The sequence below is a fragment of the Manacus candei genome, unplaced genomic scaffold, assembly GCF_025592945.1.
Source record: "Manacus candei isolate 608988 ecotype Guabito, Panama unplaced genomic scaffold, ASM2559294v1 h1tg000002l, whole genome shotgun sequence".
Taxonomy (NCBI): Eukaryota; Metazoa; Chordata; class Aves; order Passeriformes; family Pipridae; genus Manacus; species Manacus candei.
Genome location: NW_026138050.1, coordinates 6,193,248 through 6,265,336, shown reverse-complemented (window position 1 = coordinate 6,265,336; position 72,089 = coordinate 6,193,248). Strand labels below are relative to the sequence as shown.

The 72,089-nt window shown below is 42.0% G+C and overlaps 1 long non-coding RNA gene across 1 annotated transcript; it reads left to right on the top strand.

The window, feature by feature from the left end:
* The first annotated feature begins 41,498 nt into the window (after window positions 1-41,498).
* On the top strand, window positions 41,499-54,661 carry LOC127469727 (uncharacterized). The gene is made up of 2 exons (XR_007904049.1): window positions 41,499-41,724; window positions 52,071-54,661. It is a non-coding gene; the product is annotated as an uncharacterized LOC127469727 (long non-coding RNA).
* Window positions 54,662-72,089: the final 17,428 nt, after the last annotated feature.

Genomic DNA, 72,089 nt, shown 5'->3' with positions numbered 1-72,089 from the left:
CTGCAGAGCACTACATTGGCATCCCTGAGCTTTTGGAATTTTTCAAATGCTGCAGAAAGAACTCAGGACAAATTAAAAAAAAAAAAAAACAAAACAAAAAACCCAACCACAAACAAAAAAGAAGAGGGAGAGAGAGGAAGAAAGCAAAAGGATGCCAAACAAACTTCAGGGCCATCTGGGTGAATCCTTCTGAGTAGGGTAGGTAGTGAGGTGTTGGCGCACTCTCACCCATGTGCCTTTCCTGAGGAAGAACCCAGGGACTTGGCCCTGTTAGATTATATTTCCAAGAAAGATTTTAAAGCAAGAATTAAAGTAGAAACGTCTGGAAATGTAACATCCGGTACAGAACTAGGGAGTATTTTAAAGAAATGGGATGTCAAAATGCATGGCTTTGTATCTCTATCTTCCTTAAGCACAAACTACTGAAAAGCTCTGTCCTTCTAGCTCACACAGCACAAGTTCCAGCTTGGTAAATTTACAGATCTGCTGCCTTTGCTGTCTTTATACACTATCAGTCCAACTCCAGCTGATTCTGGACTGAGATTAGATACAGCCCTGCTTTCCATCTGTGCTGATAAAATGAGAGAAACTGAAATGATTTCTGCAGTCTTGTAAATCCATTTCACTTGCTGTTTATCAAGAGGTGGCAAGAGCAAGGAGAGAAGCAAAATCCCCAAGGTCACTCCAGCACACACCATGCCTCCTTCTCTTGCTCTCTCCTGAATTGGTTCATGTGGAAAGAGAGTGGAAAAAAAAATGAAAAGAGCACAGACATATCCAAAAGAAAAATAACAAGACCATGTCAGATTGCTTTATGTTCCCTTCTGTAAGAACATGCATGTTCAAACAAGCTCTGCAAAAGTATTTGCCTTGCTTGTTCTGAACAATGGGGAAGAAGCTCCTGTGTGTGAGGGGAAACTTCACTCAGATTTGGATCACAGACTTTTCTTTTAAACCAGGAGGAATTCTGGGGGGGTTAGGAGTTACAGGATTTGCAGGGGTTCATACCTAATGCTTACATCAAATTATATCTCCTAAGGAGAACTACTATGTGAGACCTGGATCCACTAGAGTATGTGCCCTGTTATACACCTATATGGAAGTTATTATAACCTTTCTGAAAAAACAGATTGCTTTCCAGGTATCCTAACCTTCATGGAAATTGGATAATCCAGGATACTGAAATGCAATTACCCAAACCTCTACTGATACAGGCTGCCATCTATTTAAAAGTCTGTTTCATATTCCATGAGATTTGTTTTCAGTTCCTGGTGACAACAAACTTTCTTGTGAAGTCTATCTGGGTCAGGCTTTCAATCTGTTTTTATGAAAAAAATTTACTTGGGAACATTGCAATGTGATGAATGTGAGCTTAAGTATCTGTCAGTAAAAGCCAATTCATTCTTCAGTATCAATATGGATTCAGTTTTGCTTGCAAGTTGTACTAAAAAGCTGAAACATACTGATTCTCCAAGTTATACACACAGAAAAAAAAAGGCAAACAAAAAAAAAAAGGCAAGTTTGCAGAAACTTGGCACTAAAGTACTTAAATCTTCAGAGTTTGTGGAGTCAGAGGTGCAAAGCCACAGCTGGAGTTCTGTAATCTCCGAAGCAAATCAATACAAAAGATAAGCACAGAAGACATGTACAGATAAATGAGAAAGTGAAATGGAGGTACCCAGGACATCCACTTTGAAAACCAAACCGTATAATACGATGGATTTTGATCACCTCCTTGGTCACATGTCTCTGCTAAGGCAGATGCCTGCAGGGCCAGGAATGGAGTCAATAAATAGGTCAGAAAGCCTGAATTTCTACTGTAACGGCCTGCAGGCTTTGCTGGTCAGCCACACCAGTGCTGAGTAAGCAAAATGCTGCAGACAACCTGCTCTGCTGTCTTGCTCCTCAGAACGGCTGTGGCAGCTCTGTGGTGTTTGCTTTCTCCCAGCCCCGGCAGGAAGAACATGCACTTCCTAACCTGGCCCTGCAGCAAACTCATCGCTGTGCCTTGGCCAGCAGATGAGGGAGATAGGCAGTATCTGGAGAAATCATCTCTGTTTTGTGTTCTCTGCGTGTTGACATCAAAGGTTTTAATAGGATGAGGACAATAATAAGGATAACAGGGCAGCTCCCTCTGCGTGTGGTTGAAGGCTATCCCGGAGAAACGCGAGGTGATCCGTGTGCAGGCAGATAAACAGCAGCTGCAAACTCTGCAGACACCACACAGATGGAGGTTAGCAACCTACGGGTGTCTCTTTCAGTTCTGCAAGAGGAGAAGAAGAAGGGAAAAAACCTATAAATTGGAGGAAAAAAGGAAAAATAAACACCGAGGATGGAAAGTTAATTATAAAAGTATGTTGCAGACATTCACAACAGTGAAGCTTTCTCATCTGTTAAAGAACACAAAGTAAATGTTCACTTCAGAAAACCACCTGGGAAATGCCAACAAAGGCTGGAAAACACCATGTCCTGCCTTTATTTGCAGGAATATAAAGACCTTTTTATCAGACATTCTAATCTTGCTTAACATTTAATAGGACAGTGTGCTGGGATATCCACTCTGCTATTTACTATTTAATTAATTTGACAGAGGTCCAAAAATACTGAAGGCAAAACAGTGTATCAATATTTACTGTACTGATTCACTGGAATTAAAATACTGTAAAAACATAACTGTGCACAGACACCGTTTGTCTTGGCCAATAAAACATTTTGAAGGTTCATGTTCAAAACACAGGTTTGGAGTAAAACTATCACTAAAAGATATTGATCAGGCTGTTACGTTCCTAGCTTTGTCCGATACCACAAAATATTTTGAACTTCATTAGCTATGGGATCTTAATGATCCATCCAGGGTTAGAAAAACAAAGAGTTACATTGATAGCTAAATAAATATTGCCATTAACACACTGGCATCTGGAGTCTCTGTTGGCCAAATCTGGACATTTCACTAGAAATATGAAGTGAAAAGTGGAAATACAACACTGATTTTAATATAGCAGAATCTTACCAAATTGTTTCTCTGCTGTCCCTTCTTTTCTCTAAACGAGAAGAAAATACTAGAACTGGTGAGTTCTGCAAAACCAAAGTGATGCATCAAAAGCCAAGTGATGCATCAAATGGTAGGGGATTTGATCTGCATTATGCACAGAATGAATAGGAGGAGAGTCACTGATGAGAGCTAGAAGAAAATTCCACAAGCTTGAGAAGTAAATGTGCAAAGAAAGGAGTTGACCAGAGCAGTATATAAATACTAATCCACCTTTCTCAGGAAGGCAGGTATCAAGAGTACATCTCAGACCTGTGTTATCTTTAAAAAAAAAAAAAAAAAAAAAAAAAGATAAGAAAGAGATATGGTATCTTTAAAAAAAGAGATACAAACGTTTCTGGTTTCTGATTGCCCACAGCAGGGGTGAGCCATTAGGCATCAGTCCACACCTCTGCGATGGCCTGGTTGGGACCGTCAGTCCCTGCCTTTGTGGTGAGCACACATCAGTGTTTTTCTTGGTTCACGTCTGTAAATTTGGGCAGTTAGGCAGGATCTAAATCAGGTCAAGGGAACTACAGTTCCCCACTGCCCTGGCTGGAAACCAGGATCTCCAGACAGGCAGCTGCAGAGCGCAGGGGAGTGCGCTTGTTTAGCACATTCCTGAACGGCACTGACTATCTATAGCCATTTTCAAGTGGTTCTCCTCAAGTCAACCCAGGAATGTGCTGATGGGTTGTACAGGTAGGGCCAACCTGGCTGAGAGGATGCAGGACCTTCAGGGCACTGCCAGGAACAGAACGTGACCCTACAGCCCTCGGAGAGCTGGAGGGAGGAACGTCTGCAATGGGAAGCGTTGCAGGCCAGTGCTGCCCTGCAAATAATTTGCTGTTACTCCTAAATTAAACACACTTAATTCCTTAGCCCTCTGTACTCTGTGTCAGGAGCGAACCTTGTGCAATCATATGAACTAAAAGGAGGTGACAGAGGAAGAGAGGGATGCTGGAGTGCCATAGAGAAGCCAGAATTCACAGCAGCTGGGGAGGTTGTGCTCTGCCTTCCGGAGCCTCTGGCCTGAGCTACAGCAAGCAGTGCTTCTCTCTTGTGCCAGATCACTGAGCCTGAAGGAGGAAATAGGTTGGTTGAGAAACTGCTTTTCAGAGAAGAGCCAACATCCTCCAGTATGGAGCACTTAGAAAAACTTTGCATGAATTAGCAAGTAAATGTGAGGCTGGAACAAGTAAAGAGGGACAAAACTTGTCAGTTTGTCATTCATGCAATAATCCTGTCAAACGTGAAAGTTACTGAATTGGTGAATTTTGGCTTTGTTTTTCAAAGGGAGGAAGGAAGAGGGATGTTTTACTTTGTTTGTGCTGCATTTGTGTTTCTTCCAAACTGGAGAATCAACCCTGTTATTTATGATTATTTTTCATCTTTAGAATGTCACATGCAAATTTAGGATCCTCTGTGAGTACCACACTAATGTGCAGCATCTGAACATCCCTATTTAGTTCACTAACAGGGACAACAGATAAATTCAATTCTTCTTACATATTGAGAACAACCACTATTGCCAGTTTCAATTCTTCATGAATTTAAAACCTGGCTGGAATACAAATCAAATCATAATCCTATCTTTTGTGAAAAAGTCCACATTTTTTGCCATCAATCTTCAACCTGGGTCTTGTACAAAAAACTTCATTCCAAAAAGTCCATTAGAGTGTCAAGATCTACTGTTATGGAAAGATAAAGAACTGCTCAAATTACCAAAAGTGCTCTAAAAAGAATTATCCATCTTCTGATTCTTTGAGATGGGAAAACTAAATTCACCCCTATTACATATACATATGTTGCTACAAGAAACACTGGAAAACTCACACCAGATTGGTCTAGGTGCCAGTCATCTTAGACCCCTATGAGAAAAATGCAAACAGTTAGAAGCATAAGTTATTGCCTTTATGGTGACATAAGAGAGACCCAAACCAAGAACTGGAGCTCTACAGAGCAGAAGAAATGACACCTTGATTGTCACCCAACAAAGCATCTTTGTCTGAGGGTTAGTGATCTCACTGGCAGGGCTCAGAAATGAGTCCAAGTTTTCAGGTTTAAAACTGACACAGAAAAGCACATAGTTTCTGATCTGTGAAGCCAGACAGAGGAGCTGTTATCTGAAATAGTGCACAGCGTCTGAATAATCTGCCAGACTTAACACATCCTGCCTCAGGAGTCCAGGTGGGAAACTTTAAGAATCAAAATGAAATGCAAAAATACCTACTAATAGTTCAAGTAGTGCGTCATCAACACCCTGCAAATAAAGATGTTAAACTACATATATCCAGTGTAATCACTATGCCAACTGGAAAAAGTCTGTAAGGATAGGTTTAGGGAAATTGGACTTCCATTACCTGTCCTAATTAGGGCTAGATCAAAAGATGGGATTAGTTTTCTTCATTAAATAAAACAAAGAGATAGAGTGGGTTGTTGGTTGTAGAGTTATGGAAGAAATCCTGGGTGTAATACATGAAGACCATCTTGTGCAGGAGGAGTAACCTGCATCCAGGCACTGATCCGGATAGATAAGCAAGCAATTCATGGAGAAAAACACATCCCATCTCCCTGGGAGGACGTCATTCCAAGATCAGAAGGATCCAAGTTCTCTCCTCTTTAGACACTCTAAAGCTTTTCTGGCAGATATTCCCTCCTGTCAGCTGTGCCAGGTTCAACCACTTATCACAGGCTGGAGGGGGATGTTTCCCCACATTTATATTTGGCACGAGAATTTTCAGCTCAAAATGATGGAGCTGTTACAGAGGTAGTGCTTAGGAGAGCAGCATCCTCCCAGATGGCCTCATAAAAGAGGGAGAGGATGAACTTGTCTCACTGGCTTGGAATTGCCAAGTCGGCAGAGCTAAAGATCAAGTTTTAAAAAGAAAAGGTCACGTTGCATCATAGAAGTGCCTCCCTCCCCAGTACAATAGACAACCTTAATCCAGTACCACTCAAATCAACAAGAGTTTTTCCAATGACCTGAACAGCAGTGAGATCAAACTTTGACAACACTATATAAAGTCAGGGAAGACAATAGGAAACTTTCTAATCACTGGGATGGGCTTTATAACAGTCCCTAAATGACTAAGACATGAATCCATGACTGAAGAGAATAAATCATAAGAGGGATAAGAGCACAGTGTTGCCAGTAGATGATTTTACATTAGTTTAATATTCAGATTTCCTAGGTGTGCAAGCAGTGATGTCTTCTGTAAAAATTTTGAAAGCAACCAGCAGTCAGGTGAGGTTTTGCCTTGTACACTCTTCTTTGCAAAGGTTTATAGATACCAAAGCCAGCTCAAAACTGCCAACAGCCAACAGCAGAACCTGATCCTGAACCACACAGGGTTTCCTGGTGGGACAAGTGTTAATGGCCTGTCATGCACCAGTCAGACAGAAACTGAGCTCCCATCAGAGTGCTGGTCATGAGAAGCTGGCACATAACCTCTTTTGAGGGCAGTTAAAAAGGATGGATAACGCATAGTGTGAGTGCTGCTTTCCAGCCAGATGCCATTCAGGCAAACCAGGTACCTCTTGCAAGAGGCTGGTGCTGAACAAGCCTTTGTGCTACACAGTTGCATAAATCTTCGCTGTTTAACAACAAAGCTGTGGGAGTTTTTACCAAAATAAAGGGAAAACCAAACATCCAAACAATCCTCCTCCCTTTCTCCTTGCTTCCCTTGCCTGCAGTAAAGCATGATCCACTAGTGTGTGATAAGACTTGAGCTTCTAGTTAGCTGAAAATTGCCAGTTGGAAATCAAATCCAGACAAATCCAATGGGAAAATAAGAATCTTCTTTTAACCAATGCTGGTTAACCATTGGAACATCTTAGTTTGGGCTCAGTATGTATCAGTAGACTTGTAATACACATTCCTCTGGCAACCTGCTAATATCCAAGTTGGGAAGGGTCTAGGGTAAAGTTTGGGAAAAAAAAATTAATTGATGGTGGACCCAGATTCACAGAAATGTGTTCTCAGAAATGAAGCCAGTTTTCCAGCCAGAGCTGGATTTTTCCTTCAGCTGTTTCCCATAGTCTTTGTGGCAAAATGCTTAATCCATTGAATTCAGCCTAATTTTCTTTTGGGCAAAGTTACCCTGAAATCACAGCCCATACTCTCGTGGCTGACATTTCGTCTTCTAGCAGGGGGTTTCAAACCACAAGGATGACAAGGTCACATGTTACTAGATTCATATATATTTCCTACTAACAGTCTCTGATGAAAGATTTGTAGTTTTTTATTTTGAGGTTTTTATTCTGTGAGTTTATTTGGAACACTTTAATAGATAGGGCATTCATTGAAATATTCTATATCAGCCACAAGCTAATTCAAAACTGATGATGCCTGTTGCACAGGAAGGGTTATCTCAGCTGTACTTTATACACAGAAGTTACTTCTTGTACTCACACAGGAACCTCCCTACTCTGAGGCAGATGCAACATGACTAATAGGCTCATCATGACTAATAAGTTAACCCCAGTTACAGCACATCAGTCAAATCAAGTATTGCTTTTCACCAGACATGACACACCATGATGTGTAAGGCTGGGAATTTTGAAAGATAATGTTAGTGATAGACGACACCCTGATGCAACATCTGAAAATGCAATTTTAACTATCTCCTGGGTAACCAGGTGGAATTTCTGCTGGGAAGCCTTGGGCCAGGATCTCTGCTGAGTCGCCTGCATCAGGTGTTCATAAGGATATTGATCTGCAGTGTCCATCTCATCTTGTTACACAGGGGATGTTTTCAGAAGGTCAGTCAGACAGGTTGGTTTTCAAGATGATTGGGATTAAGGTTTGGGATGGAATCACGCCTTAGGTAAAATGCTTGCAAAGATCAAACCTTTGAATAGCTTTTAACTAGGATTAAGAGATGAATAAAACAGGAAAGAGCAAACGTAAGCACTGAGTAAGAGGGTAGGTTAATGTGGCTCTGGAACAGGGAGTTCCTCGGTGGCTGTCCCAGTAAGACAGACCAGTGAGGACTGAGAATGGAGGGAACCCTCTGATGTCATGAGAAATGGGTGCACCTAGCTGAAGTTAGTGGCAATAGTTAATTACTGCCATAAAAAGGGGCTTTGGAAGCAATGGGGTATTTTAAAAGCAAGAATCAGATGTCTGGTATTTTTCTGCCATAGCCATGACCCCATTCTACCAGTTCTTTCACATTCCACCCCAAAAATCTCTCACTCCAGGTAAAGAAATACCAGCTTTCCTTTAACCCTCACAGCCCAAGCAGTGGGAGTTATGGTCTTACCCTTGAGTTTCAACACACAGAAGCCTTCAAATGAGCTGCAGATAAAGCTGAAGCTTTGTCAGAAGATCATCAATGTCTCTTAGACAGCTTCAGTTCCCAAGTTTTATGTGGAAACCTCAACTTTTTGGCATTTCCAGATACTAAATCCCAAAGTGTAGCGTTCGGACTGGCACTGGTAGGCAGTCACTGGTTTGCTGCTAATTACAACCTCCAGGTGTCTGTGAAGATCACTCCAGCTTGTGGTATTCATGAAATGTGCAGAGTGAGAAATATGCAGGCTGAAGGGAACATTTTCTTGTGACCTTTACAAATTTAAATGGTGATGTGGTGGTCACAGGAATGGTCAATTTATTTTGGGGATCTTTTCTTCATTTTCACTGCTGCTCGATGCTGTAAGGCTAACTGGGATAGAAGTTAATGGCAAAAAACTCTCCTAAGCTGCAGTTAAGTATGACATAATGAGGACATCAATTAACTTAGGGCAAGCATTTATGATTAACTATAAAAATCACTAGCATTCAGTGGTGCATAACAGCAGAAGGAAGACAGTCTTCCAGACCATTATTTCACTACAAGGTCATAATGTCAGAGCAATTTTATAAGTGTCCTGACAGAGAAAATATAAATTTCCAGTAGAGCTTTTATTTTGGGTGTTACTACACTCATAATATCAGAACAGGCAATTAACTTCTCATGTAAGGCTCTATAGATGTGATTCTACCTTCTCACCCTTTACTGAAGCAGCAGAGGAGACATTACACACTAAGGACCATGACTGCCAGTCAATATTACTGCGTAGTCTGGAGATAAATATGCCTTCCATTCTGATATTTACCAAGAGGAGTAGAAGAGTTATCTACAGATTCATGTATCTACAAACCATCTCACAATCTTAGAAAGGGGGTCAGGGAGAAATCTTGATAGGAAGAAGAGATTTATGGATGTTTCACCCTGGATAAGAATTTGCAAGATGATGAGGTAGCAGGAAAGGCAATTCTGTTTAAAGCTGTTTTGCTTCAGAGAGACCTTGCAGACACAAAGCAGAGGAAAACCAAGCTGTTTGTGTGATCTGACTTCACCTGGCCAAGAGGCCAACCCACAACTGATAGAGGCTGGCAGACCTTCAGTATCCAGCCCAGTCTGTGTTCTGGGTAACTAATGATGAGAAAGATAGGGACAAGCTGGAGGGTGTTCAAGAGTTTTGCAAGGTGAGAGGAATTGAATTATAGGAAGAGATTATAACAAAAATGAAATATTGCTCCATACCAGGTCTGTGCCTAGAGCAAAGTTTTGCATATATAGAGTTGCACTGATTTATATTAGCAAAAATTTAACTTCTAATGTCCTTATTCACTTTGCACAGAACATTTTGGTCCTTGGATGATTATAAGGAAATCAAAGTGAAAGTTGACTCTTATCAGAACAGGATCTTCACAGATAATCAACAGGAGGAAGTCAGTTTGGTTCTCAAAGTGCAAAAAGCTGTATCCAGTAGCAGAGATTTCTGCAGAAATTAAGAGGGAGGAAAATCATGCAAACTGTCAGTTAAAGTCTCAAACATTAGGATTTAATTAAGACCTAAAATCAAGAAATGTTGTTTGTCTACCAAAAGGTTCATTGGCCTGAGTGAGAGCTGGTCATGCTAAAGGCTGAGCAAGGTATCCTTAATCTGGGATTAAGTGTCAACTCAGCAGCAGAAACACAGCTAAACACCTTGATGATGTAAAAAGTAAGAAAAACCACAACAGAATTGAAGAATATACCAAGGAGAGAGGGAAAATTATGTCTGCAGCACTCATAGGTACAGATATTGACAGTTGTCCCCTCCAACCCTTAGCAGACTATGTGTTGTGAGCTAACAGGCCACTAGACTGTGTAGAACAATAGCTCATCCCTGTAACCCACTGCTGAGCTTCTGATCAAATACTGCTCACACAGTATTTAATAACCATTTCTAGAACTGCACAGAACATTTTGTAAATGGAAGTGTACCGTAACGTGCCATTGCAGGTGTCTCGGTTGCTCTGAATAAAACATCCGCCACAAAGGAAACAAGTGTAGCTCAACATCTAAATAGCCCAGACAAGCAGTAACAGCCAGAAAAATGCATAAAATTCCACTTGCAGCCGCTGCCAAAAAAATAAAATAAATAAAAGCAGACTTACTTCACCCATTAAATCCATCAGCCCCTAGGAGATCCATTAGAGAAACCTACTCTCCATGCCCCAAGGGTCCCACTCCCCAGGATGCTCTGTGCTGTGGCCAGAACTGCCCTACCCAGAGAACAGTAACATGCAGAGCTGTCTCCTTTTCCTCATTCTGTGGGAACCAAGTCTCTTCACAATGAGTTTTTCTTTCTTTCCTCCCTGTACTCTGGCCAAATGTCCTGCATGCTGCATCTTCTCTGCACACTTCATCAGAGGGGGAGGTGGTCATGGCTGTGCCACCCCTCCCTCTGCGCTCACATCCAGACCCTGCAAGCTGGGAGCTGGAGCTGGAGGTGTCAGACCTGGCTGGGAGCAGGGCTGGCAGCCTGCTCTGCTCCTCTTGGCTCACAGGAGAGGAAAGCTCCCTCAGTTTGTAGCCCTTTTACAGGAATCCTACGGGCTACAGCCCCCCGGGAGACATGAGCGTTAGAAGTACCTGTGAAACGAGTCCCTTGCTGCCTGGTGGGACCGGTGCAGGACTTGCTGTGAACAGAATTTTCCACAACTCTGGGACATTTTGGGGTAGGATAACCCATAAAGAGCTGATGCTGACACACAAGGTGCCGAACACTGTTGTACCCACACAAAGTTGCCTTCCCTTGCTGTTCTGAAGGACAGTGCTGTGTGTGACAGCTCCTGCCCAAGACAACACCACTGCCAACGGAACTTCCTCCAGCCTGTGACATGTAGTGTTCTACAGTTCCTGGAGAATACCTTCTCTTCATGTTCATAAACTCCTGTGCTCATCCAAAAAAACACTGCAGGACATGGGAAAATTGTTATGAGCCTGACTTTTGATGTTTTCATTATGTTCTGTATAACACTGGTGGATTCCTGGTTACAATCATATTTTCATTAGGTAACTAGAGATATACACATAAATCAAAGCAATGTTTCCAGTGGTACTGGCAAATCCAACCACCAATTATTTTCCCGTTTCATTTTAAACCACTGAACTCCTGTTTTATCTCCAGATAATGACGAATATGGTTCTGACGCCAGAGGTCCACACGCTCCTGCTCTACCTCTTCACTATGGAACACAAATAAGTTACTTGTTAATATATGAACTGTCATGTAAGAAGCCACAATTATGCATGATTCACCCCTACAAGCAATGTAAACCTGTGGTGTGTATATATGATAACAAATGAGTGTTACTTGACGGGAAAACACAGGTGCCAAGAACTAGGACTCTCTGTACTGCAGATGTCAGATATGGCATCAGTGTTAACACCTCCACCAACCCTTACCTTCAGGTAGACTCATTTCCAAAGGCTTATCAAGCATCCTCTATCACTCCAGTCTGTCAAGCACTGGCAGCGAGCCAGAGCAGATCCCAACCATGCAGCATTGTTTAGTGGGAAGTCAGGAGAGCAGATACAGCACGTGGTTCCTTCCATGGACCAAAAATTACACCACATCCAGCCTCCCAGCTTTCAGTTTTATATGGTCAAAATTTGGCCCCAGTTCTGTTCTTGCCATATCATTATTAAATGGTGGTGACAAACCATAAAGGAGTTGCATGGTGCACCTGGAGCAGCAGGCTCATGAGCTCTGCTGTAGACAGCCAAGAGCAGGGAAGGTTGGAAACAGAGCATATGATGAGATATCTAAACCAGCACACTGCCCAGTGGAGTTGTGTGTAAAGTTTTGGGGGTTGGGTTTTTGGGTTTGGGTTTTGCACCCATGGAGGGCATCTGCATGGATGTCAGATAAGGGTACATGTTGGGGAATTATTAATTTTTCTTAACTGTTCTTCCAGCATAAAAATAGGTCATTATACTTTTTAGTGTTTTCCTCTCCCCTTGTCCATCTTCAGCAGAAATTATCATCAAGGTGACCTTGGCCATTGATTCTGTCTTTGGCTAAGGAAACTGAGGAGGGGAAGTCTCCTCTATCCACTTCCATTTCAACCAGTCCTCGTGTTCCATGTCAGCCAAGTTCCTTGTCAGCCAAGTCCTCAAGCACATTTTCAGCATCACCTTGCAGCCCTGGGAGAAGTTAAGAGGTTAATGCCTTGAGCAGCTCCCTTGCCACATGTGCCCAGCCTGCTTTCAGTCTCATGATGCCAGTGGAAGGCCACAAAGGTGAGTCTGAGTTACGGACAGAGTAAGAATGCAAAATTATACTTTTCATTCCAGAGGATAAATACACAAACCCACCAGTTTCAGGACACATCCTGACCACTTCAAAGTAAAATTAATGGTTACAGTGGTTGAGAGCTTCATATCAGCACATCTTTTAACATTTTAAATCCTTGATGAAGCAGCTATTAAAAAGAGTGTTTTGTACTATTTGGTTTTGATTTATTAATGTTATAAATTATAGTGTAGACTACTCTGTAATCAAGTGCTTGAGAACCCTGCATGCAACACCTTGAAAACTAGTGAACTGGTAGGTAACAGAAGCAGTTTCCTTCTTTGGATAAAAAAGTAGACACTTGAAACACAAGCCAGGGCAGTCCAAGGGTCAGAGTGAAAAAAAACCACTTGTGCTCACAGGTTTTGAATTCTTCTTCATGCCATTCTGTTAGTTATGGTATTGGATAACATCTTTGGTGTTTTCTTAGCCCCCAGTGGACAGTAGCACACAATTGCAATAATCTGTGCGTTCTGGGAACAAAGGGCTCCATTGAGTCACCGTTCACGCGTGTCAATAGGAACGGGCCGAGTGCCACCTCGAGCAGGGGAGGCGTTCTGCTAAGTGTCCCTAATTCTCACCCCCACAAAGGGAAAAAGACCACTTCATTTTTCCTGCTCCTCACTACAATGCCTCGTGCTGTAAAGGCTGGGGGGAAAAAAAAAAACAAACCACACTGATTTCTTTCCTTTGAAAGGAATAAAATGATTTTAATTGGTACTCCCTGTAGGGGAAGAAACTGGTGGGCAGCACTAGCGAAACACTGATTAGGCTGATGGTGCAAAGGCATAGCAAGGGACTGGATATAATTACGCCAGACACATCATGTTCATTGTAAGGCAGTATTCACAGGAATTCTTATCTTCTGAAAACTTTAATTGTCTGAAAATGACTTAGGAGTTCGAGTGTATGCAGGTGATACCCTGACAGGTCTGGTATCTGTCAGGTTTCTCTGTGCTGTCAATCACTGTAGCATGCAGACACCGCAGCACGCCATAACTCAGTCTGATCATTTTCTCCCTCCCTCTCACCCTGCATGACCAGGTGTGCAGGGTTGCTGAAGCAGGTTTCCCCCTGCCTGTTCCTGGTGCACTTCCTTGGCACTTGATTTACAGGTGAAAGATGAATATATATGGTCACATTCACCAAAAGGAAGAGCAGGTCTTTTGCTCTCTTTCTGCTGTACAAGTTTTGCAGGGCAATCTCTTGTCAATCACACTCCATTCCTGTTCATGTCCCTGAGGTGCAGTCTCATACAGGGAAGCACAGTGTACTTTGCTCCATGCCCTGGGGAATAGCATGTGCACCAAGGAACTATCTCTTCATCTCTGTATTCAGAGCGCCTCCACTTACAGTTCCAACGCTGCTCACAAATTCTTTGAGCTGCTTCTCCCTGCAGTAAGTACATGCTTAGTTATTAACAGCATCTTAGATTTACAGATTTGCAATTAAGACTCAAAAATGAATGGGGTTTCTGAGATCTCCAGGTTTCTAGTTTAGTTTTGAAAACACTGAAGATCCAGATCTCAATGACCTGCCCAAGGTCACACCCGGAGTCAGAGGTGGAGCAGAGGCCTGAGTTGCAACTTGTGAAAGGTTTGGAGGGGCCTGTCAGTCCTTCCATGGTATGTACATGAGATGTCTAACCAAATAGGCTGAGGAACCTTTGATGCTCCAGACTGCAGGAAAAAAAAGCACCAAGGCCCAGGAAAACCCTTCCCAAAGTGTCTTCAGAGAGTCCCTCAAGTGGTTAGCACACACAGGCTCTATGTTTGCTCTTCTACAGAATGCCCCTTAAATAATGTCTGTTTTTTTTCAACTGCTTTGGATGATTTTAGAGTTCTTTTCCAACCTTAAGGATTCTATGATCTCCAAAAAAGAAAAAGCTGTCAGACACACAGACAGCACTTAAACCAAGTGGGTCAGATAAAAAGAGATCTGAAAGATGTCCGAAGTCCTGACCTCCATTCTGAGCTGATGAAGATGTTTTTCTTTATATTTTTCATGTCAGGGGGGGAGCATGGTAGGAAACTTACTGGGGTTAATGTTTCTTCCTTGCCTGCTTTTCCTCTTAAGCCTGGATTAATGTTTTTGTTTGGAGGCCTCGCTAAGAAGCTGAGGTTTTCATCTTAGTAGGTTTGCTAATAGTACAGGACGTTCCCCTGGATTTGTGATTTCAATGTAGGGTTTTCTTTAGAGAGTGAGGAATTTTTTTATTAGAACCAGCCAGTCTAGAGAACTGAACTGTACCTAAAAATAGAAGGGTTTGCTTTTTTTTTTACATGTTAAAAATAGAAATGTGTAGAAAGGGTCATGTATAGCCTGATTTTTACAAGAAGACAGAGGTGCTCTGAATGGAAATATTTCCTATCTGCCATCTAGTCAAGAAATGTTGCATTTACAGTGCCATGAGCTGCTGCTTGTGAAGAATAAAGAATCATAGAGTAAACCTGCATGGTCTGAAAATGGAATGATACTATGCTGAAATACACACACGTTTCCAGGGAAAAAACGAGACATTTGGTCTTGTGAAGCATAAACACATGCAGCACTTCAATGCTGGGGAGGTGCAAAGGGATTCATGCAGCAAAACCATCCCATGTTTCTGCTGAGCTCATCTAATTCTCCTGCTGGTGGAACCTCCCTCAGCCCTTGATCCAAGTGTTTTGGAAAGGTGAATTACCTCCAGTTCTGCTGAAAAAAATCACCAAGTTCCCTTCTCTGTCCCTGCAGAATCCCTCTGTGTCCACCCACAACACACAGGCCAAGCACTGAGAAGAAAGCACAAGCACAGGTCTTAGAGGGGAGAAATGCTGCCAGAGAGGCTTTCAAAAGCAATCAGATCTCACACCCAGTTAGAAAGCTACATCCTCAGTTAAGCCCCATTTTTTTGGGTGATCTGGCAGGGTGAGGATCATATAATGACAGATGGATTTTGTTTGCTGTGCTCTTCTTATTCCATGTTTCTCACAGTTAAATCGCGGTCATAATAATCTGTCATATTACAGCTGAGATAGTCAAAGCTGTTAAAGCAATTTGGATAAAAAGTTACCAATAACTGTAATTGGAATTTGGCATCTAGATCTGTAAAAAGGGGAAAAAACCCTCAGCCTTGAGGTCTATATGCCATTTGAAATCTGCAGCATTCCTAGTTCTGTTAAGTATTAATAGGTTATTTCAAATGTAAAAAAATGGGCATTTACACCAACTAACTGCCCCATGAAGACTCAGGGTAGATTTCACATGGCATGGCTCAGACTGTACAAAACACTGTAAAGTGCCACCCCAATTCATCTAAATGACTAACTGCTTATTTTATTTTCTTTCCTCCTGAACATTACAAACGGTTCACCAAGTTCTTAAGATACTTTAACCATCACCTCTCCAACCTCCCACCATCACATAAATCCCACCCTGGAGAACCAACTGTGTCTCAAAAATCTCAGGTCAAGGGTCCATGACATTTTATAAGATGTCAGTGCCATGTGTGGCAAATTCAGTCCTCGATTACCTCCAGTTTAGAGACACTCATATTTCCATCAAAGGATCTGATACTCCTTGATTTAATGGCTGGGGCCGTTAAGTTTTTGTTGCTGTATAGAAGTCCTTTCAGCTACAGTTATGTGAAGCAGCCACAGCTCAGTTCAATCCTTTCTAATGCCAGGAAAAGAAAGTGGCCAACAGCAGCTTGATGTCAGTGGTCTTGTGGAGCTCAGTGTGCTGCTTGACCTCCTGGTCCAGGAGGACTAAGATGCAGAATGAGAGCTCCCCTCCAGGAGAGAACAAAAAAAGGAGCTTAAAAAAACACCATGGCATTTAGAAAACAGGGAATTCCTTATGTCTGGTTTGAGTCTTTTTCCCTTGCAAGACTATTCCCTGTAGAGACAAAAGGAGGGATAGCTACACAAACAAAAAAAAATCAGATCTGGATCGAAGGTATAACCAACAAATGTAGCAGTTCATATGTTCCTCAGTTGTTCAGAGGAAAGATTTTTACTGAGATCTCTGAGGTATAAGTCAGCACAGGTCTCAGAAGCTGGGTAGAACAGCTGTGGATAGATTTGCTGAAGCAGAATGTCCCATCCTTTGGGTTAGTACTCCCATAAATAAAGGTAAGTTGGTTTAGTAGTCGTGCTCGTGCCAAAATGCATGTCTGAACAAGAGCTTGTTGTGTCCATAGTAAGTGGAGGTAGAGTCCTCTGGATATTCTGAAGTTAAATGTAAAACTTGTGCTGATTTCCAGGAAAGAAAATTAGTCCATTACACTGTTCGTGCATAGATGTACCATATTTTTATAGCCTCACACATATTCCAGAAGCAAAGCTGAGGTTATGGGTTTTTTTAATAACTATAGAATAATAGATAGATTTGGCAGTGGATGATGTTTCTTTTGAAACAGAGTAGATAATAAACAATACTAACCAAGACATTTGTGAAGAAAAGTGTGTCTTCCCATCATGGGCAGTAGCTTCAAACTGAATGCTTCCTTCTAGAGTCTGAAACTTTAGGCTAAAGGGCTTTTTCTGGACTTTATAGCCACTGAATGAGCAGCAGGTCCTGAGCAGATAGAGAATGAAGTGCTATAAGAGGAGGCATGGGAAGATGGGAACTCTGAGACTGAGTCCTCTGGTATAAAGTGTTTGCCTCTGAAAACTTATAAGAGGAAGGAGAAGTTTCCCCTGTTCCCTAAACAGTCTCTTTGTGTCTACCACATGCATAATTGATTGCATGCAAACCATTCATGCTGAACTCAAAGCTGCTTCATACACACAACCACATTAGAGGAGCTGCAGACCCTGGAAAGACCAGAGCTGATTTAGGCATCAATTATGGATGAGAAACTTCTTCAATATAAATAAACTTGCTGGTTCACCACTGTGCACAGAAACCTCTGAATAAAATAATTGATTATTCAGAGGCAGAATTCTTGCAGTTCCTCTCAAGGACACATTTTCTCTTTGAGTATATGAACACACACATGTGACCATGAAAACACTTAGTGAAACTCCCAAACCTCAACCAAACAGAAACCAGACCTTAATCTACTGATAGACTCCTCTTTCTTGAGCAGTTTATGCCAGGAAAGCTCTTCCTCTGGGCTGCCTCTGAAGCCTCCTGACATATTTTCAACTCTGGATGTCCCACTAAACCCCACCATCCCTTCAGGAATTTTCATGAAGAGCAAAAGCTGGAGTTCTCCCTTGAATGCAGCTATTCCACGTATTTGTTCAACTTCAAGGCATACTCACACATGTGTCTATAAATATATAGCTCTGAAGGTGACCTATTTTCCAGCTGCAAAACACTGTTGCTATCAGAGGGTTTTGCCAGCTAGGAAAGGATATGAACCAGAGAGGTACAAAGTGAACTGCTGTGTCTGCATTATTTAGAGGCTCAGCATGCCAGGTTCACAGGTGTTCAAACTACCCAGGAACCATTTGGCCCACTGGTACGGAAAACATGAGTTTAGAGATTGAAATCAGACAGCAAGAAAAGGTGTTTAACCAACTGGCTACTGCAGGACAAAGCAAAAATCAAGGTTTTCTTTACATCTCTTTTTATTGTTTTTTGTTATGTTTTTTCCCCTGGCACCTGCAATACTGCTTGCCTGGCATCCTTGGGAACTGCTGGCAGTGGGGGAATTCATTAGGTACAAAATTCCCAAAGTATCTGTAGGAACTATTATTCACAGTTGCAACATTTCAGACAGAAAAGAACTCGCAGGAGGGAAAGGGACTAAAAATTGGGTTCTGAGTCTGGACTGAGCCTCTGAATGGGGACACCATGTATGTAACACAACACAGAACATTTTATATGCCCAGCTTTGCCAAGGCAGTCACAGCCCAGTATTGCTGGGGAAGGTGGGCAGGACAAAACAGGCAGAAGGGATTGTTCCTTTCCAATGTCCTACTTGAAAACTGTGGATCAAATTGCTGCAGTAGCAGCGTTTGCCCAAAGCACATTTTCCACCATTTCTCCATGCTGGGCTGGGTTTTGGGGGGAGAGTAGAATTATTCTTCCACAGAGACCGAAGCCCACAGAGTATCAGTCCACAACAAGATCCCACCTGCAACTGGGTGGCCAGAGAACATGCAAACACCACATTTCTTCACTAACAATTTGGGACCTGTCTGACCTGCCTGGGAGGTACCAGGAGACTGCTCAAACCAAACACACTCTGTCTTCATCGCTGCTTCCCATCAGCTAAAAATAAAGCAAGTCACTCTCTTAAGTTAGAAGTCACAGCCACCATGCAAAACTGCACTCAGCTACCTCTTTCTGCCCTTACAAGTCTATTATTATCAAGCAGAAAGACAAATATTATTGTAAATATCCTTCTGATTATGCAGAGGCATCTAAAAAAGTCTCTTCTCTCTCTGTTCCTTCAGTTCCAACTCACTGCTAAATATACACCCAGAAGTATAGGACAAAAGTGTATAAAATTGACTCACTGATTAAATTCAAAATCCAATTTCTGAAAGATTTTAGAACTTGACCAACAACAAAATTTAGGTACCTGATGATACAGTTGAGAATATTCCCAAATATTCAGACATAGTCAAGTCTTGTGATCCACAGATTTAAAGACTTCAGGCTCCTCAATGACCTTTGAGAATTGCAGGTCTGTTTCTGCATTGCTTAGGCATTGCAAAATACAACCATATATTTTTGCCCGCAGCTCCTACTTTGCAGAAACCAAATTATTTTCTTTCCTCTAAATATATATTTATAAATACATATGCACACAGTGTAGTTCTGCACTAATTGGTATTTGCAATGTAAGCACTGGCCTTTCCTTCCTTTGCCTCAATGAAAGTAAACATGATCAAAGTCTGCCAGTATTTAATGATGAAAATGTACCGTGTCTCTACAGTCCTAATGTCATTGGAATGAACTTGAAGATAGGTTTACAACAAAAATAATTTTAAAAGGGTTTTCATAACAAATTCAGGGGGAAAAAAGCCATAATTAGCTTTTCCTTCCTTTGCGTTTTTATTTTGTCTAAGGTAAAAAAGGGATAAACAAAGATGTTTTAAAATGACCTGTGAGGAGCAAAATAAACGCATAGAGATTTTATCCAGCACTTCAGGGATCTTGAAAGTGCTACAACTACACTGTAGTTTCTTTGTTACAGCCCTGTATACATTTATACAAAAGAAAGATGAAAGGGGGGAGAGAGTGGTTGATATGGGTTGTGAGAAGTTGGTGGAATTAGATGGCAAGGGGTCAGGTTACAGACAATGTAAGCTAAAATGCATCAAAGGATATGAAGCAAAGGACTAGATCAAAGTCTAAGAAGCCAAGTACAAGAATAAAAGAGTGATAATTGTAGGCAGCGAGAGAAAGCACTGGAATAGAAATGTGATAATGGTATGACCTCATGACTCAGTCTCCTCTTGTTTTTTTCCCCCAAGTCACCAGTTTCCTCACATGGGCTGGAGAGGGCAGGAGTGTATGAGGCAGGAGGGAGCAGCAAGGGGGAGAAGGGAGAGGAATTCCAGGGTTGATAACCTTCCTGGGCTTAAAGGAAAAACTCGCTTTGTTTTTTGCAATGTGCTTCATTCATAAGTTTTCCACAGGATCACAGGGCTGTCCTCACAGGCACTGGTGTGAAACAGGAGGCCTGGGAGGCTGAAAAGCTGAAGGTTGGATCCTGCTCTCCTTCAGCCCAGCAGAACATACCAGACACCAGTGGGAGTGGGTCTACTTTAAAATCCCAATTGGGTCCTGTTTTGGTGCAATTATTGGGCACTGATGCCTCTGTGCTCTGTGGCTGAGACATCATGGCTGGAAAAGCTGTCATCATCCAGAGAGTTCCTAAATTATACTCATCTCCAGCTGTAGGTTTGTTCTGAGGAAGGCTGAGAGGGTCCTGGATTAGAGGATTTTGAAGAAGCAAAATATCTTTAGGAAATTCAGTGTATGTTCAAGTCTCCTTGCTGGGCCACAGGTTCATATTCAAGTCTTTCTTCCTTGACAAATAAGCTAATGAGATATAAAAGAGGCAAAAAGGCAGACAGCTCCTTCTCTGAACTGTCTCTAAGCCTGTGCGGACTCCTTGTCCCATCTTTGTGTACCATTGCTTTGCTGATGAGAGCTCAGCCCTTTATTGAAAGGTCTGCATCTGTCATATGGACATGCTTAACCAGAATCATTCTGATATCTGTTAACTGTGCTTTAGTTTATTTCTCAGTGAAAGACTTGCAAGACCTTCCAGACAAAGGTCTATTCCTGTCCCACGTTTGAGACAAAAACCTATGGCTGCCCTGGGCAGGATTCTTGGGACAGTGAAGGCCATTAGTATTTTAACTGGCCTGGTTCAGAAAGGTCTTTGTTTTCCAAAGTAATTTTACTTCTCTATGTGTTTCATTTCTTATAGTTTCGGCTTTTATATAATACAAAAACTGAGACACAGCTGTGAAATGTTGCTTTTGAGCTCAGACACCCATCGATATTTCCAGTGTTTAAAGGTCACTACACATTATCCCCAGGAGCTGGACTGGCAGGGAAAACTCAGGAATTTTGAGGACAAGGCAGACTGTGGGAGAACAGATAAGACTGTGACAGTCTCAGATGTGGTGTTTTTGTCACAAAACATATGAGAAATTTACAGGAGAGTGGGAATTCTCAGCATTGCATCTTGTCTGGCTCCCTACAGGCGCTGGTCAGGTCAACGGGTGATGCTCCTGAAGAGCAGGTCATATTTGGAGCCTGTTTTTGCCACTGTCTGACCTCAGCACACCTGTGGAGCAGTAGCAGCAGTTTTTTAGCCAGAACTCCAGTGGAGTGGAGCTGCTGACTAGCGCTGTGGCTGAATGCCAAGCTCCCTTGCAGATATGCTGACGCTGACATGGGCCAGAGAGGTACCTGTGAAGAGTGGCGTGCCATGTGCTGCTCTCTGCCCTCACTAAACCCTCCTGCCCTGTGCTGATAAAACAGCTCAGAAAACACTGCCAGGTCTGATCATGGTTCAGCTGGACCAGGCCTGGTACAACTGTTGTGAGTCACGGAAGATAAAGAGAGTAAACATGCAGGAACTTTTGCCTTGAAACTTGCTTAATGCCTTGAAACTTGCTTAATGCCATCAACTGTTCAAAGCTGAATACAGAGAAGCTGGAACCACAAGGTCTAAAATGTCTTCTAAAGCTTGAAAGGGACACTGACCACTGCTCTACCCCTCTTGAGTTGCCACATTGGCATCATCAATACCCAGATCCACCAAAGAATCATACCATTGTGACTGAACCACCAGTGGTCCCACTCTGAAGCCTTGGGATCATGCAAGAGTCTGGAGGAATCCACACAGAGATTAGAAGGAAGTGTGGCCTGCACAGTGATAGGAGATTGTCTTGCACATCAACAGAGAACCAGGCAGCAGGAAGAACAGAGTAAAACCCATTTACATTATTTTTGGTTTAGGTGAAATCATGCTGTGAATTCTGACCCTTATAGATGTATTAGAAACACAAAATTTCGTTACCAATGATGATCATAAAGAATTATTTTGATAATGTGTATGTGACAATTCCCAGGCCCAAGGGGTGTAGAAGGATTAAGGAATAGTGGTTCAATAATATTTAAAGAACTCTGAAGGTATACATGAGAAACTTGTCTGAAAAGTTGCATTTCATTGGACACTATTTGTTTTTAGGCACCTGCAGAGGCCCTGCACCCAAAATTGATGTCATACAGTGTCTTGTGGTTGTCTACTCCGGAAATGAGAGTAAAAGAACCTTCCCTAAAACCAGTTCCTGTTTTTCTTCTCCATGTCCATTCTTTTTAGAGTTCTGTAAAACATGTGACTTTCATTGACTCACATCTTGATGAAATGGCAAATTCAGACACGCTTTCTCCAGGATGCTGCTAATTCCAGTCGCTTAGCTTGGATTTAACATATCAATTACATTCCAACATATCAATAGTTATCGATCCCTGACCCTAGGAGACAACAGAGGAGCACAGGATGACTCAGCAGCCACTGTGCAACTGCCACCCTACATCTGGCCAAGGAACATAACACACAAAGGCATCGACATTCCTTGTTACTCAAAAAGATAAACCAACAAGGCTCACAGCAGTAAGAGTGGGGTCAAAAGGACGAGGAAACCTTATGGTGTCTGACACAAGAGCCACAGGCTTTCCAAAGAAGAGGAAGGAGAAGGTTCCTCTGACCCAAACCAGCCAGGCCAGTTTCCTGAATCAGGAAGTCCTCATATTTTGTTACATCCCACGGTTTTGACATAAACCTGGAACTTTTGTACTTCTTTTTGCCCAGTTGTTTCCTGCTGACACATTTGGGCAAGTATAAGAAACCACAAAGGGAGGAGAAATCACAAAGGGAAGAGGGTGGTCATTGATGGGTGTTGGGTCTGCACAGGAGGATGAAGCATTTGTAAGATCTTCCAAAAGCACTAAAGAGAAAAAATGCCTTATACATAAATCACCTCACCTGTTGCATCTTTAAAGGGTAATCACAAAAATTCTAGTTTGCTCACTGTAGGCTCGCTAAGTAAGTGTCTAAACTCATGGCCAAAGCCTTCAATAAAATCTCTGTTGTGAGAAAATTGTCAGGTAGTTCTGATCAATCCAGAAAGTCAAATCAGAACAGTGATAGGGAAAGTTTCCTTGACTGGAGCTGGAAGATCAAACAGCTCCTGAAATTCCTGCTTGTCAAAGTTGATTTCTTTTCTGTATATTTTCAGTTATTTAAGTTATTTTATTGTTGATATTGCTTTGGTGTCTTTGTTAGTTTGAATTATTTGGCCCTAGTTAGAAAGCAGAACCATGTTTACTTGGCTTTGACATTAGTGTAGCCCTCTCTGCACCAGGACTCTTAAGGTCAGACCTGCATACAATTTCCTCCCAGGCATCTTGTCAGTCCCACACAACTTTTGGGCAGCCCAGCAATAAATCATTTATCTAGCAAGGTCCCTCAGAATATTCTAAGCCCTCTTAAAAGAAGACATTTCCTTCAACTGGCAAAAATCAACAAAAATGGTCATCTGTCCTGCAATTCCATTGGGCTAGAGATAATTCAGAATGATGGGGAAAGCTGATAACAAAATCAGAGGAGACTCAGATGTTATAATGCCATTGACCTCTCGTAAAGGATGTTACTACTTCCTTTAAAACTGATAACTTTTTTTTTTATTAGAGTCTTATACTTACACAACTGTTTTAGCCCAGAAGAAAAATCTGCAGCCCAAAGCTAGTTCAGGTTTTCAACTGCAAGAGGAAAGCCAAGCCAGGGAGGGCACCTGCTGTGGGGACAGTCCTCCAGCCCCCTGCGAAGGGGCTGGCAGGTGGTGAGCAGATGAGGCAAGAATGCTTCTTGGGAAGCCTTTGGAGGAGGGATGTCAGCAAACTCCTAACAGCCCCAGACTTCCACCAGCAACACCTTGGGGTCTGTGACCCAGAGATTTATAGCCTTCCTTTTTACACATTCTTCCTTTCTGCTGCATCTGCTGCGGTGACACAAACCCTGTGCTTGGAGACACGGCAGCAGCTGTGTTTTCATCACACACCTTGTAAAGCTTTTCAGTTGCCGCTCTTGTTTTAGGTTCTTGTCTCTCCCCACTCACTCCCCTTTGCACCTGAGCATCCCCTTCAGCGAGGAACCCCCTCACAGCAAGGAGACTGGGAACCAACAGTCATAAATTTTGCAGATTGATTCAAGGTATTCTTTATCTCCTCCTTCTTTCTCACTTCACCTTTCAGTTTTGGGGAGACTCATTCCCCTGCATGCTTGTTTGCTTTCATGTGCTACTTTCCCATTCAGGCTGCAATAATGTGACACTTGTGACACTGAATTTTAGACCCAAGCTTATCCAAGGTCATGATTTCTACCATTTTACAAAACAGTGGAAAGCACAAATTCCATAATGGCTTGTGACTATGAATTAAGTTCTATATAGCTGGCAGCTTTCTTAGGCAGATCTGCAGCAGAACTGACCTCATTGACTGAATGAATCACTTGTCCCCCAGGGGCAGGAATGTTTCTTCCAGGACAGGATTGAAGCTGCTTTCTTACAAAAGCACTATCAGTCCCAAGCAAGGAGTTGGAAGCTGCCTGAGCCACACACCTGTCTTGTAGATAGTTCCTAGGCCTGCCAGGCATTTACCATTCAAAAAATATACATTCTTCATCAACTTGAGCTGAACTTTGGCAAAGGGCGTCGGGGGAAGAAAGGAGAGGAAAGGAGGAGGGGAGGGACTCAAAGGGTTCAACTGGAAGTTTTTGTTCAATCCCTGACAGAAATAAATATCCAACTGTGTCCATTTTGGCTCTTTAGTGCATTTGTTAAATGTGCCAAGGCTAGAATTATTACCCCGTATGTTTTCCAAGGATTTGATTAAAAAGTCATAATTGGTTACTCGTTAACAAGAGTATCCTTGCACCTTCAAGGGGAAGGAGTAAGCACCCTGAAGAGAGGAAAATGTGACATGAATCAGTCTGGTCCCAAAAGCAGGTAGTCACTGTCCTGCCCCAAACTGTCCTGTAGGTGTCACAGAGGAGAACCTGTTCCCACTGGGTTTGCAATGGGGCACCCACCACCATCACCCCAGAAGCATTTGCTCACTACATCAGGTCAGGAGTAATCAGGAAATGATTGGACATTTAAAACTAACAGCAAAGCAAACGTTCATGAGACACAGCATATTCAGCCTGTTAATGGTCAAGGTTACACTCCAAAGTGAGGTTGTGACATGCTCCTCAGACTGACAGTGGACACATCAGAGCAGACACATGGTGGGGCCCTTGGTCTGTGCTGATCACAGTATCACTGGGGCTGGGGTAGGTGAGAAGCACCAAAAGAGAGCTCAGGAAAGCTTGATATATCCCAGCACTTCAGCATGTTTATATCTTCAGACATATAAAGGAACTCTTCATGTATTTCTAGGTAGAAATTGGCTTTATTTAGATATTTATGCCTTAATTATGGTGAATAAGTGCATAAATAAGAGTCATCTATTCCTGTGGCTATGGCTAAGAGATGCTGCATCCAAGACTTAGATATTTTTGCATGCCTGATCCATACCTCCCGTGTGCTAAGAAGCCTTTAAGCTCTTTTTAGCTGATGAGACATGAGCAGGTGGTCCAATTGTGAACAAAATGTCAGAATCCCTTCCCAGGTACAAAACCCCACTTAGAGAGACAGTCAAGCTATGCTGATAAACGTCAACTAGCCCCAGGCACCACCAACCCCCAAATCTCTGCTTTCAGTGCTAACATTAAGTCTAATTATGTTCATCCTAAATCTGCTTCCAGTCTGTTTTCATTACCTTCATTCACGTTACTTTACTATCACTTGTCCCTGCTTGCTGGCCTGATCTATGATCAGATCAATTAGCAGATCTGATGCAGTGTGTCTGTATTCCTCATCAGCTTGCATGTGGCACTTCTTGCTTTCCCTGACCTGCAGTGTGGCTGGTACATTGCAGGTGCAAATTTCTTATACTGGACAACAGCTCCATGACTGTTTTCCAGAGTATTACCTAAAGCCTCTTTCTCTTTCACTGAGGTCAGCAAAGAGAATAAACATAAACCTTGGTGTGTCACTAGGAGGGAGCTGTTCTTTACACCTCACAAACAAATAGCATGTGTGTTAGACAAGGCATGTAAATAAGGTACTTTTGTTGGATTTCCACAAGCTTTGATGGTTCTGATGTGCTGCATAAAAGCAAGCTTGTTTTTACAAAGATGCTCCCTATCCAACTAACTGATGGAAAAACCTGGAGAGATCAGTGATGTAAACATACTGTGGAGGGAAACCTTGCTTTCTGTAGCTTGGTCACATACAGAGTGATAGGATAGCTCAGAGAAAAGAAGGCCAGGGAGACTTTATAGTACCTGTCAGTACCTAAAGGGGCTACAAGAGAGCTGAAGAGGGACCACTGACAAGGTCATGGAGTGACAGATCAAGGGGAAATGGCTTTAAATTAACAGAGGGCAGGGTTAGGTAAGATATTAGGAAGAACTTCTTTACTGTGAGGGTGGTGAGGCCCTGGCACAGGTTGCCCAGAGAAGCTGTGGCTGCTTCATCCCCAGAAGTGTTCAAGACCAGGTTGGATGGGGCTCTGAGCAACCTGGTCTAGTGAAAGGTGTCCCTGCCCATGGCAGGGGGTGGGAATGAGATGATCTTTGGGTCACTTCCCACCCAAACCATTCTATGGTTCTATGATAACAAAGGCCTTTTCCAATGTCCCTGTTTCAGTTGTTATATGCTGGAAGGTAGTGCTGTCTGCAGGTTACACCAGGGAATGTTGCATCCCAAGGGCCTGGATTTTCAGAGGTACTGAGCATCCAAGGCTCCAGCTGTTCACAGTGGGATGTGTTTCTGAAAACAACATTTACAATTTAGATCAACATTTTATATCTGCATGAATAAAACCCCTGAATATTATCTCAGTGTTTCTGGAAGGGGTCTAGGCTCCTACAGCTGCCCTTGTGCCCACTGAGGGTGGCAGGCTTGGCTCTGAAAGCAGACAAAAGGCCAATGACATCCCTAGGATAAGTGCACTGCTCCCAGTGAAGCTGCCAAAAGGACGTACCTAGATCAGAAAAAATGTTCTCCCTTCTTCAGAGAGTTGTTAAGATTCTGCAAATTGCTGTAATGAATTGTGAGACTTTGAATGGAAGGTGTTACTGAACAGTAGGTCATCATGTCTGGGTGGATTTTATAGGTATTTCTACAGTACTCATGCAAAAGATAAGGAAAATTATACTTTGATCACATTCTCAAGTGTATGTGTCATTTCTATGTGCTTTCACCCAGTTGGCAAAAGAGACAGATTTTTAAAGGATACTCAACAGAGTGTTACTATCCCAACATCACACACAAGTTTGTTCATGGAATTTTTAAGTAGACTATTTACTGATACACAATAATTATCAAGCCTTTTTATATTTAATAAATTAATTTCCAGTATTTACCATTCATTCTCATTCTTTTAGTGATTTTGGTCAGTAAGATCAAGGATTAGCCACCCTTCCCAAAGATTTCTTCCATTTCTCAATTTTGAGATTGTCATTTAAGTATGATATTACTATACCCATTCAGAAGTAAGGCTATACCCAGAGAGATGGTTAACAAGACAGGCTTTCACACATTTTTTTGCTTTATAACATCAGTAGGTTTACCAACATCACTGGAAAAAGAATATTTCAACTCACAAAGCAGAAAAGAGGAAAGTTCATGAAAAACTAAAGAAGACTCCTTAACTCCCTTCCTTTGCATGAGAACAGACATTAATTAAATCAAGGCTCTCCTTGATCTGTGCAGTTGAAAGAAATGGGAAAAGCATTGCCTTTTGGGTTCCTTGCAGAATAATAATTCCTAAAGTTTCTAGTGACAAATGGAATAATTGCAAAACACCTTTATAAGCATTTGCTGGGACAAACACATGTGACTGCCTCTGTTACGACCAAGGACATGAGACATGTTTTTTGCAGTTATTTGCAGATGTATAATATAAGCAGTAGATAATATAAGTAGTAGATATGATTCAAATGATTAGCGTGCCAAGGTTTCTGCAACGTCTGAACCCTCTACAGAGATTAAAAACCTTTGGATATTTGAGCAGGAGGTCAAATAAATGTGTATTTTAACTCTATTTCTGTGTGGTTTGTTTGTGGTGAGTATTGCCTATCCATCTAAATTATGGGGTTTGGTGTTTGGGGTTTTTTTAAGCTTTTCTATAGAAATTGGAATATGTCCTTCATTAACACTAAGTCATTAACACTAAGTCAAGTCAATGCTTGTTGGGATAAGGGAGACAGTCTTTTAGGAAAAAGAAGTATTTTAAATTCCTGTCTTCTTCAGTCACTTTCTGAGCTTCACACAAGCATTCTGCTCCTGCTGGTTTACTATTTCACACTTAGGCAAGAAGTGAATGCAAGGAATAAGTCCCAGCCCTAACCCTGAATGGCTGCACTTTGCCACGGATGTGTGGATTCCCCCATTCTGTAAAGCTTAGCACTTCTCTGGGCTGGACCCTCAGAAAGTCAGTAAAGAGGAGTGTCATTTGGGCTTGCTTTTGTGAGAGGATTAATGCCTTAATCAAATGACTTTCTTGGAAGGAAAATTAGCAGATGCTGCAGCATTTCAAGTGTCCTTCGAAACACCGCTAAAAATTCCTTATGCTCCCTGAGATCAGATACGTGTGTGACGGTCCCTATTCAGCCTGTGTTTGCAGTTTGCATATTTCTGTGTAAATGTGTGTCTTACAATTAGCTTGAGGATGTGCTTACAGTTGCTTTTACAAGTCCTCATTCTTGACAGTTTTACGGATGTTTGCACTAAGTAGCTTTTAGTGGCATACTGGTGAAACTAGGCACCTTGTTTTCCTTTCTTAAAGGCCCTTGGTTCTAATACCTACAAAGACTAATCCATTTGCCTCAGCTAATCCAGCCTAAAAGTACTCCAGTGCACTTGAAAGGATGTCCTGTGAGCAAAACATCTCACCTTGAGAATGGGGAAAAACTTGTTTTGGAGGTTGCTTCCCTCTGAAGCAGCAACTCCAATTGGCTAATCTATTTAGCAAAATTAATGAGAGGGCCATGGATTGAGTTTCATGGCAGACTAAAGCCCAGCTTTCTCAAAGAAAGGAATTCATTGTTGAACCTTTGATGGTCTAAAGGAGGAGAGGTGCATTCATATGTTTTGGGTAACTCCCTCATCATTACTAAGATAAAATAAAAAGGCTTTAAGGTTTCTTTCACCAATTGCCCCACAAGTTGGCAATTATATAGGATTACTAGTATCCCATAGACCTGAGCTACCAACAGCTATTTTATTCACTTGTGTAATGCATTTTATGGTAATAACAAAAGAGCCCTTCAGGCTATTTTGTGGTCCATACAGATTTTGAAGGAGGGAGAGCTCTTATTTTTGTTTGTGTTTTGAGTGGGGGTGACAGGCAAAAAGGGGTTTCTTCTGCCAAGAGATTAGTGTGAAAGAATGAAATGAAATGTTTTGGTCTTGTTCAGTTCTAGTCTAATCAAGCCTACTCTCAAATTAATGAGCTCTTACCGGGGGGAACATCTCTCGATGCTGGAAGGCAGCAGTAAAGCTATGCACTTCTATTTCGAAAAAATGTAAAGCAATATCCTTTTTGGCTTCAGATAAAACAGTGAAAGAAGCATTTTTCATCTTTTAAGGTTTGATTTAATGCTACACTGACTTGCAGGGTTTGTGTTTATTGGAGGCATTTTTCTAGAGAGCTGAACAAATTGCCAATAATTTGAGGGTTAGTATTCTGGTCTCTTTTGGCTCACGGTGAATGAAAAGTGTGGAACAAGGAAGTCTAGCAAGGGAAAATAAACTGCATTTGTTTTGCATATAGGGTTTCCTAAACCCCGTTCAGGTCACACCAATCCATCTTCAGTCCCATCTTCGAATAGTCCTTCCTTGTTCTTTCCTGGATCTGTTCTGCACTGCCATGGCTAGCTACAGAAGACTCCTTCAGCTCTGGAGGGATGATTCTTCCACAAAGGGAAAAAACTTTATTTCAAATCTGTCATGCCTCAATGGCTCACAAGACCACAGCTGAGGGACTCTCCTGGGGCTGGAATACAGCACAGGCACGACCTGGTGTTGTGGAACAGCATCGCATGGGAGTCCTCTGTGTGCCAGCAGATTCAGGTCACCTTGAGGTGCTCCACTGTGCTTGGTGAAAAATCCCTACATTTTCTGCAAAAACAACCCCACAGTTTTACACCACCAAAATCCCAGGTTGGCAGGTCTTGTGCTTGCACAGTAGGAAATACCTGTTGAAGTCTCGTGTGCGGTTGTTGTTTCCCCTTCTGTGTGCCCGTTATAAAACTTTCATGAATTATCTCAACACATGTTGTTTTCTCACTCTATTTATCACAAGGAGTGGATGGGGCTCGCTGAAACCATGTGTGGTTTGTATTCTCTTGTAACCTTGTAATTTCAACAGTGTTTTCGGGTCTTATCTACTGCTCTTTACATCCAAGCATTGTACTGAACGAAGGTGTGTTCATATATTCCTTGAGTTTCCTATTATATTGCTGCTATAGTTTGACAATATTCCACAAGCATCAGTTAATCTTTACAACAATCCTGGGAGATAAGGCCTAGAAGGATTAAGCCTAAACTTGTCATATTTTCTAGTGTGAATAACATAGGGGCTGACTATACTGTACTTTGATAGGACAAAGGTAGAAATGTACAAATACAAACCTCATAGTTCCAGGTCTAGGTGAGATCCTAGTGGTTTGTTGTGTTTTGTTTTTACAGGCTGGAACCTTCTTTGTATGGAGGGAGTTTAGTAAAGGAGGAATTTACCATGAGTGAAGTAATAAGGAAAGGTTCCTCTAAGTCAATTATCTAGCATCACATCAGAGCTCCCTGCTGGACTTCAGGAGAAAGTCAGTGATTCTGGTCAGGGATTCAGGTCCCTCAACTTCACCATCATCCATCTGTGTCCTTCACCAAGGTCTCTGCCTCATTTACTGTATATTCCAGCTCCTAGGACATGCGAGGCAACGGTCTGGGTAACAACAGCCTCCTTCAGCACAAACCATGATTCATTTCCTCAATACCATTCTCAAACACTGCTAGAGGCCAAAATGCCAGACACTACAATTCAGTTCTTCTAACCTCTGCTAACAAAATACTCTTGTTTTTTTTGTTTGTTTGGGTTTGTTTTTGTTTTTGTTTTTGTTTTTAAGAAGAAAACTATAAAAAGCAGGGCTTCCTGCAGGTGGAATCCTACTGAGTTTCACCTACCCAACCAGCAAGACTGGACTTTGAGAGATACAAGATATATCTCTACCTTTTGAGCTAAGAGAGGAACTGCTATCAGAGTATATACAGCATTTTGCTCTCTGGGCAAGTCCTGATGGGGATGAGGCAAATGAGTTGCTGACACTCTGCTAGGTGGAAAACAGCAGTGGGAAAACTGGCCTCCAAATTTGGAAAAGGATAAAATGGCATCTCAAAAGCCTTTTAACCCACCCAGTCTTTATCCTCTGCTGTTCCTGCTACACCCCAGCCTGCCTCTTGCTTCTCTTGGGTACCCACCAGCACCTTCATTTGTCTTCAGTGCTGTAGGATCTGTTGAGTGAGAGAAAGTTTCCTTGTTCCTCATCCCATATTGAATGGTCTTCATCAGCCTCAAAGAGCACTTCCAAATCCATGGTCTGATTGTGGAAGCCACTGTCTCCAAAATCAGCATAGTGTCCTCAGAAGTTTAACAGCTTGAGAATGTGCAGGCAGCAATGTTTTCAAAATGATTGTCAAAATTATTTCAGAAGTTTTCTTTTTAAAAGCTATAACCTGGTCCCCGGGTGAGCTATTCAGCTCATTTACAAGCTCCTACCCCAAAGCAAAACAGCACTGTAAACTTATGAGTGAAATAGCTGCAAACACTGTTTTAAGGTTGTTAATTTCGTTTTTTCATCATGTCTCTTGCCTTCAAAATAATGAAACCATTTTTGCTAGAATGTTCCCCAAAATATTCAGGTGAAAGAATACACCCCGCATGGAAAATGTCCAGTAGAGACCATTACAAGGCCTTGTTACCAACTCCTTGTAATTTTGCCAAAGGCTGACAGGAAGAGACAGTGCTGTAGTGATAGCTGCTGGTGTCAGCTCCATGTGGAATGACACCAGGAACCAATATTGTTGAGTGGTGCCACATGTAACTTCTGCTAAAGCTCAGAAAACAGAACTTTTTCTCGGTAAGTGGTAAATGCAACAGGCCACAGCTGTATTTTAAATGAGTGGTTTCACACTTGTAATGAGCTGTGAAGATGGGACTAAACAAGAGGATCTGTATGACAAAGTCACAGAGAGTTATTTCCCAGAAAGGATTGCTCTGCTCCAGCAGCCTGGCTTCCTGCAGACCAAGGTCAACAAATAAAGCCTGAAAGCTCAAGGTGAGCTGTCTTCATCGTGGACTACAAAGCAGGGACTGATCTCAGACAAGACATGTTGGTGAGAACCAGAATTTAAGTTTGCAGAAAATAAATAGGAGTGCAGCAAGACACATCCTGTGTCAGAAAGGGCTGGGAACAGGAACCAGTGCAGCCTGCCTGCAGGCCAGCATGGAGGTGCAAACATTTGTGGGATGTGGCAAATCAAAATGTCTTTCAGGTAAAAGCCTCACCAAAATGCAGCAAGTGTTCTTTTCAAATAAAACCTCCCCTTATTTGTCTACCTCAGCCGCATAAGCTTTTAATTAGATCATATGCATGGCTTCATAGACAGCTCCCCGAAACTGGAAAACTCCAGGAAAGCTTTTCCAAAGAGAAAGCCATATCAAGTTGCCCCTGTTCACAGACTGCCCTTCCCTAGAGAAAGCAGCAAAACTGAGAGTTCAAAGCAGATGACAAACAGCAACACACCTGAAATGGCTTAAGGGATCATTATTATTATTATTACTATGTCTTACAGCAGTCAAGTGCATTACAACTTAGAGACTCCAAAGTCCAAAAAAGAAAATCCAGCTGGAAGTACTGTCACATCTTTCTCCTTATCTACCTTCTCTTCAGCTGCCATCTGACACATTTTGGTGCTTGCTTTCATGACAAATGTGAATCATTTGTACATAACAGTGTCACTCAGGCCAGCAAAACATCTCTGGCTCAGCTCGCCCCGTAGCCTTTTTATGAGGCTGTCTGTCACTCCACGTGGTTGGCAATGACATGTGGACTACCACGGATCTGTTTCTGATCATATCTTCCAGTTATTCTGCAAACGAGAACTCCTAATATGGGGCTATCAGCAGACAAATTGCTTAAGCCTAACAATGCCACAAGAAGTGTAAACAACTGGAATCTGCTCCATTTGAGCAATGCACAATGCCTGCATTGTCTGCCCAAAAACAACAACTGGAGGGATCGTTTCTGGGTTTTTAAGCCGGTCTGCTGCCAAAGCAGAATGGGAAAGCACACAAAAAAGGGAATGTTTTAATGCATCCACTGACACCACTTCAAACTGGAGCAGGATCACAGAAAACTCTGGTACTTGGAAAAATCAAATGCTTTGCCCTTGAAATTCTGCCCGTGAAGTAGTTTTGGGAAGACTGGGAGGACTGAGAACAAACAGTAAACAGAAAAACAAGACACCCTTCAGAGTCTGGGTTTGTTGGCACAACCCAAAGACGGTGCAGCTTCATGCTGTGAAGGTTACCTTTCCTGCGGCTGCCACAGCTAAGAGGAGCAGAGAGGGCAGCAGGGCAGACTGGCAGTCCCAGCTTTCAGCATCTTTACTCTTGGCTCTCTCCCACAGCACTGAAGCTTCCCTGGCCGTAGCATTTTTCCTAGATTAAGTGTATAGACTTCTCCATTTTTTTTCTTCTGTCTCTATTCATCACAAAACACGGGCAAAGAAAATTGGCTGGCTCTCAGGTGACAAGCTGTGAAGTTCCATCCTCTCTCCTGTCCAAATTATTTAAGTGAGAAGAAGGGGACAGGCATTGAAGGAAGCAGTTGGAAGCGTCTGATATCCAGCTCTGAGGACTGAGAAAGGCATACTAATATTAAGTCACTTAGATGACACCAGCAGAAAATTCATTTGATGCAAGCTGGCCAGGATATCTGGACTTGTCTTTCACCACAGAGCCCTCATTTTTGAGCTTTCTTTCCCTGTCATGTTGTTCTTTTCTCCACTAGAAACGAGGGAAAAACTGAAGGTGTGGAGAGGACTATTCCACACCTACCTACAGGGGAGAATTCCAGGTTGAGATACTTTCAAGACAAATTCTTTTTTTTTTGCTATGTGGAGAGGCTGCCTATTTCTTTACATTTGAGGAAGACTGATATCATTCAGTAAGCAGAGAACTCTAAAGCAGAGAGACATCCACAGTCACAGGACATGGAGCTTGAAAGACTCACCAAGATCCAGAAGAAAAGCACCTTGAGGCTCTTTGGACCTTACTGGCCACCTATTTGGGCCTTTCTTATTTTGGTTTGGGTTTTCACTTGTTTGGGTTTTTTTCTTTATGACAACAGGATGAAAAAGTCTTGTCACATCAACTTAGACACTACTGTTTATAAAACAACTCCTGTTTATAAAACCTTCCTGTTACCACGTAGTTTGTGCAATCTCAGCTATGAAATCAAGCAGTATAGCTTTTCCCAAAAAGTATTTTGACATTGGTGGATCAACATATCTCACTTTTGTTCCCTCTAAGAGATCACTCACTGAGAAAGAAAAGAAGCCTTTACCTCACATACTGGCTGATGTTTATTTGTTCTTTCTAGTGGAGTAAAACCTTGGAGATCCACTAGCATGATCTCACCAGTTTTCTGTAGATAGAAGAAAGCTACTGGCTTGGAGCAAGATCTCAGAGGTATCATCAGTTGTTTATTCACCATATCCACCCAAAACTAATATAAGAGTCTCCTTAGGAAACTGTAACTGGTAGTTTCATGAAAATGTTGATCAACCAAGTGACACCTGGTCTGCTGTCCTCCAGGCTTTCCCCTGCTGTGGCTCTCCATAAGTACATTGCTTCTAACAGAATTCACTTGGGGATGTTTTGCTTGTGACCCACCATTCCTTACTTGTTACACAGCACAGAGCGAATTCCTGCAAAGAAACGTGAACAAAAACCTTCTTAATTGTGGTTAGGAACCACAGGTTGTGACCCCGGGAGGAAATGTCACACCATCAATGAGTATTTTCACTTTTGTAAAATTTAGAAAGTCTTGTGGATGGATCTGTCATTAAGGGCAACTTCTTGCTGATTGACTATAACACAATTTTCATACAGCAAACCTTAAGAGAAAACATACTGAAGAGAATGAAATGGGCCGGCGCATTCTCTGAAATTGCAGCCACCAGACCTTGAATCTGGAAAAGGAAAGCTTGCCATAAAATACAAATGGAGGCATTTGAAATAAAACAAGGCCAGCGAAGTTAGAACCCAAAAGACTGCAAGACTCAGGGGTGAAAAAAGGATTTACTTAATGAATCAATACATTGTTTGCTTTTTGGGGATCTTTTTCACCACTGATAATTTTGCTCCTGAGCAAAAAGAAACAAGGAATTTCATTGCACAGAGATTTGGGGATTCCAGAAATTATATCATTCCTTTTCAGAACAAAATTAATTTTCTTTCACATGGAAAACTTTTGATTTGGTAGAAATTAAAAGCTGTGTTTCACTCATGGCTCTTTAATACTTAATATATAACGCAGTATCAATTTTTAAAAACAAATGACACAAGTTCAAAAGAAAATAATACATCTGAAGTTTTTTTTTTCAAACGTGGAGCTAATTTAGGATGTTTCAACATTATTGGAACTTTTTCATTACTTTTTTTTAAATGAAATTTCCCCAAAAGCAACATGAGCTCACAAACTTCTTTTTTATTATTATTATTTTAGTGCTACCGCATTTTACTGATGGGGGAAAAAAAAAAACCCTTTCCATCAAAGTTTTTTTCCAATGAACACTACTCCTGAGTCAAGTAGGAGCGTGTCTGAAAATCCCTCAGATGGAAGATTTATTATGTATCACTGGGGAAAAAAAAGCTTTTCAGGGCCAAATTCTGATACAAGATGGTTTGTGAAAATATACTGAGCTCCAGCCAGTGAAAATGAGGCCCTTTCAGTGTACTTTGTGCTTCTAAAAGGGAAGGATACCCAGTAAAAAGGGTCAGAAAAGTTAGTGTGTGCATGTACACGTGCACACATGTATATGTATGAACACAGACACTCTGCTACTGCTCTTGGCACTCAAGAAGAGCTTTCTAGATTGTTTTAGAAATATATGTGTTCAATACGATGACCCATAGCCATATGATTTTTGGGTATTTTCATTGTCTTCCAATTCTTTAATTTTCTTTTTAAACAAAAATTTTTTTTCTAATCTTATGAGAGGTAATTTTATAATCTACAACCAGATATGTAGACTAAATTTTGATACTACTTAGCAAGGTGTAAGGAAGTTGTGGCAGAAACAAACCAGCGTGTTTCTTGAGTGTGACCAATTATCCTCACTAAAACAATTTGTATTTTTAGGAAGATGGTAAATAGAAAGATGCCTGTGTTGCCAAGGTTCAGAAACCCACTCAGCCCAAAGGTTATCTGAGAATGTGAGTTAGATAATATGGCTTTGCAGACAAAAATGTTGTGATGTGTATCAAAATATTGCAAAGAGGTAATTGCTCTGCCAAAATGAAAGTCAGGCCAGAGAGATGTGAAGCACAGCAAGCCAGGGTGATTCAGTCCATTCCTATAAACAAGATACAATGGAAAGAGGTTGCATAATTAACCCTAATAAACAGTATTTAATATGCCATCTATTTAAAATTAAACTGCTGTCAAAGCAGCGTTTTTATTTCTCATTTTAATTCTGTTCAAAGCAAATAAAGCCGTGTCTGCGGTATCGCCCCAGGCAACGACATTAACTGTTCCAAATGTGGGCTTTTGCAGCCTGATTTACAGTGTTGTGGAATGACCAACATTATATTGCTGTTTGAGTGACCTGGTGAGAAACACCCGGAGCTCATCTGGAGCGGGAGCGACAACGACTGAACGCTCTCCTTGGGCCACCTGGATCCTGTTAAGTGCAGGCATAAATCAAAGCAACCTTCACATGACAGAGGCTTGTCCAGGCTGAGACTGGGTCAGACCCACTCCTTCCAGCAAACTAAAACTGAACTGTAAAACGCTGTGGTGTTGTTATTTGCTTTGTAGTAGCTCCTGGAGTCATTTCACCGTGAAAGTGCAGGAAGTCACAGTCCAGAAGAGTCAAACTTGTCTTCTTTCCTTGTGCTTTTGACTCATCTGCACCTGCATCCAAATTTCATGCACGAGTCTGGCCTCGAGCAAAGGCTTGGCTGGTACTTCAGATATAAGACTGATGCTACCACAGAGGACAAACAATTTGCCCATTTTCACCCCACAGACTGGTGGCAAAGGCAAGGACAGAATTTAGGGTTCCAGAGTCATCAGTTATTAGGTCTGCTCTGGCCCCCAGTGCCTGCAGGAAGGGCAGTGTCACCAGTTAGACAGACCTGAGCTTTTCAGATGAGATTGATACAGAGAGGAAGATTCCTGCAGGTGGTAGAACTTTAAAATAGCAACTCTCTACATAGAGGAAAGCTTTTAGTTCAAGAACCCCTTGACAACTTTTAGTCTTCCCTAAGCTATCCAAGATAGACTGCAACACTCATATGGAATACACATTTCATTTAGAATAGTAAATATTTATTCTTCTAGAGGTCCAGAGCTCAGCAGCACTGGATAATTGAAGTTATTCCTGTACGTACTGGCAGTCTTCACCTACCCCAACACCACCACAAGTTTACTTCAGCTATGACATGCAAGACCACCCTTCCATATTTACCCTCCATTGTGGCCATTGTGAGTGCAGAATGCCAATCACTCTGCACCACGTGGAGCTTGTGGCAGGGCTTGTGCTGTGGTGACAGCTGTCCTCTGCAGCCAGGGAAAAGATTCTCTAAGGTGGTCTCTAAGAAAGGTAGATTTTGTGGTAGGTTGAAGTATGCTTGGCATTTTTTGTATTCAAATGGACAGAAATGGGATTGAATTTTTGTATAAAAATGCAAAGGTAGGAGCAACAGGTGAAACTACTGAAAATAAAGAAGATGTAAGTGCCCATTAACACATTTTGTATCTTTCCTTTTTGTGGAAAAGGCTAAGAATTATCTGCAAAAATCCATTAAAAAAATCCATCTCCTGCTGTGGAATTCTGCTTTATTTTTTACTGGCTCCTATGAAGTCCTTATCACCAGAGTATAAACCATTTCACTTCTGAAACATCATAAAATTGCTGCCATTAAAGCCCTGGTAATTAAAGCTTGTTTGAGACCACAGAGTTTGTAAGCTGCAAGAGAAAATTCCTAAAGCCATCTTTTACAGGGTTTTGATTAGAAACTCTTTCCAGATATGGGCAGATGAAATGTTTTAGACAATCTCAAGGCAATCTTAATTCATGTAACATTGATTTACTGAGGAGTTCATAGCTCAAAATAGGCTTTGATGGCAATATCTTATCTCCTGGAATCTGATAAACTCTGAGGACAGACGTATTGCTACAATTAACATAAATATATACTGCAGAAAGCAAGGAGGAAAATAACAAGTTGGAGAAAACAGGCCCTCCTTAATGCCACCTCCTGTGCACTGTGCACTGCATAGCCAGGTTCCACACTAATTGTAGGACTCACAAGTAAGTTCCAAGGAAAGAAATTTATCCTGGGAGGCTCCCCAACATGTCTGAGCTGTTTCCAGAGGTGATTTTTACACCCTAATTAACATCTGTCACCAGTCTCTTCCCTCATCTCTTCTTGGGGAAGAAAGGTCTGCTTGTGGCCTCGTGTTTGGCGAGGCCAGGGGCAAACTGGAATCATAAGACTGGATTTCTGAATTGCTGGATCAGTGATTTTTATATCTATATTTTAAAAGTCCAGGCATTAGGAAAAGAGACTCTCAACTTCTTTTCTGTGCAGGTGACCGAGCACTGGAACAGCCTGCCCAGAGAGGCCATGGAGTCTCCTCTTCCCAAGGTATCCAAAAGCTGTCTGGACACAGTCCTGAGTACTGTGGTCTAGGGATTCTTGCTTGAGCAGGGAGCTGGACTAGGTGACCCCCAGTGGTCCCTTCCACTCCTACCCATTCTGTGATGACACTGCATTCCTGCAGAGGTTCATGCCATCCTTGTAGACCATCCCAAAGAAAACTGTTGTCCTGCAGAGGCAGCTTTGGCAGAGAAGGTGTCCCACGGTGTGGGAGTTGTCTCTCTTGATTTTCATGTGAGTATTCCAAGCACAGGATATTGGTCTAGGGTTTGGACTCAAGGGGGAAGGTGAGGGAAAAGTGAGGCACTGAGACCACAACAACAGTCTTACTAACACAAATAAAAGGAAGGCAGTCCAGTTTGTGTGAGTCTCCGGTAAGATGGCATGAAACACTACCTGAAAAACAATTGCTAATATCTTCTCTAACACCAAAACCCTTTAAAAAGTCTCTTTAGAGCAGTCAGCAATGATCAGAAACTGCTTCTTGGAGCTATCCCTCAAAACCACGTACACACAACCAAACCAGAAGGTGCTGCTCTGCGTGCCTAGCTGGACAAAAATAACATGAGGGTGAAAAGCAAAGCATTTCCAGTGACCAGTCCAAGGTCATGTCATGGTTGTGTCACAGGGAAGGACACAGCAGGAGAAGAGGTGCTGCTTCTCATGTGTTTTTCTATCACCTGACAGAATGGGTGTTCTTTGCAAAGAAATGTCTACTGAGAGAAAGAAGGTGGGAGAAAGGATCGTGAAATAACATGGCAATTCCATAAAATTTCTCAGATGCTTCCCTTGGCACCGGCCCAGTGCCAGTCAAGACTTGAGGGATGTTTAGCAAAGCTGGAAATTTCCCTTTGAAGCCAGGGACATTGTAGTCTTCTGATTTTATTTTTTTTTCATACTTAACCGGAAAAAGAACAAGAAAGGTTGAAATTTCCCATGAAATGGAAATCCTGAGTGATTTTGCCCTGATAGCATCAGAACATCCTATTTGCATAGATTTGTTTCAACATGCCTGCAGTCTTTACAATGCTTCACATCTACGGAATTGTTTAGAGTTTTAGAAAAACACAAATTCAACAGGATTTTTTGAGTGAAAACACAATCTTTTGTTTTAATCGAAACAGTGGTTCTCAGCAACTTCCTCCTGAAAAAACAATTGGTTTCCTGTCCAAACATAGCTTTCCTTCACTGAATAAGTACACTTTGTTGGAAGATGTCCACAATCTCCAGTCCATTTCCAGTTAAGCCTGTGCAGAGAAGTATTGCAAGTGCTTACACGTTTGCAGGAGCCACGCCACGGACATATCACTGCAGTTCCAAGTTGTTTAATCTTCTGTCTAAATATAAATAGATGAGTGAATATCAGTAATTTCCTCTGTCCCTCTCTCTGTAGGGGGTTTATCTGAGTGAGGGAAGGCTTTAGGATTAGGGCCAGTCACTGGGGCTGTTTGCAGGCTATCTGGTTAGGAAGGCTCATGAGCTGTTTGGAGATAACACCCTGTTCATACTTGGCCTGATCAGCCATGCTCCAAAGGGCATCCCACATCAAACCCAGTGCTGATTTACAGAAACAACAGCTCAGCTGTTCTGTGCCTGCTGCTTATGGTGCAAAATGGGAGTTTTCCCATGAGGCCGAACGGACTGAAAGGGCCTTTTCCTTCCATTTGGCTGTTTGGGCCAACCTCCAAAGTCTTTAATTCCCTGCTGATTTGGGACCTGCCAGCGAGAAGAAAGCACCTTTTTCCCGTAGACCTGACTAGCCCAATAAAACTGGAATTCGTGGGTGGTTTCTTCAAGAGAGATCTCCTGGAATTTTGGGCCAGTTTACAGGAGCTTTCACTCTTATTGGCCATGGTCACTGCCCTTATCTTTTCCCATAAGTGTTATCAGTGTTTTGCTTTTCATCAGAAATGTCTTCCTTTACTCCCTCTTGATCTCTGGGGGGTAACTCGCCTACCAAATATTCAGCAAAAGGGGTGAGCATTCACCCTGATGAACTTGGATCCACATTTCTTCCCAGTCCTAACACTCTCCTCACATGACCCCAGTTTCTTCTTTCGCTGTCCAAGTCCTATAGCTAAAAAAAACAACTCCATCACAGTGGCTGGCTGTCACAACCAGATAAAGACGACACAGCTCATAAGGGAAACTTGGAAGGGAAGCCCTAAAGTTTGATTGCACTACACAGGGAACTAAATTTTATCCAAATAAAAGGCACCCTTCAAAAAAAAAATGTTTCTACGGGATCCTGTTACCCGATAGGGATTAAGGCCTGTGCTTGAGCTGGGCAGCTCTCTGGCTTGGTAATGCCATAATTTGGGAGTTTGCTGAGCTACAGCTATTTGCAGTTGTTAGACTGAGACGTCCTTTTCATCTCTGCAATCTCATTCAGTCCCTTAGCATTGTGGGGATGCAGGCAAACCACTATAAATAACTGAACCTTTTTGTGTCAGCTGGTACAAATACCAACCACTTCGAACAATCTGACCTTTCTTGGGGATTCTGACCAATCTGCAGTGGAAGTTGGCTGATATCTTTCAGGATTTTCCGCAGTTAAGGTATATTTAAAAGTTACTGTCTGTTTGTGTGCACTCCAAATGCTTTCTGGCTTGTTTAATCTGGCTGTGACACTTTGTTCTGTGGTTAAAAAATGAAAGTAATGTCCCAGTTAATGATTTTTGATGAAACCCATTATTCTCACAGCTATTTTTAAACACCTTGCAAGGCAAATCAATCTAACACACCTACAAGACTAATATTTTAATAAACTAACAGAGACAGTGGGCTAAAGCCATGGCATTTTTTCCTCTGAACTCTTGTTTTTAAATGAAATCCTGTGAGGTTAGCTTGGCATTCCCTTGCATGAAGAAAGCAAAACCTAGCAAATAAATTGCTGTTGCTGTCTCCTGAAGTTCGTCTTCAGCTTTAAATGGAAAACAAAATAGAAAATGGCTTCAGCTTCATAATTAGCAAAAGCTGATGAAGGATGTTCCTGCAGAAGGTATTAAATGATTATGAGATTTCCCCCTCTTCCACACACCTGTTAAATGGAAACTGATAATGCCTCTCCCTTATTAATATCTTATGAGGAAAGTCAGAGGAGATGTATCCTTGATCAAGAGATATCCATTTTATGCTTACTGCTGTAGTTCTTTCTGGAACAGAGAATGAATCTTGCCTCTGTGAGAAACTGAAGATATTGATATAGTCATTGTAACCAGAAAAATAATGAGAAAAGGCTATAAAATACAAAAAATAATCTAGACTGTGGCTTGCTTCCTAGCTTTGCTAGAAGCTGCACTGAAATTTCAAGCAGATTTTTCATATCTGGCATCCTCCCGTTCATTCACACTGTATCTGAGAGCTTTACCCCAGCTGCCCCATTTGTCAGAACCAGAGCAGAAAGGATCACAGTTTTCATCCACTGGGAGGAACAGCTCAGAGAGGTAAATGCTGGGAAAAAATTAGACTTTTTCCAGAGCGAGGCCCTACCCAACAGAAGAAGGAGTGGCTGTGTAGAGCTCACTAGAGTGAGATTTCTTAAGCCACTTTGCTCTCCCTTGTGAGCACAGTGCATTTCAGCTATGTACATAAGAGAAGATGCTCAAGAACACAAATCCCCAGTCTGTAGGATCTGGGCATTTTATATCTTTATATATTTTATATCATATTTTATATCTGGTCTGCGACTGCAAGATGAATTCTGTATCAGGTCCTTGTATCAAATCTTAAGTTGCCCACAAGTAAGCAAAGCAGTGTGATGGTGAAAGGGTATTTGCCTATTTGCTGTTGTAGAGTAAAGCTGGAGTTGATGAAATTATTGCCACATTATAAAGTCTGCAAAAGCACATTGTCTTCAAACAAGGAGATGTTGATGTGAAGCTGGACAGCCCTTTCACCAGTTTAAAAATATAATAGATTTGAAGGACATCAGTGAGGAAGGACTGAAGGGAAGTGAATCAGCTGGAATACTTTCCTCCCTGCATTGCTTTCCCTGCTCCCCAAAACAAGCAGGCAAACTCTCCCATATCTTCTGAGAAAAACTCACAGAGAGCTGCAACTCTCTGCTGAGCTGGACAGTCCACAGCCACCACAGACACTTATTTCATAACCTGGCTCTTCCCATCGAAGCTGCACTTGCTCATAGCCATGTGTTGTGTCAAGCAAGTGCCTGTGTTTTTATATCTTCCCCTTTGCAGTGAATAGGTGAAATTTTCAGGCACATTTCTCAGGGACTGCTCTGTCCCTGCAGCTCAAGCCAGGAGCTGTACCAGGGAGCACAGAACGACCCCATGACTGGCATTAGCCGTGCTCTCTCTATTAAAGGCAGCTGTCAGAAAAGGAGAGAGTTACTGAATGTCAATTAAAATGCTTCAGTGATTTAAGTGGGCAACTTCCATGCACTGCTTTGTAACGCGACACTCCCCCGTGTCCAGTTAACAGCGCTGCTCTTACAGAAGCCCCTAGTAGGTCAATTTATGCAACAGCATTGACAGTGACCTTAAGGAGGGATCATTAAACTATTCTCCTTGCCTAAAATTCGTAACTCTATCTGCTTTCCCTGCAGCAGAGGATGAGACAAGGCGGGGAGGGAGGGAGCAGTCCGTTGACCACCCAGAACGAAGGAAGAACTTGAAATTACTTTTTTAGCCCTGATTCCTCTTGGTGCACACCCTAAAGAGAAAAATGAGGGAAAAAAAGCCAGCAGTGTGGTACCCACAGTGGGTAAGACCTCACTGGTGTCTAACAGCAGAGCCAGAGGCAGTGGGAGCACTTTGAAGACTGGTGAGGGCTGGGGGGCAAAGGGTGATGCTCTGCTGCCACTGCAGGGAGGACAGCAGGGCCCTGTTGTCCCAGGGCTCTGTGGGCCACTGCTCCACTTGCCCCAGCAGCCAGATGCACCACCAGCACCCAGCACACTGAAACATGGCAGAAGTCTGGGAGGGGACGTGCCAGCAGCCGGCACCACGCCCACAGAGGTTTTGGCAGCTGTACCTGTTAACTTACAGGAAAGGGTGACTTTTGTCACTTGTCTCATCTGAGGCACACTGCAAAGTTTAGCTGAAAGCTTTTAGTGGTCCCTTGACTCTGAGCCTGCAGATATAGAGAGATAGAGAGCATAATAAACTTTCAAAATATGATCCAACTGCATAACACAGCAAATGTGTATCTTAACTGTATCCAGTGGAGCTGAATGGAAACAAACACACCATTTCAAACCAGACCACACACAGCAAGATAGTGCACATGACTAATTTTGATGACTGATTTCATATAAATAATGTACCAAGATTAGTAGATGCACTGTAACATCTCTTCATTCCACTCCTTTAATTAACTTTTCATTGAGAATCCAATTGGAAGTGGCTAATAAAATGTTTGCTTTTTGCTGCTTAGATTAAAAACGCATCCTGTCCTTACCAAAAACAGGGGGAAATTGCATGAAACTTCGGAAACAGCCTGCTTGATGCCATTCAAAACAGTGCCAGTGTTACAGCTCTTAGCTGGGTGGCAAAGGAAGAAATAACAGGTGTAGATAAGGAGTGGGAAGGGTACAGTATTATGGTTGCTACATGTTGTAAATTGCTATGGGAACCAAACAGTTTTGTTCTAGATCAGTTTTGCCACCTACACAAAAGGGGAATAAGACACAGATAACCCTACAGCTGAGTTCTGTTCTTCTGATGCCTGGCAATGCTTAAATGAACTCATGAAGGAAGTGTTGAGTAGTGAAAGACAAATGACCTTTTCCATCTGGGAAAGGTCTTAAAATCTTAAAGCTGCAATGCCTATGTTTATCAGAAGAGAAAGGAGGGAAAATGCAGGTGAGGAAGAGAGAAGCCAAATCCCCACTGTCTGAATTCAAAGAGGACGGAAGGATTTAAAGGACCTGGTGACCTTCAGGAAATTGATCCTGGTGTTGATGGATCACTATATATAGGATGCAAACTAATAGGTCAGCTGCTGCCTTTTCACTGTATAAAAGGTAAGATTTACTACCACTCCAAAGACAGAAACTTTAAATGGCTTTCAATGAAGCAATTTTAACACTTATTACACCGTCTCCAGGGATTTTCAAGACATTTTGCAAATAAGGCAAGCAGGTAGGGCAGATAAATCTTCTCATCCTGTCATTACTGATGATAAACCTGATACAGAAAGATGTGACATGACTTGTCCCAAAAAACCTCTTTAAGAGGGACCCCCATTGCTTGTGCCTCAGGTATGTGATTAAACACCAACCACCTTTCCCTTTCAACAAGTTTCATCAGCTTTCATATTGGAACTCTGCAGAACCACAGATTTCACATATTTTTTTAATACTAAGACATCAATTAGTCCAGGTTTACTCAAAACAGTGGCCAGGGTCCCTTTATAATTCTATAAACCTGAGAGGACCTATTTGTGATCTTGGACTGAGATTCAAGTTTTAAAGGAACAGTGAAACTGAGGCACTTTTTCTTATATTCTACACTTGAATGTGGCTGAAAGGCTTGTGTGGAAGGCAGCTTGTAGATTTCCAAGGCCTTTTTCTGTTTCAACCTTGATCCCAAATTTTGACTCTACTAAGGCCAACAGCTTCTCCATACAGCATTTGCAATACTAAAATCTCAGATATTATTTGGATTGGACCTTCCAAGACACATTAGCAACCAAAGTCACATTTACAAGCTCCATCTGTAACAGGCAGTGCCCCACTGTCACACCATGGTGTAGGGAGAGTAAAGTACTGCAACAGCAGTGTCAAAGCTGGGTAGAGGAAGTTAATAACAGTAAACAGGACAAGAAAAAAATAAATAATAAAAGGATTACCCACTGCATGGAAAGCTTCCCAAGGTTCAGCATGACATGGGAAAGAATTCAGAATCCCAGGTTTCACTCAGACCATTTCTGGGAACAAAGGCACCTGTATTAAAATGACTGGTGTTGATTTTGGCAAACCATGATCAAATAGAATAGAAAAGAATAGAAAAATGGTGCAAATCTGATTATCCCTGGGCACATAATTCTTGGTGCTTCACACATTCTCTCTACCCTTCCCACATATTTCTTGGCATGACCTGGTATCTTTTGTTTTGCACCACAACTTTTTTGATTAAGTGAAATATCTCTAAGATGGCAATTGGCAATAGGGTGAGAGCACTGTAGCTGGAGTGAGGAGGCTTCACAGGCACAGCCCTCCTACCTGCCAAGTCTCACCACAGTCTCCTACCCCCTGGATTCTTTTGGAACCCACCCTGAGAAAAATTCAGTCATATGTTCAGTTAATTTTAAACTAAAAACCAAGCAGAAGACAACCAGAGTTAATAGTACTCATTTAAATTAGAAGTTCTCCTATATATGGGAAAAGTCCTTGGTTGGGTTTCTCAGCAGCTGGAAATGCACACAACTCTGAGGTCTTGGACCACGGGTTTTTTCACAGCATCTGAGCACCTTCCCCAGCACTTCTCTCTAAAGGCATCAAGAAAAGAAAGACAGGAAACAGAAAAAATGCTGGAATCATTCCATAAAATGTTATCAAGATAAGAATAGCTAGAAATAATAATAGCTATTAAGGAGAAAACAGGGACAGAAACCTTCCAGAGCAAGGTGTGAAAAGACTGGGGACTGCTTCCAAAAATCAAACTGTAGCACCTCATCATTCCCCCAGGACCCAAAGCATTTTACAAGCAGAAAGAGGTGCTACCAGCTTGAAGGGCCATTCACTGCTGAACTGTAGCATGGAGTGAAAAATAGCCTTTATTCAATAGCTGTTTGGGACAGAAAGTGAAAAACAACATGGTCATTGAAAGGGCAGGAGGAATTTCTGGTAGGCAGAGCATAATTAGCCAAGTTGGCTTGTGGCCATGACATGGAGGTTAGTCATCTCCTTTTGTGAAAAGTGCCATCAGATCTTCAGTGACTAAGAACATTCAGGACCTTGGGTTTGTGTCTAATCCAGAAGATGGATAACAATGCTAAAAAGGAAACATCAGAGGCGAGTATGATCATAAACAGGGAGCATATGCAAGATATCTTCCAGATAGAGGGGGTAAAATGGAGCTCTAGGCACTGGCCAAAACAAACAGGAGTCACCATGAGTGGATGGGGGTCATTCCAGGCTACTATGTGAATTACATCAGAACCAGTATTGCCCTTCATATGGCTTCACAAAGCACGGCTTTAACACTTGAATGTCACTGGAAGAACAAGACAAAAATGCTGCACCCACAGTCAGAGAAAGCCAAGAAGGAAACTCAAGGAGATAGGAGTCCAATTTCACCTGAGGGAACAATTAAGAATTATTTATCACGGTTGAACTAATGGATCTTTATTTTTAGAGGGAGAATTGGGGAATTTTAAGAGTTTCCCGCTCTTAGCTTGTATTTAAATAATAAATCTGAGTTCTGGGGAATGTTCAAGACAGCAGTTCATGCATTTGCAGCCAGGCCACAAGAAATTGTTTTCAAAATCAAAACAATAACCAGCATTTCTGGAACCAATTCTGATGTTCTGCCATCTCTTCAGAAAACACACAAGAAAATAATTTCACCTAGTGTTGCTATTGGGGTCTACCCTGTTAAGTTAGGGGACATTTACGAAACTTCAGGATTGATCTGTAAAAAAATAAATCCTGTAAAAAAAATCCTGATGGATTTTCAGCCATCGACAGGCTGAACAAGCCTGAATAGAGATGCATCTGTATTCCTGTATTGAAGTTTCTCTATGTCTGAAAGAAGGGCTGAAAATCAAATCTGATGCTTTTCATCTGCTTCAAACTCTAAGTAAAATGCAGACCCACAAAGATAGCCCTAATTACTTACTTTAAAAGCATCATGCACTTTGTATTGAGCACAGCCTTTAACTCTGTCTGCAAGCTATTTCTAGGCATTGTGTCTTTATCCATTTCACACACACACCACAGCAAAAGGTCACTCATAAGTGTACATCAGGACTGGAAGACAGTGAAGAACTCTGCTAATCAGACTTGCTCCTAAACACTTACTGTTCAAAGAGCTGAGTGGGGCTAGACACTAATGTATTTGACCCTTCAGTAGCTTAGTAGCCAATTAGCTCTCTAAAGGCTGTGATGAACTGCACTCATTTACTGGGCATCCACACACTGCACTGTTGTGTTTAACAAGCAGTGGGACCACTGACAGCTGCCCAGCAAGGCCCTCTGCACCCTCAGTGCTGAGTCTGCCCCTCTCACTGTCCTGTCCTGTCACTGTACAGGAAAAAAGATGTGAAAAGCACAGCTTGAGATGATTTCCACAAAGAAAGAAATGTCATTCACAAAACTGTAGGATTCCAGTCAGCTCCATAATTTTCCAAGTTTCCCCTTGAATTCGCAGGAATGGAACCAGAACATCAGCTCACTTTGCTGCATCAAAGAAAGATCTTATGTTCTCTTCCAAGTATCAAAGCACCAAAGTCCTAAACACCTGGAAAACCCAAGGTGATCCTTGACATCTTCTTTGGAAAGGTGGTTATGAAATGCCAGAGCTCATCTGAAGATGTTCACACCTTTGTTTGACAAGTCTAGCTCATGTTTCTCTCTCCCTGACCGCAGCATTCTTGGCCAGCACTGGAGCCCATCATGGCAGAACACTTCATTCCCATCCACAACTCACAAGCTGGCAGATTTGATGATCTTCTTCTTAGATATCAAAGCAAGTTTGCCAGGGCTCACAAAGAGAAGTCTGGGTACACAGGTGCAGAGACACATTATCAGAGACTCCTTCTGTCCCCCAGTGTCCTTCAATCAATGCTGCACTTGAAGATCAGCAAGGCTGATAGCACAGCAGGGCTGATAGCACAGCAACCAAACTGTGCAGCTGTGAACATCATTTACCTGAGAAACAACTGCATATAGTCAGCTGCTTGTGAAGGGCATTTATTGGTCTGGTACCAAAACACTGAAACACTTAACATATTCTTAAGTCATATATGTCCCACAAGTGAGGTGTGTCCTTGGTAGGAAGCTGAATCAGAACAGGCTTAAACACATGCTTAAATGCAAGCACACATATAAGTGTCTCACTGAATTGTGGCTGTGTTGACATTTGTATTACTAGCCAAGGTGTCCAGCAGAATCATTTATTAGTCATTTCTCTCTCCCCATTTACCTTTTTTTTTGTACTGGTGGCTTCAAAGAGAAGCTGTGCTTCATACCAAGTAGGCACCACTAATCAGTCTATTTTAATAAAGAGAGAAATTAGGTGAGAAGGACAACAGTGACTGTGAAATTGGAGAGAGGCTGATGTGTTATTTTCAAAGCCTCTAATTTTTTTTAAAAGTGCTGTATTTTAGCACTTGGCACCAGTGACTATGCAAAAATAAGCCATTGGGCTCAGCAACTTCGAGTTAGAATTTTCTTTAAAAATTTCCAGTAAGCTCAACTTAATGGCAAGTCAGGGATGTTTGTTTCATGAATTAAAAGGAAATTTTCCCCTTTTAAGTAGCAAAGTCAGAGATGGGGAATGTTACTTTTTTTCTTCCATATATACCAGTTATGCCATTGTACTCTCAAAACTTCACATGCTTTCTGTGTCTCTCAGTTGAACTGCCACAATCTGCCTAACAACAGTGCAGTCCTGTGTCCATTTGAGAGCTGCATCTAAGACTCAGCCACAATTCATCAGGATCAGATGGCAGCCAGTCCTGAATGCATCTCCTGAGAGCTGGACACTGCTCACCCGTCATGGAGCAAAAACAATTATCTGAAGCTCCCCACCTGCTCCAGGGCCACTTCGTCAAATATGATACTTCAGGGGGTGATGCCTCCCTGTCATACTGATTTTTTGGATGTTGACATAGTGGTTGGAGTGAACATCTGTTGCTGCTACTCCACTGTGATCTCATTTACACACTTCAGAAGCAAAGATGAAAACTTGTTTTGGTGTCTCCCTCCTGCCTGCTCCACCTGAGAAACCCTCTGCATTTCATCTGAGCAGCTGAACAGCTGTGACCAGATGACACTTTATCTATCCCCTTCTCTCTTTGGTACATCAGTTTAATTCCCAGCTACTTGCTCACTGAATCCTCACCACTGGTGGCAGGCTTCGGGGTATCTGGCTATGCACATGGCCATTTTCTCATTCTTTCATATAAATATCTCAGGACCCAAACCAAGGAGAAATCAGACCATTTGCTTTGCAGCCAATGGAAATTGTGAGGAAACAAATAAAAAATTAATCTGTCTGCAAATCACAGAGAGAAACTCCAAGGTTGGGTGTCTCACTGAATGGGAGTGTGCTGAGATATTAGGACTGGACAAGGGACCTAATCAGTTAGAGAATGTACTAGAAGCAGTGAGTTGCAGCCTCCTGTGCTCTCTTCTGTGGCTGTGTGCCTCCTGCAAACCATTTAGAGCAATGCATCCTGTTCCATGTCTCTAACATTTGCTCATTATTCTGGTTTTGGAGCTTTTGGATGGGTTTTGTACTCCCCCTACCTTGTTCCAGTTGTGCAAGTAAAAAAAATAATTCCCTTTCTAAACAACTTCAGTGTACTGGGGTGAGTTGAAAACTGGGACAGAAGACCAGGCTTCACCACCACCTGATGCTACTGGAAAAGAGATATGGGCAGGGTCAGGGAGGAGAGTTGGGCTGGGTAATGTAGAAAGGACAGACTGTTTGTGTACCTGCTCACAATTAATCTGTGGGAAGCTACCAGGGTTAGTTCTCACCCTCCATCTCAGCCTAAAAGGTGGGGGTTTTTAGGTTACAAAGGAAAGCTCAAACCAAAACTGCAATCTTGTAGGGTTTCAGGCTTAGGTATGGTATCAGCCCCTCTTTTCCAAAGGTGACAGCAATAAGAGGATGATGGCTGATGCTTTCTCCCAACAGACTCTTGCTTTAATGAGCATTTTCTCTGCATCTAAGATGTAGCTGCCCCTCTAGACTGGTGACACTCTGTCTCATGCACAAAGCTTACACACAGTGTCAGTAAATAATGACAGCAATATAATCACAGCTACCTACAGGAGAGACATTTCCTCAGTACGACAGCTTCCAGAAGTTCAAAGCCTTACACAAGTAGAATACATGAAGGCTCTCTGTGTTAACTAATCAGTGTTTCCATCTCTATGTGATCATTTTCTAAATTGCCATAAAAGTGGCACCAAGAGCACTGAAGATGACACTCTTCTGTCTGGGTGCTGTAATCACACTGAATGTGTCTGAGCAGACTGCACAGCAAATGGGCACTGGAGATTTTAAATATCTCAGTTTTCATCATCAAACACCAAAAGCTAGTTCCTGTTTCCTTCTCAGTCACCTCTCCTGACTCCATCAGGCTATTGCTGCAATGCTGAGTGATATGTGGCAGCATGTTACTCTCAGTGGAGATTAATTATTTCTTTTTTAAGACTCCCACATCCCCCATCCCCTCTGGGTCTCTCAGTTGGTAAAGCAGCACGTCAAAAACTAATGGGAAGGTGTGAGACGTGACACGACTTTACGAGAAAATAAAATTTGGGACAAGGGAGATGGAATTTGGATTTTGACAACGAACTTTGTTTTTTTGTTTGTTTCTTCCCCTTAAGAATATGATTCTATTTTAAAACCTGAATTCATTGCTGTGATTCATACCGTAATTACTACAGGAAATTGGGAGGGACTGCACCTGTGTTGGACCATGAGGGAGCCCAAAGTGACGCTGGTTCCTCCCCACACTGACTAATCCCCTTTGTCTGCTGTGCACAAATATCAGTACCTGCCTGAAACTCCTTCAGCCCCCAGATTTCCATTTACAGCTGTCTCCAGAGTGTCACAAGGAAAGATGATGGATGGGCAGAATTTTATTTCTGTTAGAATGAAGCCAACTGAATATCTCCAACAACTTTATTAAAAATTCTAGTTCTTTGCTTAATCTTGAAAAATGTGACATGTTCCTGCAGCTGAGTTTGCATTTTGTCTAGGAAATGAATGCCTGAGGTGGAATGATCTTCTGGGGGAACTGAGCAAGATGCAATTTAATGCCTCCCCTCTCAGAGTCAGAGAGCATCCAGCCTGGGAGAGAGAAGCTGATAGCCCACAACTGCCATGTCCCCAAAGGGGTTGTACTTCAGGTTCTTGGGAACATGACCCATGAAGTCCAACAACAAAGGCAGTCAGGCTGGTGACTCAAACTGGAGACTTCCCTGTCATCTCAACCTCACTGCTCCACTCCTCTGACTCCCTCCAAGCCCTGCAGAGCATTGCTCTCCCTCCTCAGTGGAATTCTGTGATCCCTGCTGATGACCCGCTGCTCATGATCCATAGTTGGCACCAGTTACAGAAGACTTCTGGAAGAGAGCACTGAAGTGTTTGGGTTTGGTGGGATGGGGTGGCAGGGAGGGAAACAAATTAGGAGCACGGGAGCTTGGCATCTAACACAGAGGCCTGAGGGTGTCAGGTTTGGGTGAACAACTGCTCTATCACAGTGTCTGTGTAACTGAAACTCTGTCCAAAGAACAGAATTTGTTCAAGATTTTTCTCTTCTTGCACTGCTTTTCCTATTTCCCTCTTGTTTTCCCAGAAATAGAACATGACATTTATTTTTATGGACAGCATGATCTTATGGCTATTCCCCTGTGATGGAGTAATCTGAACACAATTATGTTCTGTTGACAAAAAGTGATAAAAGTGTATTGTGTCAACACTCTGAACTAACAGATTTGTCATCTGCTCTACTCCCAGATAATAGAAACAGAATTAGAAAATGCTCTGACAGACTCTACCCTTTCCTATGCTTAGGTAAACCCCAGCTCTGTGCTTGGTTACTGTACTCCAGCATTCTCCCTCTTCCAGAAAGATCTGCCTAGTTTTAAATTCAAGTGTAAATTTTGTTTTGATGGACTCTTTTTGGCAGCTTATAGCTTGTATTCTCTAACATTTCACTTCAGTTCTACTATTACCATTCCTTTCCATGGCTTTGAAAAATCCAGCTTTTTTTGTATCTTTTTTTTTTCCCCATGAAAACTTCTTTCTAGATAATGTATTTGACAATATTATCTGTGTTATATCTTCCCTCCAGCTGACTTTCACTTGAGTTCATGGACAGAAATCTGCCTGGACTCTTGTTTTCCTGAGAAGACTCCCACATTCTGCCCAACATGTAGGGCCAGCCCCAAACACATGCAAATTTTCAGTGAAAAGATGTGCACTCATCATAACATAAACCAACATCCCCTGCTAGGTTTGAAGACAAGTTTGCACTTCCAGCTCTTGGTTAGTTGGATGACAATTACTGCTTAAGAACTAAAAGAATGATGAAATCCTTCAAGCAAAATAGAAGAAGCTTTTTCATGGTCAAAAAAAAAAAAAAAACAATTTCTAAAATTTCTGTGAAACATTTTGTTTTCCAGCTGTGATTCTTTCACTGTTAAATGCCATTAAACAGCATTTCCATTCAAAAGGGCCATGTGCAATGTATATTAAGGCTTTCCAAAATTAGGAATCAATAGCCACCAGGTGCAAGTGTTTAAAATGAGTCAAACATGACAAATTTGGTCTCCTGGCTAATGCCTGTCTGAAAAAGACCATGAGCATTGGCCTCCTCATCAGAACACAAGAGCTGATAGGTGCCAGGAAGATGCTTTTACCTTACATGACTGGTCCTGTCTCAGCTCATTCCCCAGCTTCCAGGTTAAGCATTATGTTGGACTGCAACTCCTGAAAATCAGCTCTTTTAGGACCACAAATATCAGAGTAACCCAAAGTCTACTCTAATATGAGGTGAATGCTGGACTCGCTCTTCCTCCAACCTATCAACTACAGCCCACTTTGCTCCTCAGCTCCTGCAGTGCCTCAGCTCATCCAACCACAAGGAGCTTGTCCCCGTGAAAGCAGCATTTTTCACAGGTTTTTCCTTTGGTTTGGTACATTTGATGTTTGAACAGAAAAATGCAATCGATTTTGACAGCAGAGTGAAATGAACTGAGTATGTGCACATGAAAAACGATTGTTTATTCCCCTCATCCAGCTTCTGCCAGTGGGATTTTTAGTGTGGGGGTGGAATCAAGGCATTTACATCCTGAAATAAGAATAATTGGAATAGTGGCTTAGGGTATTTTGGCACCACATTCTGATACCCATAGCAACCTTTACAGAAAAATGAGCTGGACATTGAGATGGAAACTTAACACCGTCTACAACTTAATCCACAACCCAAATTTCCCAGCAGAAGCCACAGCTCATTACCACACCTACAGAACCACTTGTGAAAGAAAGCACAGATCTGACTCTTGCTCTTCCTCCTCCTCTCTGACTGACAGCCAGACTTGGTGCTCAACAAAAGGATGCTGCTGTGAGAAAACAGCTAAGAAAAAAAAAAGGTGCTAAAGTTCTTTGCAGAATTGACTTAAAGCAGTGAATACATTGTGTAACGAACAAGTTTGAATAAAGTGAAGCAATATCCCTGCAAACAAGATTTTTGCTTACCCACCAGGCTGATGCTCTCTGTGTTACTGCACTTCAAGCTTATCAAGTCAATCTCCTTGAATAAATGAATATTTATCTTGTTTTATCAGTAAGTGTCTTTCTATCCTAATGTATTAGACTATATCAAAATAAGATCCATATACCTAATGTGACTTATTTTACCAAAAACACTTTGTCCTAACAGCAATACTTTTGTAAGGTTACTCTCAGGATTATTTTTTGGTACAATTTGGTCATGATTTTAACACTAATCCAAAGTATCTTAGAATCCAACATACTCAGTTTGTAGCACTTGAGTTTTCCATTGGAGTCAACGAGGCCATTATTCACATGCTTAAAATTAGGCATATGCTTAAGTGCTTCGCCTTTGGGATAAAGAGCACATTTGGGACTCTTTGGTACTTAGCTCTGATAAAATCCATCAGTCTTGCTTAGACGATTAAAACAAAAGCATCTTTCTCAGAGCTTCCAACAGATGTTTTCATAAATTTTAACATACTTCTTTTCCCTGTCTCATTCATTTCCAGTACAAGTATTCCCTTAAAAGCTGCATGAGGAAATCTGTAAACTCTTTGGAGGAAATTTATTTGGATAGAAAGACATCTAAAGAAGCAGAACAGCACTTGCAATGATCTCTGGCCAAATTCTGCACCCGTTAAATTTCTTTATGCCTTTCCCCACTGCCAGATGTATCTGTGCAAATGAGATTTTTCCAAAGTAACTATTGTCTTATCTGAATCCCAGACAATTCTTTTAATAGACTCTGAGCAGAGGTTTTAACAAACCAAGTGAGTGTGTAACTGCTCTCTCCATATGTCTGAAATGTATTCCTTCCTCCACCCGCCCCATTTCACTCCGTCGACAACGTGCATTTTGTCAAACCTCTTGCTGCAAATCATTCAGTCAATGAAACTGAAAGACATTTCAGCACATTTTTATCAACGGAATGTAATTTTGTGCAAATCATGCTGTCAACAGGAAGGAATGCCAAAAGAAAAGTGAAAGAACCCAAACTCATTTTGTCCGCAAAAGATAAATTACCATTTGCTTTTATTTCGTGCGTGTAGACAAAATGGAAATACCAAAATTTCCCCATCTGGGAACAAAATTGAGATTGATCTCTTAATTTAGGAGACTGAATGGTATTTGATAGAAAAATATCAGTTCTGTGAAGGACCACTGAGATGCTGAGTAAGAAGAATTTTTCCAGCACTGTACACTTTTCACTGTTTTTTTTTGTATCAGTGAAATGCCACCTGAAATATTTAATCCATCGCAGCAAAATACTCAGTGATAGACTCAAATACAAGAAGGCAGTCTGAGCTAAAGAAAAACACAGGTGCTGTTTCATTTTCCATTTGATGACTGGCTTGGGTTGCTCTGTGGGTGCATGTCCAATGCTGTGTGGTCACTGATGCTCCTCATGACTTCGTGCCATAGCTGTGGCCACCTTCTGTTTTTCTCCATTGTGATGTTTTATCCCTTTGTTGCTTTGAGTTTTGGTCTTGTTATTACAAAACTTGTTCTTTCAGCAATTGTCTCTATACCTCAGGTCCCAGACTGCCTGGCACAGCACGGTGGTCACTAAAGCTCTGCAAGACAAAGCAAGACTGATCTCACCAACTGCCTTGCAATCGTTCTCCATCACAGGATTGGAACCAGTTTCTACTTTTCAACAACTAAAGGGCCTTTTTTTCCTGGTCCACACTGGATTCCTGCCTGGGCTTCTGTTAATGCCCAGCTAAACCCAACTAGGCAAAATGCCTGGCTGCTCTAAAGGTGAAGTGAAAATTGGCCCCTGAGAGAAGAAGGTTACAGGAGGACATTAAAACATTTGATTTCCTACACCTACTCAGGTTTTACTTCAAGAGGTGCTTAGCTGATTGTGATTACAAGGTTAGTTTTTATAAGGATGGCTGCTTAATTTTCTACAATGCTTTGATACTATTTTTCTGCGGACTGGAGTTATTTATTAATATGGTAAAATCCAGCAGTAACCTTACTGGGTTTTTTGGAGAATTTCACTGTGTTTTTAGATCACCTTATCCCTTCCAGTTCTTCAGTGAATTGTTCAAATAAGGCCTTGGAGAACTGACAGTCCCAAAGACTTTGTATGGGGCTGGAGGAGCAGGGACTGCTGGCAGTTATCCAGCATTTTAGAAATCAGAATGGGGCTTAGCACATGCCATTTTGGTACACCCTGTGGGGGACCACAGATCATTTTCTCCATCAGTCCCCAGTCTTTACTGGGGAAAACAATGATCCAGCCAAATTCCCCAAGTCCTGCTCATCCACAGGAGAGGGATGCACGGAGAGAAGGTACGCATTGTGCAGCATTAAAAATGTAACTGCTTTGAGACACGGGCCAACAGGCTGACACCAAAAGCTGGCAGCAAATATGTCAGAGGGATCACGAAGTTGGCATGAGAGGGTTTCAGCTAATACAAGAGATTATTTTCAGGGCCTTATTGCGTGCCAAGCACAACACAAAGCTGGCCTCAGAGAGCAGCACTTCTGCTGGAGCCGTGGGGGGTGGCAGCGGAGCAGAGCAGGCGCTCGGGGAGGAACCTGGCCTGGGTTTTTATCTGGGACAGCACTAGGGCTCTGCAGGGACCAGCTACTTTTTGGCTGTGTGTCACTGCTATGTGTCCAAGCTAGTCTCTATTTGCAGCAGTCTGCCTAAAGTGCCTCTGGGGTGGGTCACCTTTCTGAGCTTTATGCTCTCCTTGACACAGCATTAGGAGGGAGACCTGGTGAATCCCTTTGGCTGCACCAGGATGCTCGAGTGGATTATACATCTGAAAACCTTCCTTTTTTTCAACATCAGGACCTCCTCTTTAAATCTTACCTGCCTTTCTACCCAGAGTAACCCCAAAGGCAAGAAAGAACTCGTTGAAATCATAATGTCATTTTAAAAGTGGTAGATACATTCAGTGGGAAGAAATATCCTGAGGAATGAAAAAAGAATTTCATGCCATTTTGCTGTGCACTTCTCATGGTATCTTCTTGCCACTTTGGTTGTGCTGGCAGTGCTGCATATTGAAGGAAGGATTCTTACCTGTGAGGCATAGACAGCAAGCACTGCAAAGCATTTGCTTGGTCTGGATCAACAGAAATTTCCCTCTTTTTAAAACCTATTATGTCAAAGCCTTTCTGAAGAAGTGGATGAGGGCAATGGCTCTGCCTTCAGCATGGCCATCTTTGCTCACTGTCATGAAATGCCCTCACCCTGATCAGTTCTGCTGGTGTGTGGCACAGGGCTTTTGCATAAACACAGCAAATAGAAAGACTGAAATTTGTGCATCCTCCTTCCCCCAACACTTTGTACTGTGACACTCAGAATCAAGGTCTTGCTGACTGACCTTTCTTTAATTTGTATGTTGACTTCACAAACCCTTGATCCTGTCCCAGTTGTGTCCACCCAACCCCACCTTTTCAGCAGAATTTCGAACAATAGAGAGGAAATGAAGACCTGGGAATTTCCATGTTTTCGTGGCCGATTTCTTGTTTGCATGTTACACAATTAGCTCTCAAGGAAAGATGGAAACCTTATATCAATGTGAAACTACAGTACTCAGCTGTAGGACACCTGGAAATCAAATCATTAATTACTAACACAGAGGTAGATTGTAGATTCCCTGCTGGAATTCACCCACATCTTCATTCAACAGCAATAAAATGATGGCAGAATCAAATATTTAGATTGCAACCTATGTTGCTTGCCTATTATTCTGCCAAATGCAGCCCATCAGCACTTTTAATTCAGTGATAAATTGGGCAGAGAAGAGAAAAAAATAGCGAGAGGATTTGAGTGGTTATTTCATGGCTCAGCAGCCTCACAGCCTTCTCACAGAAGGATAGAGCAGTTCAGATTGGAAGGGACATCAGCAGATTTCTGGTGCAGTTTCCTACTCAGAGCAGGAACAACACTGAATTCAGCCCAGGTTGCCCAAGGCTTTGTCTATCACAATGCTCCAAATGCAGCCTCTCTGGGAAACTTCTTCCAATATGGACAGGTCTCTCATGGTAAATTATTATCTTTCCTCAACTCTTTTGTTAGTTGGAACCTTCCCTCTCTCAATTTATCACTGTTATCTCTCATGCTCCCCCATTAACCTCTCTCTCACTTAGGGCTGATTTTCTTGCATATATGTTACGTGATAGAAGCTTTCAGTAAAGGGAATCACTCAGCATGTCCCAGTAATTCTAAGTGCATTACAGGGAAGCAAAAATACAACTTTTAGGCAGAGGTATTGGTGATGCAGCCAATTAATGTATAGTGGCATTATGTGGGAGTGTGGCCCCATGAATCCAAAGCAATTCACTATGTTCTGCTCTACATCAGGAATCTGCAAAACCTTTAAATGTCTAACATTTAAATATATATATATAACTTCCAACATGCAAACATAGAAAATGTTCACAGGCTTTGATGCTGGCACTTCCCATCGCTGTTTTTTAGGGGTTTTTTGTCATAATAAAATCAGTTGTGTTAATCACCATTCATTATACAGAACTTAGTTCATTTGAACTGCAGTTCAGAAGAAAACAGTTCTTGGGTTTATTCCTGTCCTAAAATACCTGTCACTGAATTCAGAGATGGACTTCAAACTGCATCCTTTGCTAAAACTGGAATTCAGTTCCCTGATGATAGCAGTTGGATCTGAACCTGATGTCACATCAGTCTTGGCAATCCACAAAAAACTTTCAATCCCAAAACCACCTGTATGTTAAATTATTTCTTAAAAAAAAAAAAAAAAAAAAAAAAAACAAAATCTGGAGCAGGTATCTGCAAGGCTAGGGAAATCAGCAGAGCCTGGCCTCTGCTTCTCTGGAACAGCTGGCATTCCAGGAAAGGTGCCAACAAAGGACTCCGGGGCGATTTTTGCCAAGTCGAGTTTTTAATTCGTATAGTTACATGATTGAATGCAATGCAGATCTTTAAGGTTCAAAAATGAGTAAAGAAAACAAAATTTTACCAAAATCCCACAAGATTTAGCCAAGGTGCTTTGGGTCCTTCTTCCCCTTGCTCGAACACTTTTAAGCCAAGTTGGAGGGCAGTGGAAATGAATCAGTAACAAAAGTATTTTGCCCTAAAGAATATTAACAGGGGCTAATAATGTTCCCACATCATTTGTAGCCAAGATAAAATCCTGGGACTCTACTCTCCCATGTGAGAAGATAAGTCCTGCAAAACTAAGGTGAGTGAAGGCAGTGGAAAGGGATGGGGCCTTCCAGCTCAGCAGCCACCATGGGTTATTCATTAGAACAGAGCCAGTGAAAGATATTTTGCCAACAGTCAGCTACCCAATTTTCTCATCACCTCCATTTTATGCTTTCCTCATAGTCCTTTTACTCCATGAAATTAATTACAGCCAGTGGCCAGGATACCTTGTGCATATTTGGGGTGTACCTCTGAGCATTATACCTGCCTTCAGAAGACAGTGCCCAACCAGTGCCCTGCAGAAAGCACTGACCTTACTCCTACAGAGCAGGTGTAGCCAACAAGCTCCCAGGCACAGTTATTTTAATGAGCAGGAACCAGGCTTTCCTCTGTTCCAGGCTGTCTCTTCCAGGACTACTCAAAGGCTCTCACTTTGCATCTGAATTGCACTGGCTTCTAATGCATCCAGCAGATTTACACCTGCTTGTGGAGCCAGCCAAGAACATTCTGAAAGTACCTGGCCTATAATTTTGGCCACCCTTTGCCTGCTGTGCATTTCCCTGATATATAGAATGAACTCATTCACTCCAGCTGTTTGGACACACTCCTCTTTTTTCAAAAACTGCTTGGACTATGTTAGCATAACTTTCAAGAACATCCCTTAGCACAGAGAGTCATTGAGAGCACAGCACCAGTAAAGCACCTGACAAACAGCTGCATTGCTCCAAAACTGATTTATTGAAAGGGATTTGTGGAAAAGGGGATTTAACATGCCTACTCTTCCAATATAAATGACAGTGTAAAGCTGATCTGCTTTCCTGTTTGCTTGACTTACACTTTTTATATGGCACGTGTCCCTGGAGGACTTTATTAAAACACACCAACAATTACAGTATGGAAAGGGATATTGTGGCCTGTTGCCTTCAGCCAGGCGTTGGTTGAGCTCCAGGGATGACAGTGCCCGGCACTTGATGTGTGGCCTCTGGAAGTCACTTGGCCTCCAGGAATGGAATTGCCCAGGTGAAAGGTGGCCTCAGCACCCCCTTCCTCTCCCCAGCAGCCCCAGGCTGCCAACACACTCAGCTAGGTCAGCTGCCTCCAGCACTGCCATTGCTGACAATCCTTGTCTCAGGAGTACAGCATTATTTAATTTGCATGGACAATGGCATTTTGGAGATGCTGCACTCTGTCTAATTGCCAGGGACCGTAATAGGTCCCAAGTGCATCTTATTCTCTACAAAAGTGATGCTGCACAGACAAAACCATCTCTGGGCCCTCAGACTGCTGCATTATTACTGTGGCAAAAGCTGGTCTGATGGTGAGAGCCCTTTGAAGGGGACAGTTGAATCAGCCTCCAGGTATCAAAGGTTTGCTCTGGTTGCTGCAAAGTGCAACAGTTTTCTGCTGCAGCATCTCTGGGTTAAGCTCTGCTGTACATTAAAGGTGGGAGCAGAAATGTCAGGGCCCTAAAGGTGAAAGGGAATTTTTGAGAAACTCATCACCGTGTGTCCAGAAATACTCCAGGCAGGATCCTGATCCTCAGCAAAACCTTGAGGATGGAGATGTGAGAGTGATTCTTTCTGTGGCTGTTCCTCTGGCTCAGCCTGCACTTTCATTTCAGAAACTGTGTGAAAGAGACTGAGAGAGGCTGGAGAGGAGACACCTCAGAGCAAAACTGAAATTCAAACGTGAATAAGAAAGAGCTGGGGGGAGGTCAGTGTTTCCTTGGGGAGCAGACATGGGGTTGTGCACCCACACTGTGTGCCAGTGAGATTCAAACAGAGGTGAAAAAATCCACCTGTCTTCTTCAGCTCTCTGGGAGTGTCACTGTCACATTTTCAGTGCTCCAGCCACCCAACCCACACCCTCTGTGCAGAAATCCAAGCGTGCAAAACACAATAACCACCCCCCAAAGCAGCACCATGATGGAAAGTGCAAGGGCATTGTTGAAACCAGCAGGGAATACTCCTGTTGTAGGAAGGAAAAGATTAAAAGCTGGGGGAAAGGGAGTTGCAGTAGCATATGGAGAGCTGTGACAGTGTGGGAAACGGGGCTTAGGAAATGCTGCTGAAGCAGCACTGTGGTGGAGGGATGTGCAGAGGGAGGTGTTTTGGGACAGGCTGTTGAGAAGCAAAGCCATGCTGGTCTGTAAGAGAAGGGAGCCACGGCAATGAAAAGTGTCACCTGAGTCCTGCAGCACCCAAGGATCAGAGCAAAGCCCAGAGCAGCACATGAGCTTGTTTGGAGACAACAACACCCCCTCCACGCAGTCAGGCTGGTTTGCCACATACAAGCAGGTTTTCTGATGGGCTTTCAGTCCCATTGGTGACATTTTGCAGCCTGATTGTGCTGTGTAGGTGTTTGTTCAGTCGTTACCCAAAGATGCCCCACTTCTCTGGCAAGCACCCCATGACTTACAGGCGCCTCAGCTGGGAACCTCTGCAAAGCTCCCCATGTATGTCTGGCATCCCTGGTCCCCACCCTGCTGTCCCCATGCACCAGGCTCATCCCACCACTCCTATAATATGCATAAACCATGGGCTTTTGCATGAAAGAAGTCCCTGGAGAAACACAGGTGTGGGACTGGAGTCTTAGATGCAATGTAGAGATTTGAAATAAAGGAATAAAGCGAAGTCTGCAGTGCTTTCTCCATTCTTTCTGCTGCTCTCATTTCCTGTTGCTATGCCATTCCCCAGGCAAGCACAAAAGAAACAGCTTCCTCAGCCACAAAAATGAGATTATTCAAAGAGCCCCTCTGTCTTCTCATATTTATTATGATAGGCAGTGTTAGAAGTGTTTGACAACAACTCAATTATTTGCAATGAATAGAAGCAGGATAGGCAGGCAATTATCCACTTTACCCATGTGAGAGACACCCATATTCAAAATCCACATTCAGAGAGATCCACATTATTTCCAAACCATTTTGCATATTTTTAATTACCAGCTTCCATTTAGCTGGATGGTTATGACTCCAATCAGTGTGCTTTGGAAGGGCTGAGCACTTGGGTTTAAGCCAGGCTTGCTTTGTCTCATTCACATCAGCACACTAATGTGAATATTTTGGACTGTTTGGGTTAGATTTTAAGAAGCAGCCTCCAGAATGATGCACATCATTAGAAAACCTGATTAAATTTTTTAGTCAAAATGTAAGAAATTAGAAAATTTCTTCAAATACAGATTTCAATAGAGTGGAAAGATTATATGAGAAATTAAATTAAATGGAAAGTTCCTATCACACAGACTTTTCTTGAACATTTAGATTTTTTTTTTAGAACTTATTTTCAGAATAAAATAATTGCTTTTTAATGTCAATGTTTTTACCTAATATTTGAAATATGTCTACTTAATATTTTAAATATTTGGAGAAACCTAAGCTTCTCTTTCTGAAGGAAATATTTCTATGGATTTGATTTTATTTACTGGGTGGGAGCAATTCAAAACTGCATTGTAGGAAGCTGAAAATCTAGTTTCTTCCTCTTTAAAGTAAATATATGTCCTCCTCCATGTTCCCAAACATGGTGGAAGCAAAAAAATGGCAGAAAGCAGCTTAGGTCATGGATCTGTTAATTTTTAAAATTTGAAATTGGATTTTACATCCACTGTAGTGTGGGTTGTCAGAATACTCTGGCTACAGGAATCCATATTTCCCTGTGTGAAGGTTTCTAAATTTTGCAGTATCAGGATTATTCTTAACTCTTCAGCTGCTGGAAGCACAGGATTAGATAGGATTCTCACTTTCTAATTTTTAAAAGAAAACCTTAAAACTTTGAATTAAGCAAAAATTATTACTAAGCATAATTTAAACTATTATTTTAAGTGCTCTTGTAACTTCACTCATTATTTTTAATGTATAACTTTGCAATGCCAGTGCCATAATTTTAATAGTTATTCCTAATTTGCTGAGAAGTAACAGGGATCAGAAGTTGGCCCGGGGTATTTTCACAGCTTCTTTAAGTTTCTGCCGTATCCAGTTCAAACCCAAAGCACTTCCAAGTGCTCACACATCCCAGAGCAGCCAGGCCTCAGGCACACAGGTTGCTGCTGAATGCACAAACCCAACTGCAGCTTCTGCCAGCTGTGAAGACTGGGACAAATAGAGATCAAAGGATCAAGGGCAAAGGCTTCCCATGGCTGCCCCTCTAGAATAGTATTTGAGACTCTATACAAAGTGATCAATTCAATGGACTCTCAGTTTCCATCCTTGCTATGTACTTCTCCTCCTTTTCAATTTTACTGCATGCTCTTCATCAATATTCCTCCAAATGTTAACTATGAGCTGGACAAAGAGTACACCTTGCCTGGACCTCACCAAGGTCCCTGACCTAAGACAGCTCACGTATTCTTGTAGGATCTCCCATATTTCTCATCATCACCAGCTGTCCAAGGTGCAAAACCCCAATTCCTGCTCCAACAGCGACGTGCAGAGCCTGCCTGGCTGGGCCCAGCTGCAGACAGGACTGCTGCAAAAATTGGGAGCCTGTTGTAAAATTTTGCATTAAAAAATGAGCAGATCCACTCCACATTTTTCTTTTTAATTCCTACAGCAATATGTCCTTAAGGACACATCTGCTGTCAAATGTGACATTGCCTTGTCTGTGTGGCACCACGTTGTGATTTCCCTGGGTGTGTTTCGAGTTCTGCAGCACTGCAGCTCTTTAAGGTAGTAGAGGCAAAGCTCCCTTGAGTCAATGAGCCTTGGATCAGCTCTTAAAAGTTTCAGTGCTGTGACTATTATTTAATTTTTATATTTTCCTTCTCATTCTCCCATAACGTCAATAAGAAAACTTGTTCGGGGAAATCGGGGTCTATATTTGCATATTTATACAGTAACATTGTGGGTAACATTGGCTCATGTTTTACAGTGTGTTTGTTTTCATTGTGCAGATTTCATCTGCTCAGGGGGATCAGTTATTTGACCTATATTAATATTTAATGGTACAAATACTTAAAATAAAAGTCCAGGCACAGCCAAGGCTTTTGGCAACTCTGCTTTAAACAGCCACCCTTCGTTAAAATCTGGCTCTGCTTGAAAGGTTTTGATTTCTTGCAGGGATTGAAACAAGGAACAGTACTTTTGATGGCTGTTTCATGGCTGTTTGAATATTTTCTTGCTTAATATTGTTATACATCAAGTCTGCATTGTAAAGGGCTTTTGTACAGTTCCTGATTCACTGAGCAGAGGAGATCTGCAGAAAAATGAAAGAGAAAAAAATCTCAGCTGGAATAATAAAATCAATCATCATATCAAAGCAATGTCTGTTTTGGCTTTGCAGTCAGGTTAGACCAGTATTTCAGCATGGACAGTTACTGACAATGTAATAAAATGTCTTTCTCTTCCTTGTTTCCCCACACTAGTAACTTCTTAAGTTTTTCACTAAAGGGTGTAAAAAAATATATTATTCCATCAACTCTGTCCTCTTCCAAAATAAAGTTCACCTGAGTTACCATAATCTCCTCAATTTCAACCAAAAGGCAACCTTTCCTGGCATGCCTGTAAAAGAAAACTTAGCCTGTGAAAAGGGTGGTAGGATCCTTGGCATTAGGATAAATTATCTGTACAGTACACTTCAGTCTATAGATTTTTTTTTCTTGCTATGAACCAGCATGAAAGCAAGTGAATGGCTCCCTCTGAATCAACCAGCTGCTTTTCAGTACCTTTTTCATTAATCCAGAATATCTCAGCTTGCCTTTCACTCCATGCACAGGGAAGAATATCTCTGTGTCTACCTTTCGTGAACAAAATGCACACTTCTGCCTCAGGCTAGGGATGTGTTGAGAAGTGGAGGGAAAAAACATAAACCAAGCCTCCAAAGAAAGAAAAACAGTCTTTAGAAACACACACAGAGTAACTATATAAGAATCCTGAAAGTTGATGACATAAAGAAAGAAAACAAAACAACGAACTTGGAGCAAATGTGCAATCAACTTGGATATGGTGCAGTTAAAAAGCAGACAAAAGCTTTATACAAACTAATTAATTGATTTAAGGCTCCACTGGGTGATATACAATGACATATTATTTACGTAACCTGCAGTTTACTGCTCACATAATAATTTCCACCTCCCACCCTGTCAAATAGAAGAAACTTTTTCTCCTTAAATCTTAGATGATGATGAGACCAAATAGCAGGAGAGGATGTACAAATGAAAGTAATTTAGTGAAGAAGGCTTGACTGACATGAAAACACAATAAAAGTTATGATAATGTGAGGGATATCAAAGTGAAAGCCAGGTGGGCAGACGAGAATAGGCAAGTTCCCAAGTCAATCTGAAAGGCGTTCTTCAACACTGGGGAAAATCCAGCCAATTATTTTCCAGCTTATCACTCTATGGGTCAAAAACTATGTATTAAATTTGGAGCACAAAGACCTGCCTTGTCTAAAAATTGTACTTATTGTAGAGATGGGCAAGGAGGAGGGGGAAGTGGAAGACTTTCAAAAGTTCAACACATACTTTAGAGAAGGTTTGGGATTTTCTCTCTAAAAAGCAGACCAGCTGAATCTCACCTCTCCTACTTCTCAGGGAGTGATATATTAAAATGCTTTTCTCTGGTGTTTGGGACTACTTTTTATTGAGACATTGTTTACTCTGTTTCTCAGTTCTCTGTGTGACAGTCACCACCTCCATTGAGGAAACAAACTGGCTCCCTGAAAGCATTCCCACATGGGGTTGCAAGACCAGGATTTTCAGAGTAACTGAAGAAATGAAGCTCTGAAAATCATCTGAAGCCATGAAAATTATTTCTGATATTGTTAGACTGCCTACCCAATGCTTAGAGAGTGTATAGCTTAGCCCAGCAACCCAGTCTTGTCTTCAGCTGAAGAGGTGCAGTTTGGATAAGGCCCTTACAGACAGTAAGTGGCTAAAATCCAGCAGATCAGTTCCCAAAATCAGAATGCTGCCAGCTTGTAGAGGAGCCAGGCTGCACGAGTGATGGGTGCCAGCAACAGAAGGGCTGACAGGTTGGGGTCCCACTGCTGATGTTGTTCCCTGAGGACTCCCTTGCAGCCCAACAGGAATAGGGTTGGTACAGGGAACACCAGCAGCTGCCAACCCACAGAGATTTGGCTGCTGGATTTGTAAAGCGCTGACAACACAGTTATATATAGAAGGGTCTTACTCTTTCTCAGATGGGCTTGATAGATATTTAGACATTTTATAAATAACAACAGAAAGTAAGCAAACACTCCAAAACCCCACAGGCACTTCAGTTGTGTGAAGGATCTTACACTTCATGAATATTCTTTTTCCTTCTTGTTGTATTCGTTGGTGGTTCTGCCTGTGTCCTTATAACTGCCCTGCAAAAATATAAAAAAACCAGGCTGTGAAGAGAAGTCTTTGCTTGAATCTCTTTCCATTTTAAGTTTCCCTGTCCCCAGAGAAAAAACAGAAAGCCCTGGTCAGAATGAACTAAATAACATCCTTGCTGAGAATGAGAGAATACAAGTCCCAGTGATTGACTCCTCTCCTCGAGAGCACACAGTCAGGTGCTCTGAGCACTGGACCAAGCCCGTCCAGCTTAACACTGCCAAGTTGGAAGCAAAAAGGGGATTTATTTCATACTCAGGGAGAAAAAAAGTGTGAGGCATTGTTCTCCAGGGCAGAGAGGGCACAAAGGTTTCTATTCTGAACCTGCTATTTTTGGGACCAGTCCATGAGTCAGAGGAGAGCCCCTCCGTGTGCTGACACGGAGGAAATCCCGGCTCTGGGTGTTGCTTCCGAACGTGCTCTGAGCTCAGCTGAGAACAATACAACACACCAGGGCTGGCTCAGCTCACACTGCTGGGTGGGTGGATGGATGGATGGATGGATGGATGGATGGATGGATGGATGGATGGATGGATGGATGGATGGACAGGCAACAAGGCAGTGCAGCTGATGCAGCAGCAAGGCACACGGCAGGGCCAGGGGGGACATCATCCTGTGAATCATCCTGACAGTACAACCAGTGTGTTAATCCATTGGGTTTCCTTCCGGGTATTAGTAAGAAGAGGAAATATCACCGTGACAGGGAGAGCGGTTTCACTTTCCAGCATCTACATCCTCAAGAGGGTACTGGGTAACTAAAGATAAGGCCAAGTTTGCCAAGAGGTTGGCAGCATTCAGAGTCTCCAGCTTTGGACATCTAATTTTGTCACTGGGGTTGAGCTCCTTAAGCAACCACCTTTGAGGATGTTCATTTGGCTATTCTGGATTGCCCCCACAACAACCCAGAAAAGCACCCCAAAAATGCTATTACATGATGAACATACCTGCGGCTCTTCTCACATTTATTTCTGTTAGTTTCTTCAGTTCTATTTTGAATATTTTTAATGCCTTCTGACTGTTGGGCAATATTCTACACTGTGCTGATAAATGGGTCAATTTGTTCATATGGTTTGTTTTCAGCACCTTGATCAGCTGATCTTCATCTTTCCAAGATTTGGGGACCAGACTGGTCTGTGGAACAACAGTTTCTGAAACCATTGGCTTTTCATCTGCAGCTTACAGGCCTGAGATCAGTAACCAATTCACAGACCTCTTTATGGGCAAGTGCTTAGACTAAGAGCCATGGCATATAAACACAGTGATTCCTCAGTCCCATGAAAGGAGGCATAGACCCAGCTCCTTCTGATGTTTGCATTCTGCAAACACTCGTGTCAATACAAAAATATCAGCCAAATGTCCATGGAAAGCAAAGGCACAGGAAGTGCAAAAATAGAAGTGATTAATTTTCAGATGCAAATAAATATTTCTGGGGGAAAAAACCTCAACATTATTTATCCATCTAGCTCAACTTGAATCCCTAAATCAAAATAAGGTTACTGGGAATGTTGAGGGGAAAGAGGAAAAGGTAAAATAGACATAAATTGTTGAGGTTATTTCATTGATTAGCAGGTTCCACCTGCATCCTTATAGCTAAAATTAGTTTATTCCTGCTTCTTCACCAACTGATGGAGCTCTTTACTGAGTGGTGTCTAGCAGTGATCAAGGTGATATTATATCTCTTTAGAGAGGCAGCCCTCTCCAAGGAACTGTTAGTGTCATGACTTGCCAATGATGTATTGCTCTAAAAATGGTGCTTCTACAAAAGAACAGATCCTGGAGCAGATTTACCCTTAATTACAGGAAGGAAGGAACAGGAGAGGTATGCAGATACCAGAAGATTCATCTTGCCAAAATAGAAAGTGTGTTGCTGCAAGCTGGAGAATTTAAATGGTGGTGCTTTGGGAAGAGTCCCATGCTAAACAAATACCTCCTCTGCAATAATCAGGAATTAGGCCAGAAAAATGCAGATATCTGAAACCATAATGTATGTGGGGTTTTTAGATAAGAGATTTACTCCTGGCCAGAGAGACTCAAAATACCTTTTTAATTCATCTTCTGATATAGCACAGCGTCTCATGTTGAATCTGTGACTCAGTATCATACAATCACATCCTGGGTTTATTAGGTAATTAGTCCTAAGAAGCAACTGAAGAAGTCCCACTCCCTTCTCCGTACTTCTCAGGTTTCCTGCATTTGTCACCTGAAGGTGATTATTTGCCATCCTGTGTTACTGCTAATTGTCATTACTTTTTATACTAGACATTTGCATTAGGTTGTTTTGTTAGTCTAATAATGATGACGCCCCCATGCAATGATACACAAGGGTGCACATCTGAGAGGGGTTTATGTATTTTCTCCATTTTATAGCACAACACTTATAAAATGGTTGAAATTATTCTACAGCCTTAGACAAGTCATTTAAACCAGTAGCAAGCCCAGGAAAAAAAAAACTAACAAACTAAAAGTCTAAGTCTCAGGTCCCACTCTAACCAGAGAACAACACAAATGTAGCTCTGTGTTGGTTCATTATTCTGTATCACATAACCACCAGTACATTGTTTTTGAGAGCTGAGCGTAGTAGGGATTAAGTTACTAAATGCTCTTATCATAAAACAGATATTGCAGTCCTCAGGTTTCCTCTGTTAATCTGTTTGCTTTGCTGTATCTGGAGGATAAAAAATGTGGGAGTATGAAACATTTATCTGTAAATTAACAATTATAAAACAGTAATGGAGCTTGTGTGTTTCAAAATATGTGAGACAATGCTTGATTTTATGCTTCATTTAGAAATATTATAAGGATCGAGGCATCTTCTATAAATAATTTAAAAGTCTCTATATGAGGAGATAAGTGTAATCAAGTGAAAGAGAGACGAAATCCATACTGGAAGTTATGACCTTTTTAGCCAAGGTGGGTGTGTTTGTATAAACATAAATGTCTGGGTGACAGCTTTGGCATTAGGACTTGCCTAATTCATTTAAACGTATGCAAATGAATACAAGGTGTCAGGCTATGCCAGTTAATTGCACAACGAGTTGAGTTTGTCAGCAAAATATCCTTGCACTACCCTTCCCCTGCTCCACTGATAACAGAAATATTTGTTCTTTCTGTACACACAGGGCTGGAGCATTTGGGGTTTCTCTGTGCTTATTTGATGGGGCCCAACTATCATCACCACAGGGGATTAATAGAAATAATCTCTGCAACAAGAAATAAGTGAATATTACATATTTTCCCTCATTTGTGACTTTCATAAGGCCTTGCTTTTTTTTTTTGTTTCCCCTCTTCCTACTGCCTTTCTCCCGGGGCTCTCCCTGGGGTTCTGACCCAGCAAACTGGACACAATTTTCAAATAAAAATAGCCAGCTTATTCATCAAACACATTCAAAAGTATTTTTTTTCCTAAGTTGGAGGCTTGGGGGGAGTTGTCTGCATGTTGGACCAGAAGTTCAGATTTCCCATTTCACAAACCATGTGTCATGGTGACATCCCAAGTGTCCTAGGTCTTTCACCTTGGAAGAGTTTCCAAAGGTAAGTGTGTCTGCTTGCTCATTTGAGAGACTTACCAGGGCACATGGGACACCACAAGTTCTGCTGTCAACAAAACTGTGTGCTGCTAGAAACAAAACAAAAAGAGAGAGGAAAAAATTAAAGTTAGCTTTGTGGAAGGAAGTTGCTAGTCAAGAATGTGGTTGTTGGAAACAGGTGTTAATCTTTACTGGCTTGGTCCCTGTAAGAGTCACAGAGGGTGCCAAGATGTCCCTCTGCTTCTTGTAACATCATTGCCAGCTGCACTAAGAGTGAAGTGATTTCTCCTCCCTTCCCTGCCCTGAGAGACACAGAAGAAATAAAGGTGGAATATATTTGTCATGGAAGTCCTGCCCTGGGAAGTGCTGTGCTGGCTCTATCTTGCATTGCCCATTGCAAACACTAACAGAAGGGATTGCAGCTCAGCTGTCAGATTAACCCAACCACAAACTGCTAAAACAAATTTTAACCAATTTATGATTTTCTGAGCTCTGACCATGCTACTTGTCTTAAAGAAATGCCTTCTCCTTCCGCTGCTCCAACACACCTTGTGACTTCGTCAGTGCTGCTCCGCAGTCCTACAATCCCGTGGAGGTTCCTGGTGGTGCAACAGCTCCAGGGAGCTGAAATGCAGCCCAGGGTGAGTGTGGACCCTCAGCCTCCAGGCAGACCAACCAGAGGCTCATGGAGCAGTGGCAGGATTGGAAAGAGGTTTCAAAAAGCTGTTCTGGGGCTATTGCGTTGTACAGAGGAACAGAAGAAACCTTTGGCATTGTACTGGGCTTACTCCCACTCTTTTTATGCAGGTATTCATAATAATTCATAATAATGGCAAGAATGACATTTGCTTCCCTGTTCCCCCACCGTACCAGGTGGGTCTGATTTTTAGACACTATGCACCGTTCACAGTTACCGTGTGAGCAGACGCTGTTTGCAGCTGTAACAGAGCAGGTTTAGCATGCAGCACACGCAGCTGTAACACACACAGGTACACCAGCCATGTGTTATTCTGCTTCTGGTCTTGGGCAATTAAACATCTGCTTTCACCAGGGAAATAATCTTTTTTTTTTTTTTTTTTGAAAGCCTAAGGGGAAAAAAAGCTGTTTTGTTTCATTTTTCACACAACGTGTTTACTCTTCATTAAGATAATTTACAATTCAGGCAGCCCAGCATCACTCAACCCATTCCTTTCCTCCAGTAAGGGGGCAACTTTTGATCACTGGCCACTTTAATTGCCAAACCATCGATCTTTTTGCAGTTACTGCCTGTTTATTCAAAGGGCCTTTGGGGAGCTACCAGCTAATGTGCAAGCTCCAAACATTCCCATGGTACAATTCACATCCCAGCTTCTTTGATCAACTTCTAATCACTACATTCAAATCATTATTTTTAGATTATGCACTTATCAAAAATAACCTCTGTGTAAGGCAGAAGAGCCAAAGTGAAGCCAACTTGCAAATTCAAACCATCTCACACTACAGCAATGTCCAAGGGCGGGACTGTAGAATCAAGA